Source organism: Nuphar pumila, chromosome 11, assembly GCF_984573655.1.
Source record: "Nuphar pumila chromosome 11, dmNupPumi1.hap1.1, whole genome shotgun sequence".
In the NCBI taxonomy this organism is placed as follows: domain Eukaryota; kingdom Viridiplantae; phylum Streptophyta; class Magnoliopsida; order Nymphaeales; family Nymphaeaceae; genus Nuphar; species Nuphar pumila.
In genome coordinates, this window is record NC_143259.1 from 103,125,051 (window position 1) to 103,194,863 (window position 69,813).

Consider the following 69,813-nt stretch of genomic DNA (forward strand, 5'->3'; position numbering starts at 1 on the left):
CACTGTCAGTTAGTAGACGGTAGAAACTATAAATACGAGGATATGTAGACAGACAACATTGTCAGTCAGCAAATGACAAAACTTATAGATGTAAGGATCTGTAGATGACTTTGTTTGTCAGTGGATAGCATTATCAGTCAACAGACAGCCAAACTTGTAGACGATGGGGTCTGCAGAACGACCAAATGTAATCGGGCAGCGCTGTCAACGGACGATGTTGTCTGGCAGAACTTTTCGACAAATATTGTCGAACAGTAAAATTTGGGTGGCAAAAGGTCGGCGGACGGCAGTCAGTTGATGACCATACGTGATGGACGGTAGTCAGTAGACGGCCAAAGCCCAACGGACGACAAAACTGGGATTGTCATCCGAGAAAGACAGAAAACCCAAAAAAAACAAAGTTTTTCAAAAGTGAAATTTTATAATGCAATTCTAGCTATAAAAGATTAAGAAAAAGTATGATGTCTCATCACGGTCACAAAAAACTATTGATTCTTTTTAAGGTTCAAAAAGATGGGACTTATGTAGATTATGCAGAATCTGCTATTAAGATCATAGAGGACGTCGTTACAATCTCTAACTGTCCTTCGCCATACAGGAAGGTAAAGATGGTGCAGGTTTCTTAAATCTTCGTAGCTCAAATCGCTCTGTTGTGGATTGTAATGTTCAAACAAATAAAAAATATATATATAAATACCTAATCCAAAGAATAAAGATTAAAATAAATAGGTTAGAGATATGGAGAAATATCCTTTTCAGACTCGGGGGTAAGTTATATCTTTCAAGCTCATTCTTTTGTCTGTTAGCACCTTCGTGTAGGTATATGCATTCTTCAATGACGTCTAGACAACTTGTTGGTAGACCTAAAGTAGACATGTTCTCGCAAGGCCAACACGTTGGTATAGGATTTCCCAATTTTTAGATCTTCCTGAGGTATAGAAGTGAACCCCTATTTATAGAGTTCAACACACTCATCCAGGAGAGTCTCCTCGTACGAAGACTTGTCCAAGAGGAGTCCTCTCACTCTAGAAGACATGCAGGGTGGTTGGAACCAAATAGGAATAAGCTTTTAGGCTTATCTGCGTGTTCGGTACAACGGACGGCAGAAGGGGACGACACTCCTTGTTCTGCCATCTAGCAACGGACGTCGTTCTTCGCTTGCCGTCCAGTAATGAACGATGGTCTTGTTTTGCCGTTCGGTGAGAGGGGGTCTAATTTGGTACCTAAAAAACACTAAACATAATCAGTTCAAGAACTTTGGGTTAAAAGGTAATCCAGACAAGTATATATTCAAAAGAAATTCATCAAAGATACTCCAATACACATGATATCCGAATCTAAAGAACAAATACAGGTAAAAAATACGAAATTTTTACCACATGAAACAAAATCCAAGAAAGACACAAACCTAATAAAATTTGAAGACATAAAAATGCAAAAAGCGTTGGCACATCCAATGAATTCATAAAAAACAACGCAAATAGCTCAAAAATACGGGTATGAACAAGACTACTGACTAATAATGATAAAAAGGTGATAAAGTGGCAATCGATCGTGAACCAAGTAGTATAAAGACTTGAAACATCACGACGTTCATCCCAAAACCATGTGAATGGCTGAAGAACTGAGGATATCAAGAAGAATTATCGATCTAGAACACCAAAAAAGTGATATATTTCACAATAAACCATGAGTTGAGGAAAGAAAAGCGACATAAATCCCAAAAATATGCAAGAGAATCAAAGAAATGGAACGATCAACAAGAGAATCAAAGAAACAATATTGTGATGCAAGAAAGAAAAAAAATACCTAAACTCGAGATGAAGGGATCATCAAAACCGAACACCCAAGGTTTTTGCGCGCGCGCGAGAGAGAAAGAGAGAGAGAGAGAATCCTGGGGTCGCCAAGAACGCCGAGAATAAGAAGAGAAGGCTGAGAAGCGACAAAACTTTGCAGCTACGTTCATAAAAGGTCACTCTTTTTACATGTAATTATAGTAATGCTATATTTACTTCAAATCGTGTGGACCGGTTGCAATCATGTTGGTTCGTGTAGTCACAAATCTCATTAACGGGATTTCTTCGGCAAAGGAAAAATATCACAATAAATTGAAACATTTTTTTCCCGAGAATCTTGGGAAATTATCGGTAAAATGCATAAAAAACGTAAGAAAAAAGTATTCACATTATAGAAAATATATAAATATTGTGTTAATAACATGATATTATCAGGATAAAACATGATATTTTTGGATCCTGATTTACATGCAACTGTAGCAGTAGGGGTGGCAATCGGGTCGGGTTGGCGGGTCAGCATACATCAACCCGAACCCGACCCGTTTATTAAACGGGTAACCCGACACAACCCGCCAACCCGCTTAATAAACTGGTTGGGTCGGGTAAACGGGTTGGCGGGTTAGCGGGTCGGCGGGTTGACCCGCCCGCCTAACCCGTTTATTAAACGGGTCAGCCGGGTTGGTGGGTTGGCATACCCCTAACACGAACCCGACCCGTTTAATAAACGGGTTGGCGGGTTGGGTTCATTTTTGCCCAACCCGAACCCGCCTAAGAGGCGGGTTGGCGGGTCGTGTCAGGTTTTGCCACCCCTATGTAGCAGGTTGTACTCAGATCCAAAGTTGAATATGGATTTAAATGTCAAATCACAAAATAAAGTCCAATCCAACTATCTGATCAGATCCTAATCTCTTCATGAATCTGACTAAATGGATTGGATATTAAACCAAAGCCCTTAATCATCCACATCCCTAAACTCAATCGTAGGGGTGAACATCGGGCTGGGCTGGCCCAAGCCGTATTAAGGCCCAAGAAGTGTAAATTTAATAGGTATTGACCCAAGTGTTTGTTAGCATGTTGAAATTTGTGTAATTCAAGTTTGAAATTTTGCATGTGTCTCAAATATGTTCTTTCTTTAAGAGGTTGTTTGAACTCTTAAAATAGGCTTGGCAAGCATATATGAATCATAATAAGTGTTCAACTTGGTTAAGCTTGGTTTGTATAAGCTCGATAAATAATAATAGATGTATTTTAAATATATTTAACACTATATAATAGTGTACATTCTATATCAGATATATTTTAAATATATTTAACATTATATAATATAGTTACTTTCAACTTGGCTCAAACTCGGTTCATTTAGCTTGGACTCATTATGAGCACAAACATGGCTTGGTTCATTTACCAGCCCTAGTTGCCTTATCTATGTTCATATTTGATGCAATCATCTGCCTTCAATTATACATTGGTAATCTTGGAGAGTCTCAACTATAATCTTAAACACTTAATTAGCATAAGTGAAATAGCATAATCTTCTTAAAGAACGAATACATGGTTAAAAATGTGTTGCATTTAAAAAGACTGCAAAAATTCAGTTTACAACAAATATGTGTTTGGATCGAATGAGATACCTGGATGGTTGATTAGGTCTCACAATCATAACCAGGGATTTCAAGTTCAAATCTCACGGGAGTTATCCCCCAGCTTGCCAATAAAAAAAATGCATGTTCCTATAATTTTGTTTGTCTTATAAATTAAAGTAAAAACTAATATTTAGATTTCTCTTCAAAAATAAACTTAGGATACGAGAACTATATGTGGGATTCAAATCTAATACTCATTGTGAATCGAGCTTGAGGTAAATCAAAAGTAAATTTATTATAATTTTTTAAAGTTATTTAATATAATTTTTTACATTCTATAGTTTTTTCCCAAAAGAGTGACACTTTTAATTTGCAGGTATTATGAAGAAATGGTTTCATTTTTTCCAAATTTTATTTTATTGAAAAAGGCATATTTTAACAAGGTTTTGTTAACTATGACCTTAGCTGACTTTTATCCTATAGCCTAGCCCGTTAGGGCCAGGCATGGACTACCGTTATAGACCTCAGCCCGGCCCATTAACTGGCCTGGTTAGCCTAGTCCAATATTGATGTTGCTTGTGGTCAGCCTAACAACGCTTCTTTAAATGAGTGCTCGCCGGGTTTTGCCGTCAGCTCGGTCTATTGGTAGGATGAGCTTGACCAGGCCTGGCTTGTCCTATAAACTAGGTCGGTCTAGCCTGTTGCCCAACCCTAGCCTTTTTTATATAGCTTATGATGGTATGATAACTAAAGTACCTAATGTGTCTGTAGGGATGTTGACACAGAGTAGATTAGGGATGACGCTGGGGTCAAAGATCTAAATCCTATATGCATGATGATGTGGAACTTGAAATGGACAGCTCTACAAATCAGGAGCCTAATCAAGGAGATCCACCTGTACCCAGATCCAGTTGATCAACAAAGGGGGCCAAGTAAGCAAAGATTTACTGATTCACCTCCATAATTAGATCAGGACCTAACTTGGTTTACATGCATTACTTATACCAAATCCAGATCCAATTCCATCTTTTGAGTAGGGGTGGCAAAACCTGACACGACCCGCCAACCCGGCCAACCCGCCTCTTAGGCGAGTTCGGGTTGGGCAAAAATGAACCCGTTTAATAAACGGGTCGACCCGCCTAACCCGTTTATTAAACGGGTCGGGTTCGTGTTAAGGGTATGCCAACCCACCAACCCGGCTGACCCGTTTAATAAACGGGTTAGGCGGGCAGGTCAACCCACCGACCCGTCAACCCGCCCGCCAACCTGACCCGTCAACCCGTTTACCTGACCCAACCAGTTTATTAAGCGGGTTGACGGGTTACCCGTTTAATAAACGGGTCGGGTTCGTGTTTGCCACAGCTGACCCGTTTAATAAATGGGTCGGGTTAGCGTTGAGGTATGCTGACCTGCCAACCCGACCCAATTGCCACCCCTACTTTTGAGAGAGACTATACATTATTAGGAGAGAGAAGAGTTTTAGTTCGGAGATTGAAAAACCCTATTTTATTGCTTTCTTTATTGTTATGTTTGATTTCATTCAATAGATTGTACTTTTCAAGAGATATTCTCTTAATCATTGCATCACATTTGGTTGGTTGCTTCTCTCAATAATAGCCTTCTTGCAAAGTTCGAGGAAGGGCAACGATTGAAAAGTTGTATGCACAAATAGAATGAAAAGCATGATTGCATAAATAAAGCCCTCACTGAGACGATGGGTGAGGTGCAGGAGGAATTTAGACATGTTGGCACAACTGGTGGATTTGACTAGAGCTATCCTGCCAAAATGAAAAGAGATTGTGGCTGGTGGGGTTCCTGCTGGGAGAGAACACAGTGGCGATAGGTTTTGGCCCATCTTTGATTGCTAGAGTAGACTCCTGCCTGTTACGACCAGTGGAGCAGAACTGGAGATGATGTGAATAGGCCCGGACACCATATTCGCTGGGTAGAACGCTTGAACGATGACAGCCATGATTGAATCTATGACTCCTTTAATTTAGGGTTTATTCAAACACTTTCAATCCAACCATGTTCACGTCGCCTGCCAACCCACCCATGTTAAGTTAAGGACGCTTCCCTGACTGGGAACAGCCCCTACCACGCCCGAGATATCACTGGATGGCACGGTTTTCCTGACCACCAGGGATGCTCCAAGCTTAGGTTGGTTATCTACCTGCAACAAAAAGTGCTGAATGGGCTCATCAAGCCCAACACAAATAATGAGAGCTCAGCTTGTATAGGCTTGTTAACTAGTAATAAGCATATGTTACATGTTATATGGTAGTGTAGATGATTGACTTGTTTGGCTTGCAAGCAGTAACTTTGAAATAATGTATTTATTATGTAAATGAGCCAGTTTGTTAATGGCTCGATGGATTTACAACTTAGGTTTCATTATTTTCATTTAAAAAAAAATTTATTTTCTTGTAAACGAGGCAGCTCAAAACTCAGCTCGTTTAACTTGGGCTAACCATGGGCTAGAGCTTAATTGGCTGAACTCACCAAAGAACGAGTTGAACATGAATACCCTTTGTTTGGTTTGCTTACCAACCCTACGTATGGACAAAGTGATGCAATTCTCTCTCTCTCTCTCTCTCTCTCTCTCTCTCTCTCTCTCTCTCTCTCTCTCTCTCTCTCTCTCTCTCTCTCTCTCTCTCTATATATATATATATATATATATATATATATATATATATATATATATATATATCATGCTTTCTAATTTAAGAAAATTGGATCATGCATTTATACACTACTAATATTCTGTGTCTTAATTTGATGTGACAGGTGTAATGTTATAATATGAGTAAAAGAGAATAAGATATATTGCACCTAAGAAAAGCTGCAGATAAGGGATGCATTGAAGCAATGTATGCTCTTAGAATAATATATCTAATATATCTTAGGTGTAGAATGGTTGAAGAGAGCGGCTAAGGAAAGTGGTGGTGGAGTCATTGGGTTGATTAAAAGTCGAAAGAAGGCTATGCAGCTGTTGAGGGATGTGTGGATTGTGTAGGTTGGATAGGAGTGACCCAACAGAAGGTTGGGAGTGTGAGGAGGATAAAGAAATTGACAGGTGATTTTGTTCGTCCTTGTGCAGATCCGTTTATGAGTTCAACAACTTTGTCATGAATCTTGTCAACTTGTGATTTACTTTTGTGTTGAAGAAATTAATGTTTCACAGGATTGAATTGGTTTCTTTTTTTTTATAACAAATTCTTAATGTTTAATTTTGTTGATGTATAATCCCTCTTGCTTACTTTCTAATTCTTTAATTTCTTGGATATTCTAATTACCTGCTATAAAAGCACCCAAAATCTTGTGTGTGTTTGTGTGTAACTGCTTGATCTAACGTTGGAACAAAGAAAATACAAACTTCAAAATAAAAATCCAAAACATACACGTGCTATCTTCATTCCTATATATACTACCAGTGGTTGATGCAAATTTTTGCTACTTCCTCTACTAACAACTTGACTATTTGAGCAGCCTATGTGCTAAATAAGTTAACAAAACCTAATGTAGTCTTGACAAACCTTTGATGGTCTTTCTATGTCCTAAATGAAGCTGTAGACAGACCAGATATCTTGTGAGGACCATGCATAGATCTGACATATATGTGGATTTCAATCTCTATATATATGCTAAAGTTAATTTGTTCTTGACCAATGGGGCTCTGCTTGTCTGGTAGGAGCAGCTAGTGCACGTCACCTTGTGTTGGGGTGTTGCAAGTTCGAATCCCAATGGTATCGTTGTATAGGTAGGGGTCTGCCTAACCCCAACTTGCCCAAATAAAAAAAAGGTTTGTTCTTGAGTGTAGACGGCCATGGCAATCACCATATGTCCAGAACCTATTCAATATCAGTTCTCTTGGTTCTAAATCTAACAATTGTGCCGCTTTTTCTTTATTTCTTTTTCCTGATATTAGGTATGTAACTGGGTTAGTTCAGGTCAGGTTTCATTGGGCCAGATTCGGAACCATGTATCCAATCCCTTACAATACTTGGAGGGACATCTCCAACGACTGTTTTTTTGTCAGCAAGCTAGGGATCTTGGTGACCTCCTTCATTAACATAAATCAACTATTACATGAATGAACTTTGTTCATTTCCCAATTTGAAAAAGAGGAGATCAATCACGAGGTTTATCCTTGCAATACAAATAAACCCCCAACCCTTTGTGAAAAAGTAAATTGTTACAAAACTAGGAGGTTTATCCTTCCAATATTTGGTGGAAGGATATCTCAAACAATTTGCTCATTGCATATCATATATATATGCAGCTATTGCGCAATTGCGCTGGCAGCCACAAAAAACACACGAAAAGGAGGCAAAATGCGTTAGTTGCATGTTTTCCCCCTTTAGTGGCGGTTTTTTACTGTTATAGGTCCCAGCAGAAAATGGGACCTAGCGTGGTCAAAAAACTGTCACTAAAGGCCCCAGTTGAAACTGGCACCTTTAGTGATAGTTTTTTTACCACGCTAAAAAAATCTAAAATGCGCAAAAAACATGTTTTAGCATTTTCTTAACGTTTTCTGCACCAGCCATCCATCAAGCCCTGAGATGGATGGCCAGCCGTAGTTAGCTGTGCACCTAAGGGTTGCGCAACTACCACTCTTTCATATATATATATATATATACCTTGTCTTATAAAATTAAAACCAAATCAAACCCCTATGTATTGTTTGCTGATTTTTCTACAACTCGTTTTCCTATGCCGTTTTTTTCAGCCATCTTTTTCAATGCAAAACCTTTCAAATAACACATTCAGTATTTAACAATTTTTTGCCATGTCACGTGTTGCTAACTATGATTATACATACCATGCACAATCCACAATTCAGACTTGAAGTTGCATGGAAGAATCAATAAGGTGATAAATTGTGATCGCCAAAATATCATAATATGGTTTGGGAACATAGTCACAGATCTTGTTCTTGGTATTTTCTCAGCAAGGGAAAATGTTGCATGCATTTGGGATTTTTTTTGCTTTGAAAAAATCAGGAAAATCTTGCAGTGCATAATACGTTAGAAACTATAAGAAAGAATAGACAGACGCATTAATGACTACCTCTGGCATAGGATATCCCATGCCATGGTAATTGACTCAAATAGCGATCTGTGAATGAAGTGAGATAGAATACACGAAATATATATGACATCGAAAGATAAAAACTATAGGAAATCCGCATAACGTTGTGTCGAATCGTGATAAATTGCAAATATGTTAATGAAGGAGGTATGAAGATTATATATATATATATATATATATATATATATATTGTTGTAGGCTTCATACCTTGTCAACATTTCTTAATAGTATAGCAAGACTTTCAAAATCGTGGCAAGATTTGTGCTATGCTTGGAAACAGTCACAGATATTGGCGATATTTTGAAAATATCACGATATGATGGGGAAATGATAATAAAGGTATATATATATATATCATGATAATATTGCAATATTATCAATTAGTTTTACTTTTTTATTTATTTTTATATTTTAAATATGTTTTTCTTCTTTCTTTTACATATTTTATTTATTTCTTTTATTATCTATGCACTTTTTTGTCTAAACATGAATTTTTCTTACTTATCTTTTTTATTTTTTAAGTCCCGTGGTTTTTTTCAATATTTTCCCGAGATTTATCACCAAACTGATAATATCGCCAGAAATAGCCTCACCAAGATATAGCCGATACCGATATTTGTGACTATGCTTGAAAATAGTTTAGTAACGGGCTCTTCAGAAGTTGAGAGAGACGACAAAATAGATGGAATCACATCTTCAATTTCCATTTTCGAGTTTTGCATTCTCTGGACTCTTGAAATGATATTTATGACTCCATGGAAAGAAAAAGGCTGAATGAGATGCAGAACCATTACTTGCCTCTACGAGACAGATTGAAACTAAAACCTGATATTCTTGATTGAGAAGGTATAAATATTCATCTCATTCGATGTCTTGGTGACTTTTTACCTTATTTTATATTGGACATCTATTTAGTGAATGAGGGTACCCCCATCATGGCACTTAGCATTCTTTCCCTCTGGACATGAGAGAGAAAGAGAGAGAGAGAGTCACTAATGCATTCATCTAAGAAACCCCATCCAGTTTTCAACTTTTCATCTTCCACCTATACTAACCAATTCCAAATTCACTCTTCTCCAGATAAGTCACTCATACGTGGAGGACCAAGTAGGTATAAGACTCAGCTAAGGTCAAAGCAGACACCAGTCTACGTTAACCCCCAAGAAGTGAACGAGAACCAGACGACGATTTTGAGCTTTCAAACATGGGAAGCTCTGCGTGCTGTTGCAGGCCACTTTCATGAAAAAGTATTTTTCCTAAATGACATTTCTCTTCATCTCACCACAGCAACTAAGACTCAAATTGATTCACTGCAACAACAGGGGCTTGGTTAGTATATATCCAATGCACAAGTTCATTTCTTTACTGTGGGATTTGAGAAACAACCGCAAGTTCAAGAAGAACCAACAAAAATCTTAGACAACAAACAGTTGACGTTCTTTTTTTATGGCCACATGTAAAGGTTCATACTCAGTTTAATCAATCTAAGCATATAGAAAGCAATTGCCGGATATAACTAAAAATTTATCATTCACAGGCCCTCAGCTCAAATGTCATGAAACTACAGCCACTTTTATAAAATACAGTACAGTAGACAGGAACCATCAATATCTTCCCTTTTGTCTATGGTCCCGGTCAGAACGTCCACGATCTGGATCACGGTCACTGTCATGGTGTCTAGCACTGTTATGATATTGGCTGCGATTGTGATCTCTGCTTTCTCTGATTCTTGTTCTGTCACCAATTTCGTCTCTCCTGTCATGGTCATCTTTGGTTTCTCTATTTCTTTTCCTTTCACCATCTTTCTCTCTCCTTTCCTTGTGGTCATCTATGCCCCGAACATGGTCTTGATCATGGTCATGATATCTGCCTCGACCATGATCGTGATCTTCATGGTACCCACGGCTGCCATATTCCTTGTCTTCCTTACTTTTCTTCCTATCTGTGCTATCATCCTTCCTTTCGTGGTGGTAATCGACATGCCTATTTTGATCCCTATCACATTGCTTCTCTGTGCTGGTTCTGCTACCGCCCTTGTCTCTTTGGCTTTCATCTGTTTTGCCTGATTGGCTAGCGCTTCTCTCTCCCTCTCCTCTTCGTCCATGGCTACTGCCATCATGCCTGTGCCTCACCCTGGCTCGGTCCGTGAAATCATCAATATGATCTGAATTCCGGCTCTCCTTCCTTCTGTCTGTGCTTCCTCTTGTCTTCTGCTCTCTGTGACGTGCCTCTTTTGGGATCTCGCTTTCCAAAGCATCATCGTCGAAGACCATCTCATAACTGAAACAAAAGAAGCATGCCCGTGAATATGTTAATATGACTATCAAATTATTAGGTAGAGAGAGAAGCTACTCTACCTCTTTTGATGGTTCCCACGCTGAGTATTATTGTCCTTTAGTACATATTTCTGTGGTGCGGCTGTGCTACCTGAACCCTCAGTACAGTCCTTTGCAAAATGGTCAATGGCACCACACTTGAAGCAGCCTTGGTCTATTTATAAAAGAATAAATCAGAAAAACTTTGTAATGAAATAAAAGGAAAACCGGCGATTGTATCTTCAACAAACAAAACCAGTAGAAATTCCTCCCAACAGAGAAAAAAACCATGTGCATGAACATCTTCAAACCAACATCTTGAACATTATTTTGACCAGATCAAACAAACCTGGCGTATTCATATTCAAAAAGTTTGTAAAAAACTAATCAGGCCAGCAATAATAGAGAGTGGGTTGAGGAGCATCAACATAGCTTCCTGCAGGTTGATTCACATAGGATTTCATTCGGAAGACCGGGTTAGGTCACAGAATAGGTAACCTCAACCAAAAAAATTGAGTTTCATCTCAACAATTTAATACTATTTTTCCAAAACCGCTAATTGCACCACTTTATTCTCATCGAGGCACCATGTGTATCATTCAGCTTCTTTCTAAACATCGCACTTAATTAAACATATTTTATTTTTTATGGACTTTTGATAGTGGCATTTTATTCCAACCATTACCACAGATATCATTGATAATTTGAAAATTTCGCTAATATTATCCTGATGTGATGCCAAAGCAATCAAAAACTAAAAGTTCATCATCTAATATCAACAATTTATAAATACCGTAACATCATCATAACAGCATCACGATATTATCCATATATTATCAGAATATTTTAATTTCTTATTTTCCATGCTTCAAAAAAATAAAATTTCCAATTTTCTAGCTCTTACTATTTAAAAGTTTTCTACCTTTTTGTTACTATTTTTAAAAACATCAATTTTGTCCTTTTATCTATATAATATAACCTAATTTTAAACCCTTTATATTAATTTTAGTAGCATTCAAGCGTATTGACCAAAAGACCAGCTAAAAGTAGTGATAATTTTTAAATAGTGACGGTTTTGAGGGTATTATAGTCAGAATCAGCTGAATTATACTAAAGAGAATATAAAAGGCTAAAAGTTAGTTTAACCCATATATATATATATATATATATATATATATATATATATATATATATACATGCATAAATACTGCATATTTATCTAATGTTACACATTTTATATTAACTTTAGCAGCATTTAACTGTTGAAATGACCAAAATACCCTTAAAAGCAATGGCATTTACTAAAATAATGGTTAATTCTTGAGACGAAAATAGTCACTTTCACTTTTTAAATTCAAATTATTAAAGTACACCTTGTCACTTTTTTTCAGAAAGTGATTTTTGTTACTTTAAAAACAAAAGACCTACTTTACCCCAATAGATAACCATATATTACCAAAAATGTTATGCTTTTAAAGGCATTTTGGTCATTTCAGTCAGTTGAATGTTGCTGCCACTAATCTAAAAAGTTTAACGTTAATTAAACCCCCACCCACACACAGATATAATTTTCCAGAGGGTAATAAAGAGGTCTTACAATATCCCTTGCCAACGTATATCTGACACCAGTAGGTGGCAACTCACCATGATCTGTCTTTGGTGGAATTCGGTCAAGGAGCCCCCAGAAGAGATTTGGGTCATAAACGCAGGGTATAATAGAAAAGGAAAAGAGATGACTCAAAAACTCAATGCCACATTCTCATACTAGCTCATATGTTTCTCATTTTTTTATTTGCTTTGACTCGTTCATCTGTGGAAATTGTCACATATTACTTTGGAGTATCTTCTCATAATTACATTTACTGATTTATCATTTTCAAATACTCTTATGAACATAAGTTTAGGTTGATCACTTTCACTGCATCTGTCCACTTGAAAACAATCAAATGGGCCTTCCCTCTGGAAAGTTGGCAGGCCTATCAGTGTTCCACGGTATCATAGTCGGCCTATGGGAAATGTGGAAAACAAATTTTCTCAAGTAGAAACTAAGGTATACCCCTCTAGTTGAGGTATTCACTATATAATCTGTTGATGAGTGTCAACGATGGCACATTAGTGAGACTGCAAGAACTCTTCTATCCCAGATGCATATGTTACAGCAGCCATGAGAGAGAGAGAGATGCACAAACTTTCTCAAACAATTATTAACGTGTAAATAAACAAATAAAACATTAGGTGTACGTGACACTAATTCTTTTTGTTGAAAAAAAAATTGCCAGAATAAATAATGCAAAATTTACATTTTACCAAAAGCAAATATGTCTAAAAGAATGTGTATATAATGTTGTTACATATATTATAGACTTTCAAATTATGAATGTTGGCATTGACATGTACAGATTACTCTCTCTCATGGATTTAAAAAACAATAAACAGTAAAAAACACAAAATTTAAAAAACAAGATAATATTAAAACAAAAAAATATAAATAAAATAAGATAATATCCTGATAATAATGTGATATTGGCCAGCCCCAAACAATAAACCCCTAAAAAAACTCCAAAAAGAATTAGGGGTTTTAAGCTAGGGCCTTCTTCCCACACAGTAATGCTCGTCCATTAGGGTCTCTGCATAAATAAAAAAACTATGGATTTTATGGAACCTCAGATCAATGAAAGCCCCAATTTTTTTTCTAGAATCCCAACACAATAAAGCCCTTAATTTTTTTTTAAACCCCAAAATAGAAAAAAAAATCCTCATAATATGTTATGAGAGTCTCATGCTTCTATAGAGAGAGAGAAAAAGCATTACTTCTTGAACGGCAACACATGGGCGACCTTAGTGGCAGAGACTATGGTTGCCAGTTGAGGAAGCGGGAGCGGGAAGCGATACGGGAAGCAGGAGTGGGAAGCGAGACACTTTCAAAATTTTAGGAAGCGGGAAGCGTGGGACCACTTAGGAGTGAATCGAAAATCGTCTCGGAAGCGAACCGGAAGCGAGGGGGAAGCGAAAAAAATAAAAATAAAAAATACAAAAAAATGAAAAAAAATGAGGGAAGCGAGGGGAAAGCGTGGGGGAAGCGTGATAGGAAGTGTGCTTCCCCGTACGTTTCGAAAGCGCGATGTTTCGCACTTTCGAAGCACGCTTCCCCACTTACCTAGGCGCTTCCGGTAACTCTGGCAGAGACTTCAATGGAGTGACATCGATAGCGGACATCAGCGGTTGTTTCTTCTTCGGCAACGCAGGGGAGCCCTTTTCTGAGGCGACCAGCTGTGGGGGAGACACAAGCTATTTGGATGGAGGCGGTGCGGGTTGCGCTCATGTAAGAGGCAGAGAGCAAGAGACTTCGGTAGTTTGTATGGTGGCAGTGGTGGTGGGTTGTGCGAAGGTGGAGGCTAAAAGCGACATCTGCTAAGGTGATCGGCAAGAAGAGAAGAGGAAGTCTGGCAATTCTGCAGAAGAGAAGAGGAAGTCAGAGAGGAGAGGAGGAGGGCAGAGGGAGTCGAGTGAGAGAGAGTACCTGAGGAGGAGAGGTCCGGCGGAGCGGTCGGTGGCGGCGTCGGGGTCCAGCGAAGAGGTCGATCGGCTTCGGCTTCAGGAGGAGAAGTCGGGAAGAGAGGAAGGGAGGATTAGGGCAAAACCTAATCCTCCTCTTCGCAACCCTTTTCATCGAGCGAATTTTTTTTTAAGTCTAAAATTGAACAAAAATGACCCCGGGTGCATTGACCGCACCCAGGGTCGGGTTGACCACACCCGCACGTGCACCCGCATTGCATCGACGCGGGTGCGGCACCTGGTTGGCCAAATCCCTATGACTTAGGGGGAAAACTATTTTTTTTACAACTACTATTTTTCTTCAATTCCATCCCCATCACCACCACCATCACTACCACCCAGTGTTATTAAAAACGCGCCTCAAGGCGCAAAAAGCGTGCCTCGCCTCAAGGCGAGGGCCTTTGTGCCTTGAGGCGCAGGTATAAAGTGCAACACCCATGAGGCGTGCGCCTCATAAGCCTTGAGGCGCACGCCTTGAGGCGAGGCGCGCCTTGAGGCGAGGCGCGCCTTAAGGCAAGGCGCGCCTCGGACTGAGGCGTACACGCATCTTTTTGCTGTAGTTCATGCACAGAAAATGCATTGAACTATTCTTTTTGTTTTCAATTAATGTGGAAAACCATAAGCCCCTTAGTAAAGGTGTTGCATCGCGCAAATTTATACCCTCCCGCAACCACGCACCCCAATTTTTTTAAAGTGCCGCAACCACGCACCCACACCTATGTGACATAGATGATCAACATGGGAACCTGTGGAATTTCTGTTTAGGTCTGTCGACATGGGCTAGGTGACATGTTGACAGGCCTAAAAGAATGAGATAGCTGGATTGTAAAGTAGCACTGTCACAACAAAGAGTCTCATGTTCAAGACCTGAGAGGCTAACCCCAGCCTGCATATCATAAAAAAAAGGAAAATTAAAAAGAAAGGGCTGGCTGACATTTTGCCTTCCTTCAATGGCTTTTGGATTATCAGCTTTTAACAGTGTGAAGGACTTTGTTCATTTTAGAGCCTCTGCTACTTAAGGGCATAGTCACCAATCAGTCATGATGATGATTGTGGAGTGCCACAGCTCTTCTGCTTCTGATGAGCCTTTTGACATGATTGACTGCAGTCACCTTGGTTGAGGTGCTATTGTTGATCTTGTAGCATGTTTATGCTAAACTTTAACATTTAAGTTAAGGGGATACATAACCTACTGACTAAGATATAATTTTTGATCTAGTCATGATATCACTATCAATGTTCAGTGAGTCGATTAGGTGAGATAACTCAAGCACACCTATTTTCCATGAGAAAAGCTTAGCAATTGTGGATAGAGAGAAAAAATGGAAAAGTCAGGAAACAGAATAGAAATACGCTGTCTTTCATGCCAAACTATGGAAAATAGAAAAAAGATAATAGATAGAAATAATATGAAATTGAGAAAAAGATGTTAAATCAGAAATCTAGGAAGGGGAAATATCACAATGTTTCATGATAATATCATTGCATGCGTCAAATTTTCATTATTTTGAAAAAATGATGACAAAATACTTTAATAATGTTTCATGAAAATACTGCTAAAACATTGTGATAGTTTGAAAATATTGGAGATATGTGTGTTGTGTTTTCAAGCTTATGAAGAAAAATCCTAAGGCTTAAAGTTTTATTTTTGATGAACTCACTATTCTTGTTTGGGCTTAAATATTGGAGATATGTGTGTTGTATTTTCAAGCTTATGAAGAAAAATCCTAAGGCTTAAAGTTTTATTTTTGATGAACTCATTCACTATTATTTTTTATGAACTCACTATTTTTTGAGATTTTTTATTTCCTGTTGGTTGTTGTTTCATCAATAAAGATTTTTTTATTTATTTATAATTTTAGATATTTTTTTATAGTTTTTTTAAGTTTTTTTAAGTTTTTTTTAAGTTTTAAAAAAAAAACTTTGAGGCTTACGCTTTACGCCTCGCCTCAGATTTTGGTGGAGCGCCTCGCTACGCCTCAACGCTTTTCACAACACTGCTACCACCACTTATTCTTCTTCATTATAATTTAGATAGTTGGTGATCCAAACATTCATCACTTAATTAAAAGCAAGATTCTTCTTTATACAATAAATAAAAATAGATGCAAACAGGGCATTAGAAAGTTCTAGAGTTTAACTACTTTTTCTTTATCTACAAGCACATAAATAAAAATTACTGACATGTAATAAGGTTATGTTGGACCTAGGTTTGACTTAAATGTATCTTGGTCATTGGTGAAGTTTTTGCTGACTTAACAAACACACATTCTCCTTGAGTGGCTGACAACGAATCTGACTCCAGAACTAACGTTAGTTGCAAGCTATATGGGAAAGTTTCTCTCAGATCCTAAACCAAATCAACAGCCTTCTGAAGCATTGTCTTACTATCACAAGAACCAATGCTGCTCACATTTTGTAATCAACTCCTGCAAATTCACATGGTCATTGTCTTGCGAAACATGTATAGTCCAGCTGTTTTCAAATTTCCAACTCATTTGGGAGTTTTCATCTTTATAAGGATAACCGGTGAACTACTAGTTAGTCAGTTACAAACACTGGGTAATGCATTATCGACTATATCACGCAGACTCGGCTAGGGGGTCGATGCACCCGCGTTGACACGCCCCGACACGGGTGCGGCATCGGACACGAGGCGGACACGGTCAACCAAGTGTCGAACTCGGTCAACGCATTGGGGCAGAGTCCGTCCATATTTTGGACTCGGTCAACTTTCAACGAGTCTATTTTTGTCCATTGTTTAGGGCAAAAAACTAAAAAAATGAATTTATATATATATAGCCGAGTCTTATTATTATTATATATATAGCCGAGTCCCCGTGTCAAAAAATTTTGAAATTGCACCGCACCCGTGTCGCACCCGTGTCGCACCCATGTGACATAGATTATCGATCAATTCAAAAATGTGAAAATTATGAGAACAAATTAACAACACAAAAATGACAATATGCAACATTACTCAAAGCACAGAATAAAAGATAGAGGATGATGACAGTTCAGAGAATAATAAAGTTTGAATCAACAGTATATGAAATCAAATTTACAAGGCAAGAGCTCCAACATTATCACCTTGACTCCTTTTACCACCACGCCTAAATTGTTTCCATAGTTTAGCAACACTTTGACTGAAATCGACATGTATCCTTCTATCATCAATTAAAACATTATCCATCTGCAGCCTCATACAGTTAGAAAATAATTATCTAAAATGACATGGACACATGGCACAAAACAGCACATTCCAAAATTGCATTTGAGCTTTTCCAGCAACACATACAGGGGGAAAAACATCAGGATTTAACAGCAAGTACACACGAGGTTAGAGAACCTCCAAGGATGTCAGAGATTTAACTTTTGGAAGATTTTAGTAAATAAAACGATTTACAGAAAGCTGATAAGGAAATTAAACTGGAAGAACATCAAAAAAGCACATTATTAACCATGTTCTCTTTAGATTTTTGTTTACCTCAGGTATTACCTAGTCACCAACTCCAACCACATACATACCATTACTATAATAATTTAGGGCCATGGATGTAGCTATGATCCCTCCATCACACATTGTTTCATTTTAGCAGGAAAAGGCCTGATAATAGAAGAATTTCTGCACCCTTTTGACCGGTTCCCTAGCTTTTCCTGAACAAGACTTTTTATATCTTTGATATGGACATGCAAGGATAGTGGCAGATGTATAATGTGCTCAGTGGAAGATAATATTCCAACCTATGCTGCTATATTTCCCTCAATCCTACCACTCTCTGTCCTAGCACCAGGCACTGTTATTCCACAGAGTGACTCTATCAACCTTGTACCAGTGACCAAGAAATCGGTTAACAGTTGCAGCAAGTCATGTCAGCAACATCCTCCCATATGACCAAAGAAAGCTGTTGTTTACAGTTTTCAGAATAAAAAATGTGCAATGCTGATGCATATTCATGACTAACTTGAGCATGAAGGGTTCAAAACCTATAAAAGAACTTGGTCCTTGACTTAGGCAAGATAAGATAATTTCACATATAATGTGCAAGATGAGTTACATATGATGCGCATCCTCCTATAAGGACACAAGCATGGAACATAAAGACTGTGATCCTCTCATCTACATTATGCAAGGACAGGTTTTCAACCAATCTTTGTCTCCAACTATCTTCAACTAAGCATCATGACAAAATGGATTAAAAAACATCATTGGCAGACACAATGAATCATCAGAAATTGTCCTACAGTCGTACTCGACCTAGATTGGAAGCCAACTGTGTCAATGACCCCACTCAAGCTTGTTTAAGCCAGGAACCACTAAAACAGCTAACAGTCAATCAATTGACTTGTTGACGGGACAAGATAAATCCAAACTCGTTCAAGTCAAGACTACACTTTTAGGTTGGGATTTATGCAAACCGAACTTGGTTTTTCTGAGTGATCTGGAAATAGCAGGCAAAGGAAAACCTAATTTCAATAATCAAAAGAAAAACACATTTTTTTAGTGATAAGAAAGTATAAAATCCTATGTTACATGGATGTGGATGCGGGTATAGGATACGATGTGGCAACTTTCAAAAATTAGGGTACGGGGACACGGACGAACATATATTATATATAGTTATATATAATAATAATATATATATTATCCATTAAATTTTTAAAAATATATATATTGATAATTAAGGATATGTATGGAGTAGTAACCAATGTCCGCACTTGTGGAGGGGTGACAACCAATTTTCCTATAACGGTTGGGTTACATCAAGGATATGCTTTAAGCCCTTTCCTATTTGCTATAGTGATGGATGAGCTTACGAGATCAATTCAAGAAAATTTGTCGTGGTGTATGTTGATTGTTGATGATATTGTTTTGATTGATGAGTCTAGAGCTGGGGTTAATGCTAAGTTAGAATTATGGCGACAGACATTGGAAGCAAGAGATTTTAAGTTGAGTAAGAGTAAGACAGAATATATGGAATGTCGGTTTAGTAAGCAACGAAGTAGTGATGGGAGTGTAGTGAAGCTTGGTGAGCAAGAAATACAGGTGGATGATTGTTTCAAATATTTGGGATCTATTATTCAAAAGTATGGAGAAATTGATGGAGATGTAAATCATAGGATAAAGGTTGGGTGGATGAAATGGAAAAGTGCAACTGGAGTGTTGTGCGATCGTAGAATGCCATTGCGGTTGAAGGGAAAGTTTTATAGGACGACTATTAGGCTCGCTTTACTATATGGTACGGAATGTTGGGCTGCCAAGAGACATCATATTCAAAAAAATGAGTGTAGCTGAGATGCGTATGCTTAGATGGATGTGTGGAAATACAATAAAAGATAAGATTCGGAACGAGGAGATACGTAAGAAGGTAGGCGTTGCACCCATTGAAAATAAGATGAGAGAGAATCGTTTACGGTGGTTTGGACATATTCGGCAAAGGCCTAATGATGCTCCAGTTAGAAGGATGGAGAAATGGAAAAATATATTAGTTAAAAGAGGTCGGGGTAGGCCTAGGAAGACTTGGATGGAGATGATAGGAAAGGATATGAATGCTTTGAACCTCACCGAGGACATGGCATTGGATAGAAATGATTGGAGGAGAAGGATTCATGTGGAAGACCCAGAATGATTTTCTTTGTTGGTTCATATCGCCGACCCCAATTGTTTTGGGATGAAGGCGTAGTTGTTGTTGTTGTTGTTGTATATATTGATAAGTATATTTTTTATTGTGTCGGACACCATGTCATACATGCTGGACACCATCTTGAGCATGTCAGACACCGTATCATTCTTGTCACACACTATATTGAGTGTATCAGACACCGTATCACGCATTGGACACTGTGTATGTGATGCAGAGGCGATGGTCGGCTGCAAACGTATCTGCTGGCTGGATGAGGAAACGTGACTCTCACATTCAGCAATGGGCAGAAATAAGAGAAACAGTCACCCAAAATGATGGTGACTGTGTTAAACCTCCTCTTATTGAAATAGAGAACTTCAATGAACGAATAACAATGTAAACTATGAATGAAAATAGCAAACAATGCAAAGGAATGAGACAGAAGACTTAATACTGAAAGAAGAAGACAAAGAGAAGAATAAAAGATATGCTGAAAAGGAAAAAACTGTCAGAAGAAAAAAAAACTGCAAACAAAATAAAGAATCAAAGAACTGCAAGAAGGGAAAAAGTTGTTGGAAGTTTCAACGTTCTCTGCCCTCTCACGAAACCCTAGGCAACTTATTTAAAGGGCTTCAGTTTGGATCTGGGTCTCGGATCCGGACCCGAACCCGAAACAATGCCTGGGTGTTGTTGGGTCTGTGATGCTTGGGCCTGCTCTGCATCATTCTCCCCGGGTTGGGAAAAAGTCGGCTCCGACGACTTGTTGTCACCACACTGTTTACAATTCCATCTAAAAGTTTGGCCAAGTTTTGGGCATGAACATTTAAAAAAGTACATTCCGCCTAAGATAATGTAGTGCTCAGCGTTATTCTTTGCAACTTGTAAGTGATCAAAACTCCTTCTCATAATCGCCACAAGGTATGTAAAGAGATCTAGTAGTTGCAGTGCCATTGAAGTCGCTTGAATCACTGTGGCTCCCCATAGTTGCATATTGTCCTTCAGAAAAAAAAAATTCATCAGCTGATTCACCCCATAACTTATGAAAAAACTTAGCCAGCTCATTTGCAAATGGATGGATTCTATCACCAAGATGTTCATCGATCAAAGATACCAAGTTTGAAATTACCACCTTCAATTCAAACATTTGCACCGCTCCAAAAAACTTGAAACACAGACTCCAACACATTTGGAAACAACCAGAAGGACCTAGTTCGTAATAATTATCATCATCAATAAGAGAATACAGCGACCAAATTGTTGCAAGTTCAATTGCTAGATCGTTATCCTGGAGCAAGATAATCAAAGCATACCAAACTGGTTTCCTTAAGCCGCCTTTGATCTCTGAAACCCATTTTCCAAAAATCCATGCAACTTTTCGATGTATAATTCGCTGATTAGGATGGTTATTTGAGAGTTCAAGAGACAAAGCCCCTTCATACCAAGTCTTGAAGTTGTGATATTTTGACAGTTCGTGATATGTATGTCCAGCAGAACCATAGGCAGCTTCCTTGAGAAACAAGGCAGTCGGTATTTCAGGTTCTATTGCTGAGAATCCAATCATTGCTGCATGGATCCTCTGATTCGTCTAGAGCGGAGGAGGCAAATCGGAGTGGGGAGGGAGAGCCGAATTCAGACCTTTGTCTTGTACAGGCTGAATGTGCATCGGCTGATCTGGGTCGACTGTCGCAACTTCAATGAGGACGACAGCATCGTCGGCCACTCCCAAACCCCTTTGACGTGTAGTCACCGTGTACGGCTCCATCCGCGACTCGATGACCGCGATCCGAGTTTCGACCCCATCGAGTCGTTTGGACATGCTGGCTACGTCCCGGCTGACACGCAACAGATCTTCGTTCATTCGGGTCATCATCTTCATCATACGTGACATTTGATCTTTCCTACCGGCGTCCTCCTGCTCCTTTCCGGTTACCGGATCGTTCCTCACATTTGGCAGCATGCTGCCAGCGACGGAGGATACCCGGTGCTCTGATACCATTTGATGCAGAGGCGATGGTCGGCTGCAAACGTATCTGCTGGCTGGATGAGGAAACGTGACTCTCACGTTCAGCAATGGGCAGAAATAAGAGAAACAGTCACCCAAAATGATGGTGACTGTGTTAAACCTCCTCTTATTGAAATAGAGAACTTCAATGAACGAATAACAATGTAAACTATGAATGAAAATAGCAAACAATGCAAAGGAATGAGACAGAAGACTTAATACTGAAAGAAGAAGACAAAGAGGGGAATAAAAGATATGCTGAAAAGGAAAAAACTGTCAGAAGAAAAAAAAACTGCAAACAAAATAAAGAATCAAAGAACTGCAAGAAGAGAAAAAGCTGCTGGAAGTTTCAACGTTCTCTGCCCTCTCACGAAACCCTAGGCAACTTATTTAAAGGGCTTCAGTTTGGATCCGGGTCTCGGATCCGGACCCAGACCCGAAACAATGCCTGGGTGTTGTTGGGTCTGTGATGCTTGGGCCTGCTCTGCATCAGTATGTGTGTAGGATGTGTGCCATACATCATGTCACCGAGCAGACAATGTTGACCGTGTCCTTCATGTATCACACTGAATCCCGTGTCCAGATCCGTGTCATGTTGTACCGACGAGTGATTCACCCCTTGAGGGGTGTGTCCCTGTGGCATAGATAAAGTCACAGTTTGCAAAGCATTTTGGGATTTTATGCTACAAACATATGGGGCCACAGGGATGTTGATTGGACTGGCCAACAGAGGGTGGGAATGTTACAAAGGGAGCTAATCTGGTTATGATGCTTGTACACTGTACTGTGAAAGCTTGTCGCTTCTGTTTTAATTGGTTTTAATAAAACTTCCATTCTTCCTCAAAAAAAAAATCCATTAAAAGACAATCCTTGTTGAAAAGTTCAACATTTTAACATATATATGAAGCTTTCATACTTTCAAAATTTCAGCCAAACATGACCAAGATGATAGAAGAACTATGTAACCGGGACACGCCAAAACAATCAGTGTAACCATGTGGACATGGGTGTGGGTACTAGGCGCAGTGTGGGTATGCCCAGGTCAGGTCCAATGCAGACCCAAATTTTTTTCTTAAAATCTGCCTTGTTCAAACCAAGGTCAAAGGGGTGCGGCAATTTTGGTCCCGCCCCACCAGATACAACCTCTCTCTCTCTCTCTCTCTCTCTCTCTCTCTCTCTCTCTCTCTCTCTCTCTCTCTCTCTCTCTCTCTCTCTCTCTCTCTCTCTCTCTCCCCTCCCCTCTCTCTCTCTATCTTGTTTTCCCCTTCTCTCTATCTCTCTTTCAGCGACCGCAAGGTCACTTGAAGGAGCTCACCTCCAGTAAAGATTCTTTGAATTTTATTTTGTATATAGTTGTGTCCCTGTACCCACATTTTTTAGAATTGTCGTTGTACCCTCCTCCGTACCCGCACCCATACCCAGATGACATAGTAGAAGAACAAGATGAGCGTAGTGCAAAGTTGGAATGCGTAGTCAGAATACTGAAGTATGATGTAAGTAAATATAATGACAATTTACCTTGAAATATGCAGCTTCACAAGCCTCTTGCGTCTCAAATTCTAGCAAATGCACAGAATAACAGTGAATCGGCTAGTACACTATAATTATACATATGCCTTCTCAAAAGATGACATCTAAAAGAAAAATGGGAACATGACAAGATCCATTTGACAAATTCATCATCAAGGAATACAAAAGCACTGATGTCAAACATGTAGAGTTTTCACTAAGTGTCGTAGCTTGGCAGACATAATATTGACAGCAGCAAATTGTGAAGAGACTAAGCAATTTCATTTCAAAAAACTTACTGACCATTTCAGGGCAAAATAGAGTATAATACGAGTCATATGACCTTAGGCCCATCTTAGGCTATGTCACATGGGTTCGGATGCAGATACAGGGATATAGCCTTTTTATGAAGCTTTCAATATGATTAATATATAAGGGGACACGAGGGGGACAAAATGGAGAATCCATGTGACATAGATCTTAGGTTATCAAGGAAAAAAAGGGAAAAATAAATAATTGAGACCAACATGGTAGATGACATGATCGTGAAGCCTAAAATTGCTAGCAGAACATATGTCAAGCAAACGGGCTCATATGCAATTTTTTTCTGGTAAATATATGTTCAAATCCATGGCCTTACAAAATCAGATAAGAAGCAAATAACACCAAGAATGAATAGATTAGGCATAAACCATTGTGTTCACAAGGGCTCCAATCATTTGGTAGGGGCGATTTGTGAAAGTCACCAAGTTGACAGGATAATTACGAGTTTGAAACACAATTGCATGTAATTTAACATGAGGCTGAAACTGGGTGTACTCCCTTGTAGACAAGGGGGACCAGGCATTTTAGGTCAATGAACTCGGTGAGTGAGATAGTATACATGTCATGAGTGGGAAATGAAAGAAAAAAAATTAATGACCTATACAACTTGGGGTTGACTTGTGTTACTAAATCTCCTTCCAGATGTGTTGCAATAAAACCATGGGACAACTTCCATGATATATGTACTAGATGATACACTGATCTTTCATTCTAAAACTGCCTTCATAATAGAATATTTACAAGCACATGATATCAAACATACAGGCAAACAGATGCCACACAGATATGCATGTTAACATACATATACACACCAAAGCCAATGAGTTTTGACTCATTGGGTTTTAAAACACTGACTACAATATTGCGTTAAGAAAATGATTTTATTTGCCACCTGTATAGTTTAGACTACTTTTTCGAAAAAACAATCAACATACAGGATACTGCTCCTACAATCAACCAATATTTAAGAGCCGATTTATTAGATAATAACCTATGACCCGACAGCCTGGTACTGGTCAAAAGGAACATATAGATATGGGACCTAACCAAGGTTATCCCCCTACTCGTCTTCCATGCAGATACTGGTTGAAGATGAGAAATTCTTTAATACACAATCTTCCCCTTATTACTTGGCAGTTTAATGTCATTAGCCATATGTATCTAGTGTGAAGGATATTCATCTTTATGTTTCCTAGTAAATTGGTAGAATCATCTTCTGATGGCATGAAATGGGATTTGCTAGACGATGGGCAGCCAAACGTCCAATGCATATAGTTAAAAAGTGACAAATAGGAACAATGGCCAAATTCCAACTATGAAACGCCAATCATTCAATGCAGAGCATAATGGACAATAAAGTTCTTGGGGAACGATTAGTGGAAAAAGCATAGGGGCAAAAATGCATGAATGTGTAGCAATGTACTGCAGATCAAACAGATAACAATAAATATTGCTAAAGATGATTAAAACATAGAGAGAGAAAAGAGAATGTCCATGTATGTGCTGTGTGCATATGCACACATATGGTGTATCGATAAATGTCAGAGGCATTTTTCTACTTGTTTAAATATATGTGCACATAATATGTTAAACATAAGTACTTAACTGCACTCTAAAGACTTACATGAACCAACATATGACAAGCAGCAGAAAAATAAACAATCTGGTGTATGTTTACACGTTCAGCATGGCACTCAAAACAGATAAAACTGTATGATAAAAAAGTGGTCCTTCATCAAGTTAGTGCATTAATAACACTCACCAATGAAAGCATAACACAGGCTGTCACCAGTCTTATAATCACGGATTATGTCAGCTCTGCATGGCAAAATGACAATTAAAATTGTCAATAAATATGAATATGCATATTATCTTCAGACTTCAGTAAGAGAATAAATGAAACATTTATTGCTAGTCATCACTCACGATGTTACTTTGCCAAAACGTGAAAAGATAATTTCAAGATCCTCGTCCTGCAGTTCAATGTTCAATTATTTTCAATCATACAGCATAACGTAACAAAAAAAACCTGAAAATGATTATAGATTATGTAAAAGCATTAAAGATCTTGATGCTATTTCTATCAATAAGTTCACTATTCAAAAACCAAGTCTTTTTTAACATAAAATTGAAACATTTAAAAAACGCTGGCCTAGAAATATATTAGGTACTCACTTGGGTAACAGGGTTAAGTTTGCAGACGAACAACACATTTTCGGGAGGCTTTATCTCAGCCTCAGGAATATCTCCTATCTGTGAGATTCATATATCAAAGTCAAGACCTAGAGTGTCATTAGTCTTGCCAAACTTCACAGAAAAGAACAAATAGATATCATTATCCAGAATCCAACGGTATAAATATAATGCATACCATCTCAAGAACAACTGCATGAGACTGAGACTCCTTCTCACGCATAGATTCCTCAAGCTGTGCAGGGTCCAGCTGCTCATCTAAAGGCACCCAGTCATCATCCAAACGCACATCTTCAATCTGTGATGCCCAATATCAATAAAGAAACAGATTATTATAAACTTTTTTTTTCTAATAGTAAGCAATGTAAATAACAACAAAATGACAAATTCTTCAGATATTTTATTATTACTTCAGGGAGTTGATTAGGGAAAGAGATATCACATACAGGAAGAGCTTATTCTGGATATTTGATCATATTCTCCTTCCAAAGGTGTTTCAAGGTTCAACCATAGGCAGTTATCTAAGAAACTCTATACTTTGAAAGACCCTATGAAGGATATAAATTCAAGGCTCTTATATCAACTGCACAGTCAAAAGATGACAGCAATGCATGTAAGATAGACGAGCTAGATTGAAGTGGCTTGTGCTTGAGTAACACCAGCATATACCAGTATTACCTTTTTTAAGTAGTAAAATTTACTTAAATACCCATATCATTTAAAGCATTAGTGTACTGTGTTACATGACTTGTGTTTCTTTCTTCTTCTTTTCAAGTCGAGGATGAAATGAAACAAGGTGTAGACAAACACAAAAGCCACTAATGGGCTAAATACAATAAGCCACAAGGGCTAAACACACAAAACTTACAAAGACCAAGAGCGCACACATAAAAAATATAATCTTTATAAAATGCTTAAGAAAAAGCATTAACAAGGGAGAGGGATAACCCCCTATATTTATACACAACATAAGGCATGAAGAATGTCTTTGGGAGCTCCCAATAGAGACGTTGGGATAGTCCCAATGTCTCTATGGTCAAAAGACCATACAGCCCCTAATCGAATAAAGAAAAGAATAAATCTGTCCCTATTGGACAGACCCTATTACAAAGAAAAATGACCAAAATACTCCTGATGGGTATTACCTATTACAACAAAGAAAAGTATAGTATATATACATTTAAATGCATATATATTATATTACATACATGAAAACATGAAAATATATATATATATATTTAACACCCTCCTCAAACTGACGGTGAGATCACCAAAAGTTTTCCTAAGAGGAAAGAGAACCGAGGTGAGGATAAAGCTTTGGTGAAGAAATCCGTAAGTTGATATTCTAACGTAACATAAGAAAGTTCAATAGTGCCCTTTAGAAATTCGTATCGAACATAATGACGGTCCATCTCGATGTTCTTTGTTCGTTCGTAGAAGGTGTGGTTGCTAGCAATATAGATTGTGCTCTTGTTGTCACAATAAATCTTCGAAGGAGTTAAGAAGATGACACCCATATCTTTGAGCAGACTTCTCAGCCAAACAATTTCAGTGGTAGTAATCGTCATCGCTCGATATTCAACTTCAGTGGAGGACAAAGGCAACTTTTGTTATTTCTTACATCTCTATGATATAAGCGAATCGCCGAGAAATATATAGTAACCTGTAGTAGAAATATGATCATTGGCATTACCACGCCAATCAGGGTCAATATAAGCAATTAAACTATGAGATGAAGAAGAGTTCTTTTGTCATTGTCCCCTTTAAATATTTAATAATACGCATGAATGTTGCCATATGAACGAAAGTAGGAGCATGCTGAAATTGACTTGCATTATGAACAACATGTGTTATATCTAGCTTGGTGATGGATAAATATATAAGAGACTCGATCAACTGATGATAGAGAGTAGGATCCTCTAATAGAATTTCATCATTGGCCCTCATCTTGACATTGATCACCTCTAGAGACTGGAGTATCTATCTTCTTTTCGTCAGTTAGACTATAGTGAGAAAACATAATCACAAATGTCGTCAATTTTTTTGAAAATTTCAATGATGATCATCATCAACATTTAATAGCAGGACAATTATATTATTGCATTTCTAACAAAGAGAGCAGTGTCAGTATAATAGGAGGCAAACCACTATCAATAATAACACTACTAAATTGATCATATCAAGCCTTTGAGACCTGTTTAAGACCATAAAAAGTCCTTTTAAGTTTAAGAATTTGATCCTTTTCAATGTTATACCCAGGTGGAGGATCCATAAAACTTTTTTACAAATGACACCATTAAAAAAAGTGATTTTCAAATCTAATTGATAAATAGGTCATTGTTTAGTGGATGTTAAGGCAATAATGTCCTAACATTAGTCATCCTAGCAACAGGGGCAAAAGTCTCATCATAATCAATACCATATTCTTATGAATACCCCTTAACCATTTATCTAGCCTTATACCTTTCTAAAGACTCATCACTTTTGGTTTTGACTTGAAAAACTCATCTCAAGTCTACAGCCTTCTTTCTTATGGGTAAATTAACAACTTCCCATATTTTGGCTTTATGAAGAGCTTGTAATTCTAATTTCATGGCTTTTATCCAATGAGAATGTTGTTTAGCTTCATTGAAATTAGAGGGTTCATGGTAGGCATAAATAGTCATCAAGCACCCTTTCAATGTTTAATACCCTGATTCCAGTTGAGCCAGTGACATTACATGTGAAGTTATACTTTTTTTCTTTTCCCGTTTCTCAAAGGATGTAAACTCTAGAAGTGAAACTGAAAAATTGAATAGTGCTGCTAACCACTACAAGGAATGCTTGGTTTTGAAGGTTTATAATAATATGATCCCTGTACAATTGAAGTCTGTGTTTGATTGCCTCAGGTTTGAGATCTGAAGGTCAGATTTGGTATGAATCCCAAGCAAGATCCCCAGTTTTGAGAATGGATGATCTTAGGTCCGAGTACCTGAGATCCTCAAAACCCTCAATTACATGGGGAGGTGGGGCTAAAGATCCCTATGCTGGAGATCCTAGGATTTGTCCTAGGATCTCAGATCCAAAAAAAGTTAAAAAAAAATCCCTAATAATGCATTTGAATGCTGTGGATCTTTGACAAGAACTACAAACATGTAGTCCAAGGCGTGGGGCCCATGCTTTGATCTAACCTCCCTCAAACCAGGGATCTCAGATTTGAAGATCTAAGATCCTCAAAATAGCCTGAAATCCAGGGTTCAATGTCTAATTGGGGAGGCGGTGCCAGGCTAGAGATTCATCGATTTGAGATCCACATATCTCAAATCCTGAGGACCTCAAGATCCAATGGATTTAAATGCACCCTAAGTGAATTTTCATCAGTAATAGAGGGAACTTAGTGGACCTTATATGCAGGTTACCTTTCCATTCATGTGTCTACATATGAAAATTTCTCTTGGATTGGTTCTTGTCACCTTCGAGGGGACTCTCCCCACTAATATGGCTCAGCTTTTGTAATGCTTCAACTTCATATATCACCATCTGCCACTCAAAGGAGTGCATTTGGGGGCTTAAAACTAGATTTTCCCCTATAAGTGCAAATTACTACAGGAGCAAAAAAGCAGCACACACACACCTATGTCACAAAGATTCATGGATTCGATGACACAGGATACGGATTCGATTAAAAGTACAAAAAAAATTTAAAAATGGGACATAAGGGCATGAAATTTTTTAATCTTTTAATGAATAAAAAAGCTATTTTTGTAATGAAATGGATTGAATCCAATAAACATGCAAGAACACACTTTCAATCAAGTAGAATACTTGATCGAATCATCAAAACACCTACATAAGGGTCTAACAAATTTGTTATTGCATAGTCACTCAAAAATGAGTTAAAAATACAAGGCCACAAAGGGCCTATTTATAATGCAAATGGACCACTAGGGAGCAGCCCCAATATGGCCCAACGGTCATATTTATGACCGTTGGGAGCAGCTCCAACAGCTATATTGGAGATGCCCTAAAAACACAAAAACCGAAAAACAAAAACACAAAAATAAAATAAAAGAAAAAGATTGTCAGCCCCTAATGGGTTGACGCCTATTACAATAAAAGGCTGAAATATCCTTGTTGGGTAATTCGGTTTATAGTAAATGTGTATATATATATATATATATAAGTATATATCTTAACACCCCTCCTCAAACTCATGATGGAACAACCAAGAGTTTGCCAAGTAGGAAGTGAAATCTGGGAGACAAAAGCGCTTTGGTGAAGAAGTCTGCTAGTTGATACTCAGACGGAACGTAGGGCAATGTAATGGTCTTCCTCAGAAATTCTTCACGAAAGCAGTGGCAATCCATTTCAATATGTTTTGTTCTCTCATGAAATGTATGATTGCTTGCAATGTATACAACGCTCTTGTTGTCGCAACATAACCTTAAAGGTTCTGCAATATGAACTCCCAAGTCTTCAAGAAATTGTCTCAACCATATCAACTCAGGCGTAGTTGTTGTCATGACACAATACTCAGCTTCAGTGGAGCAGAGAGACACCTTCTGCTGCTTTTTTGCTTCGCCATGAAATTAGGGAATCATCTACAAACACACATAAACCATTGGTTGAGCGTCTATCATTTACATTCCCTCCCTAGTTAGAATCATAATATGCAATGACTTCTAATGAGAAGGAGAACGATAAAAACAAGTCATGATCTAAGTCATAGGGATTCGGCCAACCAGGTGTCGCACCCGCATCGACGGGACGCAACGCGGGTGCGCATGTGGCACCTGGTGCGGTCAACCCGACCTTGGGTGCGGTCAACGCACCCAAGGTCATTTTTGTCCAATTTTAGACTTTAAAAAAAAATATCGATGAAAAGGGTTGCGAAGAGGAGGATTAGGGCAAATTTTTTTGCCCTAATCCTCCCTTCCTCTCCTCCCGACTTTTCCTTATGAAGCCAAAGTCGATCGGCGATCGACCTCTTCGTCGGACCCCGACGTCGCCGCCGAACCTCTCCTCCTCAAGTACTCTCTCTCACTCGACTCCCTCTGCTCTCCTCCTCTCCTCTCTGACTTCCTCTTCTCTTCTGCCGATCACCTTAGCAGATGTCGCTTTTAGCCTCCACCTTCGCACAACCCACCACCACTGCCACCATACAAACTACCGAAGTCTCTTGCTCTCTGCCTCTTACATGAGCGCAACCCGCACCACCTCCATCCAAATAGCTTGTGTCTGCCCCACAGCTGGTCGCCTCAGAAAAGGGCTCCCCTGCGTTGCCGAAGAAGAAACAATCGCCGAAGTCCGCTGTCGATGTCACTCCATTGGAGGTCTCTGCCACTAAGGTCGCCCATGTGCTGCCATTGAAGAAGAAAGTAACGCTCTTTTTCTCTCTCTATAGAAGCATGGGACTCTCATAACATATTATGAGGATTTTTTTTCTATTTTGGGGTTTCAGAAAAAATTAAGGGCTTTATTGTGTTGGGATTCTAGAAAAAAAATTGGGGCTTTCATTGATCTGAGGTTCCAGAAAATCCATAGGATTTTTATTTATGCAGAGACCCTAATGGACGTGCATTATTGTGTGGGAAGAAGGCCCTAGCTTAAAACCCCTAATTCTTTTTGGAGTTTTTTTAGGGGTTTATTGTTTGGGGCTAGCCAATATCACATTATTATCAGGATATTATCTTATTTTATTTATATTTTTTTGTTTTAATATTATCTTGTTTTTTAAATTGTGTGCTTTTTACTGTTTTCCTTGTACTTTTAGGGGTTTACTGTTTTTTTAGGAGTTTATTGTTTTTATAATTGAGGTGTTGGTTTTTATGATGTAGAATAGAATTGTAGATTGTTAATTTGATTTATTTCATGCATGATGATGAATTGCTTTGATGATATTGTGATAATTGTTTTTTATTTCATTAGTGTTAATGTTGTTAACTGCTAAAACTTAAAAATTATATATATATATATATCAAAAAACATGTGGATTTGAGCATTGATTCATACAACCTATATTTTAATTGTTTTAACAATATTTTATTACTTTTTAATTATATTTAATAAACAAGCATTTTTATATTAAAATATCAAAAAATTTGTTAAGATATATACTCATATATATATATATTTTGATATTTTAATATAAAAATGCTTGTTTATTAAATATCATTAAAAAATAATAAAATATTGTTAAAATAATTAAAATATAGGTTGTATGAAGCAGTGCTCAAATCCGTGTATCGAGTGCGTCCTCACATCACCAGGGACATGAGGCCAAATTATAATGAAGTGGATTGAATCTGATACACATGTAAGAACACACTTTCAATCAAGTAAAAATACTTGATTGAATCACGAAACCACCCACACAAGGGTCTACAAACTTGTTATTGCATAGAAGCACTCAAGAATGAGTTAGGAATACAAGGCCACAAGAGGCCAATTTATAATACAATTGAGCCAATGGGGTGCAGCTCAATATGGCTATTGGGGCTGCACTCAACCAGTCATAAATATAGCTATTGGGGCAGCTCCAACAGCTATATGGAGCTGTCCCATCATAAATATAGTTGTTGGGGCAGCTCCAACAGCTACATGGAGTTGTCCCATCAAATCTGAAAAAGACAAAAAGGTAAAAAAAGAAAAAGACAAAAATAAATACATGAACAGCCCCTAATGGGCTGACACCTATTACAAAGAAAAGACCAAAATACCCCTAATGGGTATTTCAGTTAACAATAAACACATATATATATATGCATGTATATACATGTATATATACATATATATACACGTATATGTATATCTTAACACCCCCCCTCAAACTCATGGTGCAACAACCAAAAGTTTGCCAAGTAGGAAATGCTTTGGTGAAGAAGTCGGAACATAAGGCAGTGTGATAGTCTTCCGCAGAAATTCTTCTCGAACATAGTGGTAATCCATTTCAATGTGTTTTGTCCTCTCATGTGAAACGTATGATTGCTCGCGATATATACAACAGCACTCTTGTTATCACGACATAATCTGGAAGGTTTTGTGGTGTGAATTCCCAAATCATCTAGTAGTTGTCGCAACCATACTAACTCAGACGTAGTCGTTGTCATGGCGCGATACTCAGCTTCAGTTGAGGAGAGAGACACCTTCTGTTGCTTCTTGCATCGCCAGGAGATTAGGGAGTCACCTACAAAAACACACAAACCAGTAGTTGAACGTCTATCATTCACATCCCCTCCCTAGTCAGAATTTGAGTATGCAATGACTTCTAATGAGGAAGAAGATGATAAAAATAATCCATGACTTAAAGAATTCTTAATATATCTAATAATTCTCATTAGAGCACTCATATGTACTGTAGTGGGAGCATGCTGAAATTGACTGGCAGAGTGAATAGCATGAGAGATATCAGGAAGAGCAATAGAAAGGTAAGACAAAGCTTCAATCATTTGTCTGTATGGGGTTGGATCTTGCAGAGGTTCTCCATCATCCTTCTTCATTTTTGCATTTATGACCTCTGGAGTGTCAACCCGTTTTTCATCCGAGAGTCCTGATCTCTCTATGATCTCTGCAGCATACTTATTCTGTGACAAAAAATAACCACGAGGTGAGTAAGTTACTTCAATTCCAAGGAAATACCGTAAAAAGCCAAGATCTGTCATATTAAAGTTGTCTTTAAGCACATCTTTGATATGATTTACTCCCTGTTTATCACCTCCTGTGATTATCACATCATCTACGTAAAGCAACAGTATAACCATCCTTGCATTGGAAGACTTAACAAACAATGCAGTGTCACTAAAACAAGATTTAAAATGCAGTTGAGTCATCAGATTACTAAATCTATCATACCAAGCTTTGGGAGCTTATTTTAACCCATACAAGGCTTTTCGTAGACGAAGAGTTTTCCCATGTGTTAAATTCAAACCTGGTGGAGGATCCATGTAGACCTCCTCATCCAGATTACCATTTAAAAAAGCATTTTTTACATCCATTTGAAAAATTGACCATTTTTGAATTGATGCTATAGAGATGAGAGTTCTGACAGTCGTCATTCGAGCAACTGGGGCAAAGGTCTCATCATAGTCAATTATATATTCTTGACTGTATCCCTTAGCTACTAGTCTAGCTTTATATCTTTCCAATGTCTCATCCCATTTGGTTTTTGCTTTTGTAAACCTATCTACATCCTATAGTTTTCCTTGCTTTAGGTAATGTTTGAATTTCCCAAGTTTTTGCCTTTTCTAATGCTTCTAATTCATCGTTCATGGCTTTAATCCATTCTTGATGATTTTTAGCTTCATAGTAGGATGATGGTTCAAAATATGAGTGTATGGCCATTAAGCATGCTCGATATCTTGGTTCAAAAGAATCATAGAATACAAATCTACTAGGGGCTTTTGAAATTCTTACCGATTTTCTAATACTAGTAGAATCAATATCTTGATTTTGAGAATATCTTTCTAAAGCACATGGTGGGTGCCCTTCGGTCCGCCTAGTATATGTTTGTATGTTACTATGGGATGGGTCGATATTGTTAAGATTGTTGTCTATATTTTCACTTGCATCATGAGAGTCAGAGTCTTCATGTTCACTTTCATGCTCATTATGAAGATTTTCATACCCTTCATGTTCATTTATGAGATAAAAAAGAAACGAATAATCATAGTTTTCTTGGGTTTTTTCCTTGCTAAAACCATCTTCATTTTCAAGAAATGTAACATTTCGTGATTTGTCCTTTTCCCTGTCATAACATCTATATCCCTTTTGATTTTCGGCATAGCCCAATAAAACATAAGGGATTGCTTTTGGGGAAAGTTTGTCATTCTTATGGGTAAGAACAAAACACTTACATCCAAAGACTCTCAATCTTTTATAATCGGGGGGGGGATTTTAAGCAATTTTTCAATAGGAGATATATTTTCAATAGCTTTTGAGGGCATTCTATTTATCAAATAGACTCTCATAAGAGCAACTTCGGCCCAAAACATTTTTGGAACATTTTTTGATATAAAAAGTGTTCTAGTGATCTCAACAATATGTTTATGCTTTCTTTCAGCTAGTCCATTTTGTTGAGGAGTGTAAGGGCAAGATTTTTTATGAATGATGCCATTTGAATCAAGAAAATTTTTAAATTTTTTTGATACAAATTCTCCCCCATAATCGGATCTAAAAATTTGAATATTGGTTTTGAATTGAGTCTTTTCGTAATAGAAAAATCTTTTAAAACAATCAAGTACTTCTGACTTTTGCTTAAGAAAAAAGATCCAAGAATGTCTACTATAATCATCTACAAATATAACATAGTAAGATACCCCGCCTTTAGATATAACTGGAGTCGGTCCCCATACATCTGAATGTACTAACTCAAATGGATTTTTGGAAATAAATTGTCTTTGCCCAAAGGATAAAGCTTTCATTTTGCCAAGAATGCAATCTTCACAAACCAAATTCTTTTCTTTATAATAAGTAAGAAATGAAAACAGGTGTAATTTGGTCACACTAGGATGTCCTAGTTTTTTGTGCCAATTTTTTATATCTTTCTTTTCCACAAAATTACAAAAAGATTGTTTTGATAACTCAAGATTGTCCATTACATAGAGATCTCCTATTCTATGGCCTTGCCCAATCGGTTTCCCGGACAGGAGATCCTGTCATTAGAAGAAAATAAAACTTTACAACCATGATCCGTAATTTGTGAAACCGATAAAAGGTTCAAATTTAATTTTGGCACAACCCCAATATTTGGTATGTGAAAGTTTGGTTGTTTTTGAAAGATTCCAAGACTTTTGATTTTTAAGGATGTTCCGTCGGCGATTGAAACATAAGAATCATTTGAGTTAGAATGACATTCGGATAACATTGACTCATTTGGAGTCATATGAAAAGAGGCACCGGAGTCCAAGATCCAAGAAGTCTTACCAAGGTCACCACTTGTGGATACGGCCGCCCCCGAAAAGGAAGAAGCTTGAGTTTTGAACATTGGTTGTAGCGCCTCCATTAATTGAGCTAAAGATAGGGAGCCAATGCATTTGGAGTTGTCAACATCATTCTTTTCCACTGAAGCAACTCTCTTATCATCTCGGTGATCTTCTTTCTTTCTTTTTGGACAAAACGCCTTGATGTGTCTCGGTTCATAACAATGATAGCATATGATTTTGCCACTTTTTTTGTCATTCCTCTCATAGTTGTTAGGATTTCTCCCATTCTCATTTTTTACAAAGTGAGGAGGTTTATAACTCCTAGTATGATTACCGGGCTTTGACATAGCAAGCACGGTTTCTTCATCCTTTGAAGTAGATGGCTTCTTCAATCTATTTTCTTCTATAGTCAATTCTTCAAGAGTTTCGACTATGGATGACACACCTCCTCTATGAAGAAGAGCCGATTTAGTTCCCTCAAATTCGGGCCTAAGCCTATTCACAAATTGATAGAAATGCTTTGTTTTAATTTGATTTTCACGGAGTTCTACATCTTGAGGACAATGCCATTTTGGCTCAAGAAGAGTCAATTCATCCCAAAGGACAGAAAGTGCATTGTAATATTCTCTAATACTCATTTCTGCTTGGGTCATGGTTCGCACCTTGTTTTGGACATTGTATATGTGTGCAATATCTTTAAGACTACATGTCTTTAAGATATTTTCATGCATCACTAGCGAAATCAAATTTCGCTAAGCTAGAACATTTGTGGATGTCAACACTATTGATGAGCCATCCAATTATTTTGGAGTGGCCCATCCTCCACTCTTTCTATTTTTTCTCGTAATCGAAAACGGTTTTATCCATTTCCTCTCCTTGAAGAGCAACCTCTTTCCCATTCTCATTTTTCGTAAGAATGAGCTTGGGTTCTCTTTCGGTACCGTCTACCAAACCCCATAATCCCTTTTCCCATATTTTGTGTTTAACTATGGATGCCCACGTCACATAGTTTGTATCGTTTAGGCGTACGAGAATGGAGACCATTACCTCTCTTTCATTCTCCATTTCCTTACTAGGCTAAGAGAAAGGGTAGAGAACGAAGAAAAAAGAAAAAAAGAGTGAAATATGAGCACTTATTTGAGAGATGGCACGCTTCCCGATGCAACAATCATCGATTTGTTGTATCCCCTAAGCGTACGATTCTCCTCTTGATATTGTCACGAACTTTCTTCAAAAAACTTGCCTTTGGACCACCAAAGCTTTGATACCATGTAATGAAGTGGATTGAATCCGATACACATGCAAGAACACACTTTCAATTGAATCACGAAACCACCCACACAAGGGTCTACAAACTTGTTATTGTATAGAAGCACTCAAGAATGAATTAGGAATACAAGGCCACAAGAGGCCAATTTATAATACAATGGAGCCAATGGGGTGCAGCTCAACATGGCTGTTGGGGCTGCACTCAACAGTCATAAATATAGCTGTTGGGGCAGCTCCAACAGCTATATGGAGTTGTCCCATCAAATCTGAAAAAGACAAAAAAGTAAAAAAAGAAAAAGACAAATAAATACATGAAATAAAATGCAGAAATGTCAGCCCCTAATGGGCTGACACCTATTACAGAGAAAAGACCGAAATACCCCTAATGGGTATTTAGGTTAACAATAAACACATATATACATATACATGTATATATACATATATATACACGTATATGTATATCTTAACAGGCATGTCCCTGTGACAAAGACACACATACACACATGCAAGGTTGGTGATTATGGATTTATACATAGCCACGTTTTATGAAATATTTAAGAGATCAAAACAAGAACAAATAATTTATTTTATCACCAGGTAAAGATCACTACTGTATGATGGTGGCAGGAAATTCTTTGGTGGTGAACTAGGATATTCACGAAGAAGAAGTTGGTCCAACTTGATACCATAAAAAAATTGACTATTGCATTGGAACTATTCATCCTTGAAACAATCATTGTAACATCCAATCATGCATTAGTACTGCCATTTATGCCTTACAAGGCATGCATAGAGCACCAGAGTACCATCTAATGTTTATCAAACACACTCCTGATGTGATCAAATACTTTAACTGCATGGCTGAGTGCAATGCCAAAATTAGAATTGCAACATAGGATAACCAGTAAGAACCAGAAGATGCCATGGAGTTAACATGGTTGCTCAAATATAATGGATAAAAAATCATCAAAAACATGAGTTTTTAGCAATACATTATATCAGGTGCCACAGCAATCAAGGTAGCAATATGAATTTACCTCATCAGGAGGCTTTCCTTCAGGGGATGCATCAGGAACGAGTTCTGCCAACTGATGAGGATCATCAAATGGGTCATCCAATATATATGTGTGTTTGATTCTGTTCCCCACAATGAGCAAATAAAAAATTAAAAGGAACATGTGGATAAGGTGCTGCCTTTTAAATATCCACATAACAAACAAAAGATGAAATCAAACCGGATATTTTTGTATGGCCGGTTATTTTCATCAACATATGCCTCATTTATTCTCGACAAGGTATCAAAACCTTCTGCAACTTCTCCAAAAACCTGAAATAAATAATCCAACAGGAATATTATTAAGTACTTGGAAGTTTGGAACAGTGAGTCTCACAAAAGCAAGACAGGTCATGAATGGAGATTTCTAAGAGCCTTACAGTGTGCTTCCCATCAAGGTAGTCAAGGTCATCACGCAGTGTAAAATAGAACTGCAAATAGAAGGATACCAAGTCAATCTATATACTATGCTATTATTGGCACACACATCAACAAATTGTTGCCCATGGCTCTTAGAACTCAGCAACAGCAATCAGCTTCGATGATTAAAATTCCCTAGTACATTGGACAAGAAGTCGCCAGCTCCATCTAATATACACCAACCATGAAGAAAACGATATAACTTTCAACAGTTTCATTTCACTATCATAGAACAGTGCTTACTCTTACAACCACCCCGCATCACCAGAAGCTTTCAGGATCTTTAAGATGAAAAGTACTTAATTCTTTTCAATAAATTTTCTTCATATTTAGAGCACATAGGCTCAATTTTGTCATAAGAGACATGTCTGTTGAAAGCATTCTCTGCATTTCTCTTTATCTAGTTCTTCATCAGACAGATGAAAAGAGGTACCATGACAACTAAAGATTTGCGCAATGCTAGAAGAAAGAGCTACAAGAAAACTTAATACAATGGATATACTGTGTGACTTGGCATTTTTCTACTTTCTCCATCCACTTAAATTTCATCCAGGTCCCTCTTATTCCCATCCATCAAGCTAAGAATGTTGTAATGAGATATGCGGAAAAACAAAGAGTGCGATAAGCACTTACAACATCCACCAATGAACAAACAAAAGGGATAACACTCAAATCCACAAAGAGACAACACAACATAAAAATATAAATGTCTCTTATTGAAAAGAGAGAGAGAGCTCTCAAGAGTGAAGAATACAAGAGGGGGGCACCCCTATATATACAAAAAGAAAGGGAGAGAAGGGTGGCCTTATGGCCTAAAAAGAAGTGCCACAAAGGGGCTCCCCATGGAGTCGTTGAGAGCCCCCATCGACTCAATGGTGGGGCCCCTTATGTGGGTAAAAAACAAAAGAAAAAAAGAATGTGCAAAATAAATACAAAAAAAGGGGAAAATAACAAGTACTCCTATCGGGTACTTGTGAAATGACTAAAATACCCCTATTGGGTATATTAGACAATATATATATATATAAACATATATATATAGATTATGTAATGAAAAGAGGCGGAAGCACCAATAGAGCAAAAGTCACTCCTTAAAAGTGACTACAAGAGCCAAGAACACAAACACCAAATGTGCACACACAAAACTCACAAATATAGGAAATGACTTAAAGTCATAAGTTGGATTTATTGAAGAAAGGAAGAGAAGGGTGTAAAAACCCATACATTTACAAGGGGGAACCTCCTCTTTAAATAGAGGAGGGAAGCACTAAAGAGGACCCATAAAGAGGGCTCCCTTCTAGTCGTTGGGAGCCCCAACAGTCATAAATATGACTGTTGGGGCCCCAACGACTAGATGGGTGGGGCCCCTTTATGATTCCAAAAAGCAAAAAGAAGAAATAAAAAAGAAAAAAGGGAAAAAGAGAAAAAAGTGAAAAATAAAAAGGTACATTTGGGAATCACCAAAATACCCCTATCGGGTTTTTGGTTTATACAAAACAGAAAAAGAAAATATAATTATGTATATATACATATATACGTATATATACTTATATATATACTAATGTATATATATATATATATAAGTATATGTATATATATATTTATATATACATAATTTAACACGCCCCCTCAAACTTTACGGGGAGAAGACCAAAAGTTTGCCAAGAAGAAACATGAATCGTGGAGTTGGGAGCGCCTTGGTGAAGAAGTCAGCTAGTTGAAACTCTGAAGTGACATATGGCAATGTGATGGTTCCTTTGAGATATTCGTCTCGAACATAATGACAATCAATTTCGATATGCTTGGTCCGCTCATGAAAAGTGTGATTGCTGGCAATGTATATCGCACTCTTGTTATCACAACAGAGCTTGGTGGGAGTGGAAATGATGACGCCCATGTCACTAAGAAGATTTCTGAGCCACACAATCTCCATAGTTGTCATTGCCATAGCTCGATATTCAGCTTCAGTAGATGATAAAGAGACCTTCTGCTGCTTCTTGCATCTCCACGAGATGAGAGATTCACCTAAAAAAATGCAAAGACCCGTAATTGAGATCCGATCATTGGGATTTCCTCCCCAGTCAGCATCAGTAAAAGCAGTTAATTCAAGAGATGAAGAAGAGGATAAGAAGAGTCCCTTGGAGATGGTATTTTTGATATATCGCACAATTCTCATTACGGCCGCCATATGAACCGTAGTAGGAGCGTGCTGAAATTGGCTCGCTGCATGAACCGCATGAGCTATATCAGGACGTGTGATGGATAGATAGGTGAGGGATCCAATTAATTGGCGGTAGGGGGTTGGATCTTCAAGAGGAACACCATCTTCAAGTCTTAGTTTCGCATTGATAACTTCAGGGGTCTCAACTTTCTTTTCATCAGATATTCCTGACTTGGTACAAATGTCAGCAGCTAACTTCATTTGAGATAAGATGTACCCTCGTGCTGAATAGGCCACTTTAATTCCTAAAAAATATCTCAAATAACCAAGGTCAGACATATCAAAAGTATCTTTTAATATAGACTTAACATCATTTACTCCCTTTTTGTCATTCCCAGTGATGATCATATCATCAACATACAGTAGAAGCATAATAATGGAGTCACCTGTTCTTTTGACAAAAAGAGCAGTGTCAGTATAACAAGAAGAAAAACCTAAATTGATTAATACAGTACTAAACCTGTCATACCAAGCTTTAGGAGCTTGCTTAAGTCCATATAAAGCCTTTTTTAATTTTAAAACTTTTCCATTTAAATTCATACCTGGAGGTGGTTCCATATAAACTTCTTCATTTAAATTACCATTCAAGAAAGCATTTTTAACATCAAGTTGAAAGATTGGCCATTTTTTGACAGAAGCTATAGCAATAAGGGCTCGAACACTAGTCATTCGAGCAACCGGGGCAAAAGTTTCATCATAGTCTACCCCATACTCTTCGGCATACCCTTTGGCTACCAACCTAGCCTTATATCTTTCCAATGAACCATCACTCTTAGTTTTTACTTTAAACACCCATCTACATCCAATGGGTTTCTTGCCATTGGGAGGATCAATGACTTCGCAAGTTTGTGCCTTTTTAAGGGCATTAAGTTCAAGCTCCATAGCTTCATTCCAATGATCATATTGTTTAGCATCATTGTAATGTGATGGTTCATGAAATGAGTGAAGAGCAAGAAGACATGCTCGATAATTAGGGGGAAAAGAGTCATAAGAAACAAATCTATTTGGAATCTTAGGAATGCGATTTGATCTTCTTTGAGAGGTTTCTTCTATCGACTCATTTTGAGAAAATCTTTCAAGGGCACATGGAAGATTTCTTTCATTCCTTCTAGAGTAGACTTGTATTTGTCTTGAAGCATTCTCTTCTAAGTTTTGATCATTATTTGGATGTTCAACAAGATCTTCAAGAGGTTCATTAAGATCAATATGATCATCTACGATGTTTTCTTGAGGTAACAAGTCAAATAAAAAGGAATAGTCAATATTTTCATTTGGTTGATGCGAAAAACCATTTTCTTCTTCGAGGAATGTGACATCTTTTGAGATATAAAGTTTATTATTAAGGATGTCAAAACATCGATATCCTTTTTGTTTTTCGCCATATCCCAAAAAAATACATTCAATAGCTCTAGGAGAAAGTTTATCATTTTTGCGAGTTAAAACAAAGCATTTACATCCAAAAATTCTTAATCTTTTATAATCGGGAGACATATTATAAAGTTTTTCAAATGGAGAAAGATTTTTCAAAGAGGATGAAGGGATTCTATTGATGAGATATGTTGAAGTTAGAACCGCTTCGGCCCAAAAGGATTTTGGGATTTTTTTTTAAATCAATAATGTTCTTGTAGTTTCTATTATGTGCCTATGCTTTCTTTCCGCAAGACCATTTTGTTGCTGAGTGTTGGGACAAGAACGTTTATGACAAATTCCATTTTCTTTTAAGTAAGTTTGAAAATCATTAGACATATATTCACCTCCCGAATCGGACCTAAGAATAGATAGATTTCCCAAAAATTGATTTTTAACCATAGCATGAAATTCTTTAAAGAACGAGAAGACTTCAGATTTGCGACTTAAGAAGTATATCCATGTAAATCTAGTGAAGTCATCAATAAATACCACATAATACGAAAAGCCTCCTTTAGATAAAATAGGGGAAGATCCCCACACATCGGAATGAACAAGTTCAAATGGCCGAGTGGCAAAATAACTTCTTTGAGGAAACGGAATAGCTTTAGATTTCCCAAAAATGCAATCTTTACAAGTCATGTGATTGTCTTTACAAGTATTGTTCAAAAAGGGGAAAAGAGACATTTTTACAAAATTTGGATGACCAAGTCTCTCATGCCAAATTCCAATACTTTTATCTTTAACAAGATTGCAAGATGACTTAGATGGAAGCGTCAAAAAGTCCATAAAATAGAGATCACCCCTTCTATGGCCTTGCCCAATCAGCTTCCCTGACTGGAGATCCTGCACGATGCAATTTTTAGGTGAGAAAGAGACTTGGCATCCATGGTCGGTGATTTGGGAAACGGAAAAAAGGTTTAAATTAATTTTTGGAACAACTCTTACTTTAGGAACAAAGAAATTTTGAGAATTTTTGAAGTCAAGTGTTCCAATACTTTCAATTTTTAAAGACGTTCCATCGGTCGTTGAGACATAGGAGGACATAGGTTCGGAAAAAACATTGGAAAGAGAGTTTTTATGAGATGTCATATAGAAAGAAGCACCAGAGTCTAGTATCCACATACCTGGAGGTGATGAAGAGTAGGCGATGGCGGCTCCGGATGTTGAAGGAGAAGACTTGAGAAGGTGTTGGAGAACTTCGGAGATATGATTAAGAGTTTCTTTGATATCTCCTTCTTTGGTACTTTCTTCCTTCTTTGGAGAATTTTCTCCAACCGCGGCAACCTTTCCTTTAAGCTTAGGACAAACCGGTCTAATGTGTCCCGGTTCATTACAATAGTGGCATATGATTCCTTTTCTAGGCCCATTGATATTTTTGTTAAAGTGGGGAGGTCTATATGCTTTAACATTAGAACCGGGCCTATTAACGGCCAAAACCTCATCATTCCTAATGCTCAAGCCAAGTCGAGTTTCTTCTTGACATACCTCGGCAAGAGCATCTTCAATAGGTAGGGCTTTGCTTCTATGGAGAAGAGATGCCCTCACTTGTTCAAATTCCGGGCGAAGTCCATGAAGGAATTGAAAAAAGTGCTCATTTTCAATTTGTTCCCTTCTTAGTTCAATGTCTTGTGGAGCAACCCATTTGGGCTCAAGAAGGGCAAGCTCATCCCAAAGAGGAGTTAGAGAGCTAAAATAGTCCCGGACACTCATATCCATTTGTTTGGTGGAACGAATTTTTTCTTGGCAAAAGAATTGCCGAGCAAGATCTTTTTGGGTATACATACCCTTAAGAAAAAACCAAGCCTCATTGGCTCTTCTAAACTTGGCAATATTGGCACAATTTTTAAGATCTACGTTGTTCATAAACCATGCCAAGATTTTGGCATGGTTACTTTCCCAATCCTCGATTTTGGATTGATGTTCATTAATGGCTTTGATGCGCTCATCGCCATCTAAAGCCTTTTCAACTTCATTTTCAATTTTGGTAAGAACAAGAGAGGGTTCGGGAGTAGTCCCCATAACAAAACCCAAAAGTTTCTTACCTCTTAGATGATTTTCCATAGCGGAGGCCCACATGAGATAGTTGGACCCATTTAGCTTGAAAGAGAGCTCCACTTTAGAGTCACGTTCCATCGGCACCAAATATACTTCCTTTCTTCAAAACTTTAAGATTCACGCTTTCCAAGATGTCAAAAGAGAAGCCCAATCACCAACCGAGCTTTGATACCATGTAATGAAAAGAGGCGGAAGCACCAATAGAGCAAAAGTCACTCCTTAAGAGTGACTACAAGAGCCAAGAACACAAACACCAAATGTGCACACACAAAACTCACAAATATAGGAAATGACTTAAAGTCATAAGTTGGATTTATTGAAGAAAGGAAGAGAAGGGTGTAAAAACCCATACATTTACAAGGGGGAACCTCCTCTTTAAATAGAGGAGGGAAGCACTAAAGAGGACCCATAAAGGGGGCTCCCTTCTAGTCGTTGGGAGCCCCAACGATCATAAATATGACTGTTGGGGCCCCAACGACTAGATGGGTGGGGCCCCTTTATGATTCCAAAAAGCAAAAAGAAGAAATAAAAAAGAAAAAAGAAAAAAGGGAAAAAGAGAAAAAAGTGAAAAATAAAAAGGTACATTTGGGAATCACCAAAATACCCCTATCGGGTTTTTGGTTTATACAAAACAGAAAAAGAAAATATAATTATGTATATATACATATATACGTATATATACTTATATATATATATACTAATGTATATATATATATAAGTATATGTATATATATATATATATATTTATATATACATAATTTAACAATTACATGTATTTTAACACCCTCCCTCAAGCTTTACGGGGATATAACCGAAAGCTTGTTAAGGAGAAACAAAAAACGAGGAGCAGCAAGGGCTTTAGTGAAGAAGTCCGCCAACTGGTACTCGGATGTGACGTAAGGTAGTGCTATGGTTCCTCTTAGGTATTCATCACGTACGTAATGGCAGTCCATCTCGATGTGCTTAGTACGCTCATGGAATGTGTGATTGCTTGCAATGTAAATTGCGCTTTTGTTGTCACAATACATCTTTGAAGGAATAGAGATGACAATGCCCATATCACTGAGGAGACTTCTTAGCCATACAAGTTCCATGGTTGTAGTGGCCATAGCACGATATTCCGCTTCCGTTGAGGACAAGGATACTTTGTGTTGCTTCTTGCATCTCCAAGAAATCATAGAGTCACCTAAGAAAACACAAAAACCCATAGTTGAGACTCTGTCATTGGGATTTCCTCCCCAATCAGCATCAGTATAAGCAATTAAATCAAGTGATGAAGAGGAGGAAAGAAAAACTCCCTTAGTTATGGTGTTTTTAATGTATCTGACAATCCTTAAGACCGCACTCATGTGCACGGTTGTAGGTGCATGTTGAAACTGACTGACAGAGTTGACGGCATGAGCTATGTCTGGCCGAGTGATGGATAAGTAGGTTAGAGACCCAACAAGTTGACGGTAGGGAGTAGGATCCTCGAGAGGTGTTCCATCTTCCAATCTTAACTTTGCATTGATGACTTCAGGGGTTTCTGTCTTCTTATCATCGGAGATACCAGACTTGGAACAAATGTCAGCAGCAAGTTTCATCTGAGAGAGAATGTACCCTCGAGGAGAGTACGCCACTTCAATTCCTAAAAAGTATCTTAAGAAACTAAGGTCAGACATGTCAAAATTTTCTTTTAAAACTTTCTTAATATCATTAATTCATTGCTCATCACTTCCAGTGATGATCATATCATCAACATAAAGTAGTAGAATAACTACTAAAGACCCTGCACTTTTCACAAACAAAGCAGTGTCAGTATAACATGAACGAAAATTCAAACTTGTCATTACATTACTAAATCTATCATGCCAAGCCTTTGGAGCTTGTTTCAAACCATATAATGCCTTTTTAAGTTTGAGAATTTTATTTTTACCAATACATACTCCTGGTGGAGGATCCATGTAAACCTCTTCATTTAATTCACCATTTAGGAATGCATTCTTAACATCTAGTTGATAGATAGGTCATTTTTTAACTGACGCAACGGCGATAAGAGTCCTAACACTAGTCATCCTAGCTACGGGTGCGAAAGTTTGTTCATAGTCTATACATATTCTTGAGTGTATCCTTTTGCTACTAATCGGGCTTTATAGCGTTCTAATGAACCATCACTTTTAGTTTTAATTTTAAAGACCCATCTACATCCAATCGATCTCTTTCCAGTGGGTAATGAAGTTATTTCCCAAGTTTATGCCTTTTCAAGGGCACTAAGCTTTAAGTTCATGGCTTCAACCCATTGGAGAATGTTTTTGGCTTCATTATAATGTTAAGGTTCATGAAATGAGTATAACGCAATTAGACACGCTCTATACCTTGGAGTTAGAGACTCATAGGAAACAAACCTATTAGGAGGATTGAAGATTCGGCCGGATCTCCTTAAGGAGGTTTCTTCTGTGTTGGACCCTTGAGAGTATTTTTCTAAGGCTCTCATTTGAGCTTGTTGACCACGCCTAACATAGGTTTGGATTGGTCTATCACTTTCATTTTCAACATTGTTAAGAAGAATATCCTCTAGGTCATTTAAAGACTCATTAGAGATTTCCTCTTCTTGAGGAGTCTCATCTTCTTGAGAGAGAAGATCAAATAAGAAAGCATATTCACTTTCGTCAATATCTTTAGTTTTCATAAAACCATTTTCATTTTCCAAAAAAGGTTACATCTTTGGATACATAGAGTTTGTTATTTTTCAAGTCAAAACATCTAAAACCCTTTTGATTTTCTCCATATCCTAAGAAAACGCATTCAATAGCTTTAGGAGATAATTTGTCTCTTTTATGTGTAAGGACAAAACATTTACACCCGAAAATTCTTAATCTATTGAAATCGGGTGTTCTTTTAAATAGTTTTTCATATGAAGATGTATTTTGTAAGGATGAAGATATCATTCTATTTATTAAGTCAGTTGAGGTTAAGGCGGCTTCGGCCCAAAAACTCTTTGGAATTTCCTTGGAAATAAGGAGTGTCCTATTGGTTTCCATGATGTGTCTATGTTTTCTTTCGGCTAAACAATTTTGTTGAGGAGTCCTAGGACACGATCTTTGATGACAAATGTCATTTATTTCTAAATAACTTTGAAATTCATTTGATAGATATTCTCCACCCGAATCGGATCTAAGAGTAGAGATGTTACTTGAAAATTGATTTTTGACTATCATATGAAATTTCTTGAAGAAGTCAAAGACTTCAGATTTTAAATTGAGAAAGTAGATCCACGCATACCTAGTGTAGTCATCAATGAAAGTAACGTAATAGGAGTATCCTCCCTTAGACATGACCGGAAAAGGACCCCAAACGTCCGAATGGACTAACTCAAACGGTCTTTTGGACACAAAAGTTCGATTTGGAAAAGGAGTGAATTTCATTTTGCCAAAAATACAACTCTTGCAAACAAAATGTTTATCGTTACAAAATTTCTTTCCAAATGGAAAGGAGTACATTTTTTAGAAACTTGGATGTCAAAGTCTTTGATGTCAAATTTCAATATTTTTATCTTGGACATGGTTACAAAAAGATTTAGTTGAAAGTTTCAAGTTGCTCATATAATAGAGATCTCCCCTCCTATGGTCTTACCCAATCTGCTTCCCAGACTGGAGATCCTGTATAGAGCAATCCTTAGTTGAGAAGGAGATTTCACATCCATGATCACATATTTGAGCAACAGAGAAGAGATTTAAATTAAGTTGAGATACCACTCTCACGTTTGGCACAAAGAAATCTTTAGAAAAATTTAAAGTTCCAAAACTTTTTACTTGTAAAGATGTACCATTGACAGTTGAAACATAGGAGTTTTTAGAGTTATTACATAAATCGGAAAGCTCATTTTCAAGAGGAGTCATATGAAAGGAAGCTCCAGAATCAAGGATCCAAGAAGACATACCTGGAGGAGAGGAAGAAGTTATGGCGGCACCCGAGGTTGATGGTATCTTGAGTAGAGTTTGTAGTGCTTCCGATAGTTGAGCAAGAGAAAAAGACTCCTTCACTTTGATAGTTTCCTCCTTCTTTTGAGTAGTTTCTTGAACGGAGGCAACCTTATTTTTAGGTGCTTCATTCAACTTAGGGTAATTAAGTCTTATATGACCCGGTTCTTGGCAATGATGGCAAATGGCTTTTCTATAGTTGCCATTATAATTATTTTGCATTCCCAAAGTGTGGAGGCTTATAGGCTTTTACATGGTTGTCGGGTTTAGATACGGCCAAAACGTCATCTCCTCCTTTAATCATGCCAAGACGAGTTTCTTCTTGGCATATTTCGGCTATGGCATCTTCCAAGGGAAGAGGCTTAGATCTATAAAGAAGGGAAGATCTAACTTGTTCATATTCGGGCCTAAGCCCATGTAGAAATTGAAAAAAATATTTTTTTCCATTTGTTCTCTTCTTAGTTCCACATCCACACTAGAAACCCACTTTGGTTCTAGTAAAGATAGCTCATCCCATAAGGGTCCAAGAGTGCTAAAGTAATCCCTTACACTCATTTCTCCTTGCTTGATAGTCCGGATTTTTTCTTGGAGGAAGAATTGACGAGCAAGGTCTTTTTGAGTAAACATACTTTTCATAAAGAACCATGCTTCATTAGTCATCCGAAATTTAGCAATGTTGGCGCAAATTTTGAACTCCACATTGTTCATGAACCAAGCAAGAATCTTCGCATGCTTACTTTCCCAATCTTCCACTTTAGATTGGTGATCTTCAATGGCCTTCATGTGGGCATTTCCTTCAAGAGCTTTTTCTTGATCACCATCCATCTTGGTGAGTTTGAGTTGTGGTTCCGGAATGGTATCCATAACGTATCCCCAAAGTTTTTTACCTTTGAGGTTGTTTTCCATGGCGGCGGCCCACATCATGTAGTTGGAGCCATTAAGCTTGAAGGAGAGATCAATTTTTTGTTCCCCTTCCATTTAATGTCTCACAAGAAGACAAACAAAGAGAGATACAAAAAGAAAACAATATATAACTACTCAACTAGCTATATTAAGAATCAAGAGCATACACAAGGCTCTGATACCATGTAATGAGATATGCAGAAAAACAAAGAGTGCGATAAGCACTTACAACATCCACCAATGAACAAACAAAAGGGATAACACCCAAATCCACAAAGAGACAACACAACATAAAAATATAAATGTCTCTTATTGAAAAGAGAAAGAGCTCTCAAGAGTGAAGAATACAAGAGGGGGGCACCCCTATATATACAAAAAGAAAGGGAGAGAGGGGTAGCCTTATGGCCTAAAAAGAAGTGCCACAAAGGGGCTCCCCATGGAGTCGTTGGGGGCCCCATCGGCTCAATGGTGGGGCCCCTTATGTGGGTAAAAAACAAAAAGAAAAAAAGAATGTGCAAAATAAATACAAAAAAAGGGGAAAATAACAAGTACCCCTATCGGGTACTTGTGAAATGACTAAAATACCCCTATTGGGTATATTAGACAATATATATATATATAAACATATATATATATATAGATTACATGTATTTTAACAAATGTGTCTTAAGATAATTATTTTTGTAGACACCAATCACATCCATAAGCTATCTTGAAGAGCCGATTAATATGTCAAAATCAAATGATGAAACAATCCAGTTAAAGTAGTGGCACAATAAACTAAATTCATGGGCAAACATATTGAAAGATAAGGAAAGACACACTGTAAAGAAAACAAGAATACCAGGCTAAAACTCTTTTATTACCACAGGCAGGTTTTAAACATGCGTTGAGACAAACAGATCCTGGGAACAACATCATACTGCAGGAAAAATAAGCAGACCTGAGAAGCATTGAGATTCTCTCCAGCACTCGCCATAGAAACTGTTCCTTTCTTGGAATGCTTTAAATCAGGATGGATCTCGTCACTGAAGAATCGAGCTTGTTCACCATAAAGGAATCTGAGAATTAAAGGTTAGGCAACCAGAACACAACATTGAACTCCAGACAGAACCATAAGAAAAGAAAGAAATGTTTTCTTTTAATGAGCTGATTTAAAAACAGCTTCATATCATTAATAGACATTTTCAGTTGCTAATTTGTGTTCATAAGGTGGTTCTCCTTGTCAATTTTGTCAGTGGAGTGGATCAGTTGATTTGGCTTTTCTTAATATGATCAGAGTCCAAGGGACTAAGTTACGAAAATAGTTCATGTGAGCCCTCCAAAACCTTAAATGCAACATAAATAAAAATTCAAAAGTGTGCTCCTTACTTGTAGATGGAATCACCTCCAGTGCTCTTTCCAGATGGATCACCTGTTTGAGCAGTAAAATCCTTCTGGACTGTATGGAATAGACAGCCATTGTAATATTTGATCCTGCTTTGCACAAACAAATGAGAAACATGATGATCAAAATTAAACCAAAAGTATCAAGGGCTAATTCTGGCCCTAGACTAAAAAGGGCATATGAAATCGATACAAAATTTTTCACAGTTCTAACAAAAGCAGTGGGTACATTTTATTTGTGTATGCACATGCTTCCACCCTATGAATTGAGCAGTAATTGACAAGATAAGGTACCAAATATAAGTGGCCCTTGTTAAAACAAAGAGAATGCATGTACTTGAAAAAATTGGTTAATGTCACCTGCCAGTATATTGGAAGTTATACATCATCTCATGGTTCTAGAATATTTTAACATCTAGCTGCATCACATGTAAATGCAAACTACAAATGCATTTGCACAACTACATCAAGCTTTTAGTGTCCCAAAAATTCGAGAGGTAGCAGTTTGGTTTTCAGGGTAGAGATGGGCATATCTCTCCAAATTGTGTATTACTAACTCTAACATAATTAGCTTATCAGACTAGAGCTTGGACTCAGGTGGGAAAATTCCCAACTGAATGCAACCCAGTGGGACTTTTCCCTGATAGAATATAACTATTACCTATATACTGCTTGGATTTCCCACTGATCTCTGACAATAAAAAATCTACATTTAGGTTCACGAAACTCATAATCGATCCAAGCGATTGGATAACCGGACATAGAACAGGTTCACTCAACCCATATGAATAGATTAGTAGTAACCTATATCCGACCCAAAAACATAAACTTCATATCCCAAGGCATGAAGGAATTTTTTTCTTTAATGCATAATTCATTAAAAATGTTAATAATCGGATTCATGTGACAGCTTTTTCTATCTTTCCATCTTGTGAAACTTTTCAGAATCATCAATACATTTATGTGATAGCACAATATGATGAATTTGGGTTTTTGTGCAGACCCAAAGTTCATAGTCTTTTGTCATATGGTAAGGAATCAGTATGGGCTGATAGCGCCTGTTACCTGGTTCCATTCATTTAAGAGTAATGGGGAAATTTGGTTAACCACCTTTAACTATTTAGGAACCTCAACTACAATTTTAAATATGAAATTCCAAGTGCCTATCTTATGTTTTGATATTTTTTCTTTTCAGTTAGGCAACTATATATTTCTTTTAATAACCCTGTTGGGTTCGGACCCGAGACCCTTGGTTATGATAGCGCGACCTACCTATCAAGCTATCTCATTCGAAACACTTATGTGAGAATATTTTGATGTTTGCTTAACTAACTTTGAAATCCCTGACAAAGCATATAGATTAGATTTTGGACTTCTAACCATTTATTTTGAAAACTTCTATTTCTAATTTATTAATTCAAATGATCAATGTCATCAAATAATACCCAAAATATCAGTCTCAGCAATATCTCAACAAGGCAACTTCTTGAAATATTACAGTTTTCCTACCTGAAAAACCCTGCCATCCTGAAAACTATGGGTGTGTTCACTTATTTCTCATTTGATTTCAAATCACATGTGATTCCACTCATGTAATTCAAAATCACAAGGTGGAGAATGTGACCTGGAATCACATGAAAAGTGAGCCAAATGTGATTTCAAATCTCACTGCCCCATTTTTTAAAGTTTGTTTGCACAAAAGAAATGGGGCAAATGAGAATCATTCTCTTACCATTGTGAGATAACAATTACCATTTAAGGCCAAACAAGCAAACATGCCCCAGGTATAAAAACAGAAAAAAAAAACAGAGTTCAGAATAACATCTTACAAAAGCTCAAAGATAACGCAGAGGAGTTTCCAGAAATAAAAAAGATAAGATAAGATAAAATACTCCAAATATAGAGATTATGAAAATAAAATTGTTACAGAAATACCGTGATAATTTTGTGATATATTACAAACATAATGAGGACATTCTAAATTGCTCAAATTTTGAACAAATCATGACATTTTCCTTTCACTCACTTTTCTACTATATCGTGGCATTTCAAAACATTGACAATGTCTACAGCTATGTTTTGAACTTCTGTGCATCAGCTTATCTTAAATCTGTTATCATTAGTTTTTTTAATAAAGGTCCTCATTTCCTTTTTGAACTTACTTGTCGAGTCCTAATTTAGCAATATCATCCACATCTAGAAATACCATTATCTCCTCAAAATATCCTGAAGTATGCCATTTAGTATTTATCTCCTTAAATCAAGGGATTCTAATTTTTAATTGCATTATTGACACCTTATCCATTTATCATAAAACATCATTATCTCTAGTCGAATCACCATTTCTTTAATCATAACTTTCATTTATTACTTTAAATCATGGAAACACACATGTCATAATCGAGTCTCATCCTTCATTTCGCACCAGCATAAGTTCGTCTTCATCTTCATTCTCTTAGTCTATCCTCACTTATTTCCATTTTGTTTGGCATGCATCTGTACTCAACTTGACATTTGGTAGAAGAGTTTGAAAACAAGAGATGAAGAAGAAGAAAGCAAAAGTTGAGCTTATACGATCCATTTTTCTCTCACATCTTATACCCAAAAAGGTGATGACTCCACTTTCACGAGGGAAGAAAACCTCATCATAACATCATCTGTTCCACTCTATGTCACCCATGGAGCACTCCATATCGAAGTACTCTTAAGATATCAAGAAAATCAATCTCATTAACAAACCAGGGCACAATGTCTACCTCTCCAAAGGCCAAATAGTCATGGTAAAATATATCAACACTTCCCCAGTCCTTCAAATGCACGTTAGCCTGCATCAAGTGGTAATTCTAACCCAATCACCAAGCAAGTGAAACCACTGACTAACACAACTAGCAAGTGGAGGTCAAACCCAAGCATGAACTAAATATCTGTCGGTCTTCCTAAACTTAGATAAGATAACGGATCCCCCTGTGCTAAAACGATCAGGTCTCAAACATGGCAATCAAAATTCTAGTTGTTACCATAGTTTCCGATCTGGTTATTCTCTTTGGTGCTTCTTTCCACCTAAGAATAATGCTGCCCTTCACCCTTTCACTCAGAAGGTTGGTCGCATTGTCTAAGACTCTAAGTCAGTTTTTCAACACTAACTACTTTATAAAATATGGCATTGATCTGTTGTAGCCCTAGAGAAGATAATCCAGCATTTCATCATAAACCGACTTTGATGTCCCAACTATCACAACCAGGACTACAAATAAACGCCCTAATATAGCCGAGCTGCCTTATACGGCTAGATGTAAATCGGGATAGAACCACCGTATACTGCAATGCAACTTTTATTTCAAGATTCCACTCCCCATTCCAATGCTTCAAAGCCACCTCTACACTCCACCTTGTGCTTTATATAATGCAAATAGGCAATTGGTATTCTCTACTTCCTCACATTCCTATTCCATTCGTGCTCGACCATTCTATTTTCTTTTCTTTTTTTAACTCATATTCAACAGACACACTCGGTCACATTAAAAGTTTCAAGAAGCATTAAAAATCCAAGTCCTCAAATTTGTGTAAAGAGCTAAACAACGTCTATTCCACTGAAAATTATTACTACAATTCGAAACAAAACCACACTCACGCATGACAAACAACACAAAAACGGCTCACAACCAACGCTTTATTTGCACAAATTCAATTGACCCATATGAGGCATCGAATTGTAAGCCCCCAACAATGACTAGACCATCAGAATACCAACAGGCAAAGACCCAAATGAGTATACTCAGAGAGAGAGATGATTACTTGCACAGCTTGAGGAAGTTCTTGGTGGTCAAAGGGCAGCGGTCAGTGTGCAAATCGATGACGATGTCTCCCAAACTCGTCACCACCAACACCGACATCTTCCACCGACCCTTTTCTCCACCCTCAGCTTCGACCCGATCAGAGAGAGAGAGAGAGAGAATCGTAGGTCGGTTGATTTTTGCCTTTCCCCAGTCCATGTTTGGTTTTGTATCAGGGGATGTCAACGGGTCGGGTTTGGTTCGGACATAGGTAGAACCAAATCTAGACCTAATTTGGGTTCAGACCCGATTTATATATATATATATATATATATATATATATATATATATATATATATATATATATATATATATATATATATATATATATATATATATATATATGCGTGTGTACATGTGTCGGATTCTAGTAATTGGATTTGGATCTTGAAAAGATCCAAATTTAGATCTGAATCTCAAAATCCAAAATGATTTTAGATACGAGTGTGGACCGATGCACTTAAGACTAGATCCAACATGGATCCAGAATTTAATGATATAAAATAAGGTGAAAGTAGTATTGGATATAAAATTTAATACATAAAATTGATTTCATGATTTATGAAATATTTACATAGTATATACTTAGAGATATACATTAACTAATAAAGAATGTTAGTAAAGACCCATGACCCAACGTTAAAGAGTTAAGACATTAAAGAGTGGGATGTCCTCTCGGAGACCCCACTTAAACTAAGAAAAGATAAAAATAATAATAAAATATTAAATAAATAAGTGAAGCAATCGTGGACACATTTTTTCTTTATGAGTAGGGGTTACACTTAAGAGAAAGAGGTAATCGTACCCACTATAAGAGAAACCATACTCGGATCCTGTAAGGTTTCCATGAGCCAAACCCGAACCATACCCGGTAAAATAATATTTTTTATCTTTTTTACACTAAAAATTGTGGATCTTAGTAGAAACTCGGGTTGGGCATGAGTCTGATGAAATTTCACAAACCATATCTGACTCCATATATTAATCAGACCCTTAGGGTTCAACCCATATTCTAATCAGACCTTATTTATCACCAAACCCTAACCCTATAGGGTATGGTACACATCGGGTCATAGTCAAATCTGACCCATTGACACCCCTATTAAAACTTAATCACCTCAAGGTTCAAATTTCGGTCAGACCTTGGTATAAGCAATGTAGGTTCTATTTCGACCTACAACAATCAAACGTGTTGATTGCCTCCATGCTTTATTAAGATCTAAATTTACATATAACAATTAAATCAAACTTGGATGCATACCTAAGGGTGGGCAATAGGTCAGACGGCCCGATGGGCCAAGCCGACCCGGTCCGCCATGGGCCTGGTTTGGGCCAAGATTTTATGTTCGGGCCTGTTAGGTACGGTGTTGAAACCCGACCCGTTATATACGTTGGTCGGGCTCGGGCCCAAGCCAGCTCGCGAGCTACTGGGCCGGCCTGATGAGCCTGTTATTTATTATTTGTTAATAATATTTTTTTAAAATTAGCTATTGTATAATAATTTGATAACTATTATTATTTACTTAATTAGTTGCATTAATTTTATGAAAATTATAAAGATAATTAGTTGGGTACATGGAAAGTTGGGAACTTGTTAATTATTACTATTTACAAATGAATTTGGGTCGGATCAGGCTGGACCCAACCCGCTTCACATTGGCCCTCCAATGGGTTGGGCCATGAGCTACTCTTTAAACCTGCGCCCATTAAAAACTAGGCCAAAACTCAACTCGTTAGTAAACAGGTCGAGCCATCTCTGGGCCAGGAAAACTTAAAGCTCGGTGGTCCAAGCTCTAAACGGGCATGAGTCAGGCCGATGTCCACCCCTATGTATACTGAGACTTTATTTGTGTTATATGTGGTGTTATTCAAGATACAAAATATTGAGTATAAATCACTCGCTTTTCATATTTTTTAGATTTTTTTCTGTAGATCAGATCTTATGGATAGAAAATGGGCCTTAAATCATATAATTTGTGACATATTAGCAGGCTTTTTAAGGACTTAAAAATCAACATCCCTCAGTGCAGTAAAATTTTACAACTTAAAAAGAATTAATATTTTTTTTCGAAATAACGCAATCCAAGGTTTGTTGCTTTTGTCTTGCCGAACTTTTCATTATATACCAGAACTATGGCTCTTGGTAGGTGTGAACAAGTACTCGGCCTCCTTAGACCACCACCAATATACCCAAGTAGATGGCTTCTAGTGGTAGTGGGGAGATATGAAGATCCAAAAATGTAGGTCAGAATGGGGTTTTAAAAATCCAAGACAGAAAACAAAGATTCTACAATCAAAGTTCTAAGAAATAAGGATATTTTAGGAGAGAGAGAAGCAAAGACGATGCAAACAATGTCCCACGAAGAGTGAATGACTACCTTATTGGAGGTTATTGATTTTTCCTAAGAAATCTATGTGACAAGTGTTTCTAATTATATTTTTTAAACTAAAGAAAATAAGTAAACACCAAGCCCTACTTAGGGTTTCTATGTATAAAGCAGAAAATAAACACCAAAAAATATATATTATTATTTTTAAAATTTTACGAGACATTACTTTCTAATGGGATCCAATTCGAAAGAATTCAGATCATAGGATCAAAAATCAGATCCAAAAGAAACCCTTACCAAAGGATTTCTTGGGTCCCAACATAGTACACTAACAACCAAATAACAGAAGAAAAGCTCAGGGGTAATGGAATCATGGGATTCTGGTACCCAAAAGCCAAATTCGATCCAAAACAAGAGAGTTGTTGAGTTTTTTCTGAAATCCAAGATGTGTATGAGATTTTTGACACTGATTTTGGACTCAAAAAATGATATATTTCAAAAAAAACTCCCAAAAAAACAAAGAAAGGAGATTCAAATATCTTTCCAACGATACCTTATTTGTTGGAAAGTGATCAGTGGGTACTGAGACATAGCCTCAAAACACACCTAAAAGAAGCATTTAGACACCTCTTTCGACTATTCTAAGCTATTTTATATTGACAAGCACCGAAAATCAAGAAAATAATAGAAATAACATAAATAAATCAAGAAGTTAGCTTTCCAACACTACTAGAATCACCCTGATTCGATGAGTGGTGAGAGAGATATATCTTCCGTAAGACAGGTTGTCATCAACTAATGTCTACATACTAGATTTATGTCCTGGTTTTGTAACCCAAAAACGAAAACCCTAGGGTTTTTTTTTATTCTAACTCAAAACAAAGGACTTTTATATCCATATTTCAGCTTTCCAACAACTTTAAAAATCTTGTTTTTTATATCATAGTACAAAAACATGTCAAATATGATATTTGTTAGGAAAATCATACTTTTATAATAAAATAAATATCATATCGGGCTTAGGTGGCCCTTTTCTATGATGATGACGAGCACAGTGTAACTCAGACAACACTTCCACTAAGCGCAGGCTGCAAGAGGCTAAGTGAGACACGAGATCTAGACCTAAACTTGGCTAGTGTCAACTCAGCTGGGCTGGACTGACATGGACAAAGTCTAGGTGGTGATCTCTAGGATGCTATGTTGGGTGGTAGGTGTGGCAGAGTTTATTTACTTAGGTGCTAGATGGCTAGAATAGAGGGGATGACTTCTATTTATAGTTTTTGAGACAAGTACAAATCCTAATCTTATAGATGAGAGATTCAAAGATCCAGATTTGCCTATGGATATGACATGGCAAGATCCTATTGGTTAGAGATTTTAAGGTTCCTTTTTCATTAGTTCTTAATTTCTAGGTTGAATCCTATTGGTTGAAGCTACCTAGCTTAGAGGCTAATCAACCTAAGACCAAGTTCAATTAGAGGTGTCAATGGGTCAGGTTTGACCCATACCTGACCGATACCAAACCCTTATATGATCAGGATTTGGTGATAAATGAGAAGGCATGATTAGAATTTGGGTTGGACCCAAAAAGACTGATTAATATATGGAGTCACGTATGGTTTGTAAAATTTCATACCAAACCCGGGCCCAACCCGAGTTCTGATTAAGATCCTTAATTTTTTAATGTAAAAATGATAAAAATTATTATTTTACCAAGTATGGTCCGGGTTTGGTTCGTGTAATCCTTATAGGATCTGGGTATGGTTTTTTTATGGCGGGTCTAATTATACTTGGGTTCAGACTCGATACCATAATTTCAAATCAGGTTTGGGTCTGGTTCCACATGGGTTCGATCCAAACCTGCTAATGTTTCAAAATTTAATTTTGGTTCATTGTAACTATATAAACTCATACCTAGAACTCCTATTAAGAGAAATATGGAACATCCTACAGTGTACAAAATTAACTTTGTAGTTGAGAAGAGACATTTCTTTCCTCCCAAAATAGATAGAAGTAGGTAAATAGGAATTAACTATAACTTCCACAAGATGAAAAAAGTAAAAGATCTCGAGAAGAAAATAATCTTATTTGACCACTGTATATTGCTAACATCAAGAAATGGAACAATTGCAATTTTTTGGTAATTGGTCGAGTCATTGAAGTAGCTAAAGAAGTGATAAATCTTGTCAACAAAACAGATCCTGTAGAAAGTTTGTTGATTATGAGTTTCCAATGAAAATAAAAATAATTTATCCAATTAAAATCTTATTCCACTTGGATTAATGGGTCGTCCAATTGAAAATGATAGCATAATACTAGGTCATTATAAGGAGTTCAAATAAGCATATACAAATAGTATACCATTGAACTACCTTATTTTCTCTGAGGGAGAAGGGCAATTAAGGAACCCGCAGATATTGTCAAAACAATAATGATTGTTAACCAATAAAAATCACTCGTAGTAAAGACAAAATACACTTTGATTTGACCAAAAAAACCCATGCTCAAATTTTGTTGAATACGGGTTTTTGTCAATAAAGATGAATCAAATGGATTTGAGGTGAGTTATTTGTAACATATTAATAAGCTAGATCAATGTTACGAGTTTTTTCATGCCATAAATAAACCCGTATAAAGAAATTCATTTGACAAGTAGATTCACATCTCTTATATTCTACACAATCCTCCATTCTTGTTGTAGAATTAATTTTACATTTGTCTTAGGGTATCATTTTCAGGATATATGTAGGACACACTCGTACACATTGGGTACACATGTATCATAAATCTTTACTGAGTGTGGCATTGGATCTATCATTTTTTTTGGAACATCATAAATGAATATAAGGTGACAACAATTTTTAAGGGATTAAGAAGACTTATCTAGAAGGAGGGAAGCTTCTAAGGTTTTTTAAGAAGATAAAAATCGAAGAACATGGATAGGGCTTTCAAAAGCTTCCTATGGATTGGATATAAGAATTTCAAATCTTTATATTTCAAATTGGATTACACTTCAAATCCATTATGTTAAACTAACTTGTTTTGAGTATAACTTTCTATTTGGGTGTCAGATTGATGCACAATTTGATGTGTTAGAAAGCGAACATGATTAAATTTAATTTATCTTTTAATTTTAAACTAAAATCTATCATTTTGATAGTAAAAAATGCAATCAAAGTGGTCTCTACTTGAAAAATAAGATTTTTATTAAACAAGTCTCATTGTTTTGGTTATAACATTTGACTCTGGTGTTGGATTAACCTGATTTTGCCTTGTTTGAAAGCTAATATCCTCTAGTTAATTTATATTTTAGACAAAAGCCTTGATGCCATTTTGAAAGTAAAATATAAAGTTAAAACTTTTATAACTTTAAAATGAGTAAAAAACATTAGATTTTGGTGCATTTCACGGTCAACATTGGGGTGTCTACAACAAGAAGATCATATCCAAATCCAGTATATGATCCAATCTCCAAAAGGTTCCCAAGATCACACTAGGATTTCATCATCAGCTACAAATCAACAGCATTTGACACAATTGGCTATCACAACCAACTCGTCTCTTATTAGCTTACATCCTACAAAATAGGAACAAAATCAAGTAGAAAAGAAAGAAAGTAAAGATAAAGATAAAGATAAAGATAAAGAAGAATGTAGAATCTTATCTTTGGGAAACTTGCATGACAAGAGTCTATTTAAGTGTAACTTGGTATGTAACATGCGAATTCTATTCATTTTAACTTTTAAATTTAAGTTAAATTTAGGTTAATATCAAGTTAAATTCTTTGTATCCAACAAGTTGATCACATTCACAAGGTCATTTGAACAAAAAAAAAAACCAGAAAAAATAATTTGCTAAGTTGTTCCCACTTACAAATCACAGTAACAAACTTTAGACCTATATATATATATATATATATATATATATATATATATATATATATATATAGAGAGAGAGAGAGAGAGAGAGAGAGAGAGAGAGAGAGAGAGAGAGAGAGAGATTTGATCGGGTCTATGACATGCAAATCGGTCTTTTTTCATGAAACTAACCTTACAGATGTAATCTACATGCTTAGGTTAGTGGGAATCGGCTCTTGGATTTTCCAATTACAACACAAGCGTGATTTTATGAACTTTGAAAAATCAATGGCCTAAAATATGTGATATTTTTTTAGCTCATAAAAATCCTATTTTTCATCAAAAATATTATTAAAGAGCCTGTTCCTAGCATTTGGATCATGCTGAGGCAATGGCTAATAATTTCTTAGCTCATAAAATCATATTTTTCATTGAAAAAACACAATCGAAGAGCCTGTTCCTAGTGTTTGGACCATGCTGAGTGCATCTATAGATCTGAATGGGTTGACACTACCCACACCTATGATTTCTAACTCATTCGGATGGTCAAGTCGACATAACCAAGTGCTACCTCATATGTGTGTGTTTCCAAAACATAAAAAAACAATAGCTCACAATGCATTTTAAATTTTACAATACAAAGTATTGTAGCTGTTAATTTTTAGCACTTTAAAAAACCATATCTAACTATCAAAAAATCATTATCCAAAACATGTTGCTCATTAAATAAATGATACAAATAAAATGTTTAGAGTCCAAACGTTGAAAAGCTGAATTATTAGAGGAAGAATGTTGTCTGATCATCATTAGTTTTATACTTCGAACCTTCCTCTGGTTGAACGGCCCCCCTTTATATATATATATATATATATATATATATATATATATATATATATATATATATATATATATATATGAAATTGTAATGCCTTTATACGTAATAATATATGGGCTTATAGTTTGATATTAATTGAGCTTGAAGCATTGCATTCCAGTTGAAATGTGATAATTGTTGGATGAAGAAACATAGTGTGTCGCAGGCGTATACCCCAAAACTATTGCTTTCCTTTTGTCTTTTTCGTGTAAGTGCAAAAGTGAACACAAGATCTCCAAGAGTGGACCAAGGGATTGAGATCTTTTCAGAGTCAGACCTGCCCCCTGCACTACTCTGGCAAATAGTTGGAAAAACCAATATTATCAGTACCGGTGTGTATCAGCCGATACGTATAGTATCGGCCGATTCATATAGTATCGGCTGAATTTCAATATGCTGCATGGCCGGTTGGGCTAATTTTTAATAAATTTATAAAACACAAAAAATATTTATTTAATATTATTGTTGATACGTACCGGTGTGTATCAGCCGATACGTATAGTATCGGCCGATTCATATAGTATCGGCTGAATTTCAATATGCTGCATGGCCGGTTGGGCTAATTTTTAATAAATTTATAAAACACAAAAAATATTTATTTAATATTATTGTTGAATGATTTTAATGATTTTAACGATTTTAACACGTGTCATATAATGATTGACATGTAATAAAAATTTTTATTACAACGATTCAGGGCCGACACCGATACTGACAACATTGGAAAAACTATTCGCTCTATTGGATCTTTTGAAATAGCGCAAGCCTGACAAGGCCATTGTAACGAATATCATGACATGTATGAAAAAATCATGAAAATTACTTAAAAGTTTTAAACACCAATTTCTTATGAAATTTTAAAATTTTCAAGATTTTTTCATAAACACATAGCTATTGCATTTTAAATGTGATATTTATGTTTTTAATGGCTATTACATAGTGAAAATTTGTGTTTTTTATTTTTAAATATATATTTTTATATTTTTTTATAAAAATATTATTTTAAAATTTCAAATTTATTTAGTATTATCAATATTTTGCCAAAAATATGAGTTTTTTTTAAAATTTTTATTTCTCATGAGTTTTTAGTTACCAATATTTTGCCGTTTTTTAACTTTTGTCACTATGTACATGGCAATTTGCAGAGGCCACATGATGTGCTACAACATATGCTATTGTTACGGTTATCGGCATTCCTATTATGGGCCAAGAGGTGACACTTTGACCTTAGCCAGGATTTATTGTTTCGGTGTAAAACTTTACAAGTATTTGATATAGCTTCTTATTGGCTGTGGCAAGGACGAACATCTCAGATATCGAACTCCCGATGTCCTCAAGCTGACCCACCCAACCAAATGTTTAGTCTTTGTGGCAACAATAAGTATACATCAATTGAAATATTTAAAAAAAAAAATTTCTCAATAAAATAAGAAAAAATTCCATGTCCCCATGTCTTAGCTTTGAAAATATTCACAAACTCATCGAGTTGTGACATAGGAAATTGATGATCTGGGTTATCCCCTATTTATATAGGTTCTAAGAATGACATATTGGGTCATGGGTTTAAGATTTAGATATGTGCTAAATGGATTACTGTTTATCCACCTGAATAGGTGATGCAGACCATCTGGACTCGCAATCAGAAAAAAAATAAGTCATATATCAGATCCCAACGTGCAAATTTTGTTTTTTGAGAGTTGCAAGAATTTTGAAATTAGATTTTGATATGGAAATATGATGTATTAACATTTAAGATTTATTTTTATTTTTATTTTTGAATCTAATTAAATAATCGGATCCGAATCTATATCCAATAGCCTGTTAGATTAATCTCTTTAAGGCTATTGGAGGGTGTAAGGAATAATATGGGTAGTTTTAATTGTTTTATGGATCTGGATCTGATTTCTTTGACTCAGAATTCACTTTCTTTTGGTGTAGATTTATTCTTCTTGGATCTGGATATTTTGTTACTATGAGTTTAGATCCTTCAAATCCAAATTATGGATTCAAGAAAAAGCTTATTGGCCAGAAAAGAAGTGGATGGCCATTGAACTTGTAGGAGGTGGGTCACCTCCCATTGGACCCAATAAAGGCGATTCTCATTGGTTCAATGGATGATGGTTCCTCTCTCACTGGACAAAAAAAAAAAAAGCAATCATGTCATTGGTCTCACGGGAGGTAGAGAACCCACTCTCATTAGACCAAGAAGGGGCAACCTTATATTGGCGGGGCAGGTTATATGTTCCCCCCAGGAACACGCACTAAAGCTACAGTGTGTGTTCTTGGGTCCCCACTGAGCGCCGGCGCTCAGTGTGTTGTATGGGGGAGCCGTACATCACCATACATCCTGCAGGCTGGTGTATGGCTCCCCCGTACACCCCACTGAGCACCGCACGACGCTCAGTGGGGACCCCGAAACAAGCACTGTAGCTACAGTGCATGTTCCGGGGGTGCACACGAACACCCTCTCTTATATTGGCCCCAATGAGCTTAAGGGCGGCAGCCTGGCCCCTTCTTCTCACATTTTTTCCTAAAAAGAAGAAAAGATTTTTTATATTTTGAGACAAAGAAAAGAAGAAGATTATAGGGTTGGGTGCCTCTCTCTCTCTATTCCCCCATTGCGTGAGCTGCATGAGGACCCTTGGCCATAGGTCGACCTTAAGTGGTCCGTGTGTGCGCTAAAAACTCGCGGAAGGAGGTGGAGTCTGCGTTGGCCAGCATAGTTGCCCGAGCCAACAGATTTGATCTCCTTTCTCTACTTTTTTTCTTGTTAGATGTTGCATCTTGTTTGAGCCAGATTTGCAGGTGAAAGAGGAATGAGCTTACTGTATTCTGTTTGTTCTTTTGAAGATTGATAAGAACGTCTGGTTGGTGATTATATTTTTCTGTCTTGTGCTGGGATTGAATCAGATTTTTAGAAAGGGATTAACATGTACTAATTCAGCACTTGACGTCAAACTGAACCTCATTGAAGTCTGTTTGACGTCCTCTTGTTTGAAAATGAATTAAACCTGTTATAATCTTTTTTTTTTTCTTTTGAAACTGCAAACGTAATACTTCTGGGACTGAATATGTATTTCTCTTTATGGATGCTTGTTTGAATCAAAAATCAGATTTGGAAGAGTTTTGTGGAAGATTGGTTTTCAGTCTTGGTGCCAAGTTCGTTCCTATTTGGGATTAGCTGTGAGATTCTCTGTTAGGCATTCTTATTTTTTGATGTATTGTGAGTGTCTGTGTGCCAAATTTCAGTTTGGATGAGAATCAGCAGACGTCCACTAAATAGTGTTTTCTTTCCTGGTTTAATTCTTGTTTAAAACCTGTCTCATAGTCATCGTAATTTCGTTAACCAAACAGGATTTGTCGGGCATTGCATGAAGTGTTGTGTTGTATGAAATCTGATAAAGCCTGATTGAAAAAAAATCTGAATATGTTCAAACGTTATAGAATATATTTATATCGTTGTGTGAAGCCGAGTTCATGTTTTAATATTTCTATTTACCTGAACTAATTGGGCAGCATCTTATATCAGTGGGAAGACTGTTTTCTTTAATTTTATGATCTGCACAGAAAATTATACTCATATTTTCGTGCACGTATTTTCTGTTCCAGTAATTGTTAAGAAAAGCCAGATTTTGTTTGGGAAAGAAATATCTGATTTTTTTGGAACCCTATTGCATTTAATTTTGAGAATTTAAAATTTAGACATTTTTAGGGTGATTCTCTTAACATTAATATATATTATTGTTCTAGTTTGCCTAAGTTGTAGTTCCCTAAGATTTTGTATTCCAACACCATTAAGGTATTCTTTAGTGGCACACCAACTTCTGCATCAATAGGGATAAGATCTAGATCTTAGGAAGAGATTCATTCACAAAATGCATGCAACCAGGCTACAAAACAAGTTTGATGTCTTAGACCAAATAGGATGGGATGGTCGTCCTGAACCAAATAGGATGGGATGGCAAACTGGATTTGCCATCCAAGAAAAGATGACAAGTTTGGTTTTTAGTCCTAGACCAAATGGAGCAAAAATCAGGATAGGATGACAAACCAGGCTTGCCGTCCCAAGGAAAAACGGGAGGGTTTGCTGTTTTTTTTGAGGTTTTTTATGGTGGCTTTGACATTTTGGAGTGGCCTTCTCCTAAAAATGCAATGTTTTAGACCTAATTTTTGGGTATTTCCCATGCTAAGGTGAAAAATTGGGTAAGTTTTTGGGTTTTTTTTCAAAAACACCTAAAATACACTTTTCCAGATATTAGCACATGGGCATTGTCAAAATTTGGGTGTCTATAATAGGTTACAGTGCATTCTTGTAGTGCTGGAAGTAAGAATTTGAAAATTAGAGTTTATTATGAATATTAAGATAAAATCTAGCTATTTATCAGCTGCACTTAAATAATGCATATGTTCTAATGATTATTTCAAAATTGATGTTTGTGGTAGATGAAGACTATGTTCGAGTTTAATCTTCATCACAGGCAGATAAAGTAAGGCAAGTAATCTTGTTTAATTCCTTCTAAGGGTTTACAAAGCACTTCATTAATGCATTACAAGCCACTTGCTTGAGGCATAAGATTATGTTATTGGATTTGTTAATTAAATAAATTTTCTTATGTTTTAGAAGCATATTAAGAAAATTTCAATCATTGTGTTTGGCTTAACAATGGTTTTTTTGGATAAATGAATGATTTTCTATCAAAGCATATTATGAAACAAAGACAAAAAAACGGTACTCAAAAGTAATAACTTTTAAGCTAGTCTGGATTTTGCAAAAGGCTAAGAACTTTGGTGCAATCTCCTCTACTTTTTATTGATTTTATTAAAACTTCTCCCATTTGTACTCTTTTTGGCTCCAAGCAAGTGCAAGAGTTGAGATGCACGTTAGTAGTTTTGACTAAATGTAGGTCACCTCAGATCTTGCTCAATGGGTCCATTGTGAACAATGATTAGCTATTGGTAGGAAGAGGCTTACTACTGCCTACGTACATTATACAAAACTCAAAAATCACCTCTAAGGTCAATGTCGTTTAGGTTTTCAATGAGTTTGAAGTTCAGGTTATCAAAGTTTAGGAAATCTCATTTTGGCCAGGTTGTTCATAAAAATCTTAATTTGATTAAATTTTTTTTATGACCAATAACTATAAAAATGAGCTTAATTTATAAAGAATGAGTAAATATCCTTTTGATGTACCTTTTTCTTCTTTTTTTTGATAGGCAAGCTGGGGTTAGGCAGACCCCTACCAGATATCTCTTAAGCCCCATGTGTCAGAGGGATTCGAACCTGGGCCTTCAGCTTGGCACAAGACCCTGCTTACCACATGGGATACCACCTCAGTGGTCTTTTTTATGTACCCGATGCATAAAGAGTAAGTACAATTTGATAATTTTCACAACTTATAACATCTTTGTCACCGAGGTGGGTATCCCATGTGGTAAAGGGTCCTGTGTCAAAGCTGAACGCCTGCATGGGGAGGTTGTTGTTCTGGTAGGGGTCCACCTTACCCCAGCTTGCCTTTCAAAACAAAAAAACTTATATCTTTATGTAAATTCTTCAAATAAGAACTTCTAATGAGATTTATTTAACTGTGAAAACATTATAGTGATAAAACAAGAAATAACAAGCTAGCTATTGAGAAATCCACTATTGTTGAATAATTTGTGCTTGAACTCTATTATTGTATATATCACAAATATAAATGGTTCATCTAATGATGGCCTCCAATATGGTATCTAGAATATCGCAAGACTCTAATTTTATTGCACAAAGAATCTCTCCTCTCATTTAGAAGCCAAAATATATCCAAGAAAAAAATAAGATACATCGTTGAATTAGCAACCGGACAAAAAATAAAAATGCCAAACCGAGGTTCATTATATGCTTTCATGATTTAGAAGCTAAAATATATCCAAGAAAAAAAACAAGATACATCATTGAATTAACAACCTTACAACAAATAAAAATGCCAAACCGGGGTTCATTATATACTTTCACGAGTATCTTCTAGAAGCATATACATAATGGGTTCTTCAAAATTCTTCCACTGCATAAGCATCTCCCAAGCATAAGTAACACCATCAATTTTAAATAAGTTGATGAAAGTGACATTTCATAATACTAAATATAAGATTTGGTATCAATTTTTTCTCCAATATTAGGTGACACAAGAAAACCAAAGCATCATAATCATTTTTCTGAAAATAAAAATACTAACACAAAATTAATAAGTGTCAGATTATTCATCTTTTTCTTTTTGGGGGAGAGATTTAACCATATAAGCATTGCCTATTTAAATACATGGAGAGAGAGTGACCTTGTTCTTTTGTGTTGAAGTATAAGCATCTAATTTCTTTTAAAAAAATCATATTTTGTTTTAACTAATAATTATAGAAAATGAGTTTTATGCATAAAGAGTGAGTAAATCCCTTTTTTGATATACATGATAAGTAAGGATTAAGTATAATTTGAAATTTCATTGAACACAACCTATAATATCTTTACATAGTTCTTCAAAGACAAACTTCTAATGATATCTACTTAACTATGAGACTAGTGCATTAACCGAACAAGAGATAACTAGCCAACCATTAAGGAATCCAATATTATTGAACAATATGGTTTTCAACACCGTTCTTGAATATATCATGAACATAAATCATCCAATATGGTGATTAGAATGTCATAAAAAACACTAATTTTAATGGATGAAAAGTTTTCTTCTCTTTTAAAAGACAGAATGTATCTAAGAAAAAGAAATAGTGGAGCAAAATTAAAATCCTTATATGTTTTCATAAGTATATTCTACAAGCATATACCAAAAGAATTCTTATAGGTCCTTTCACTACAGAAGCATCTCACAAGTATAAGCAAAACTCGATATAAAATAAGATGAAAAAATGACATTTTACGATACAAAATATAAGGTCTAACTCACTTGATATCAAATTTTCCTCCAAGATGAGGCGATGCAAGAATGCCAAAGCATCATATAAAGATGTCATCCTTTTCTTGAAAATAAAAACACTAATACAAAAACAATAAGAAGCATTTGATTATTTATCTTTTTTTTAGAGAGTGAGACCTTGTTTTTTGGGTTGAAGTGTATGCTACCAACTTATTTTGATTTAATTCTTTAGGACTAATAAATATACATGAGTTTAATTTATAAAGAGTAAGTAAATTCCTTTTTGATGTACATGATGCATAAAGATTAAATGTAATTTGAAATTTCATTGACTATAACCTATAATATCTTTATATATAGTTCTTTAAAGACAAACTTTCAACTCGATCTACTTAACTATGAGACTACCACATTACCAAGAGATAACAAGCCAACTATTAAGAAATACAATATTGTTGGATAATATGTGCTTAAGCTTTATTCTTGGACATATACCAAATATAAACTGTCAACTAAGAATGACATTTAATATGGTGCTTAGAATGTTGTGAGAGACATTAATTTTAATATGTGAAGAAACTCTCTCCTCCTTTTAAAAGTCATAATGTATCTAAGAAAAAATAAGATAATAGAGTTGAATTAAGAATCTCGCAATAAATAAAAATGCCAAACTAAGCATTCATCTATGCATTCACAAGTATCTTCTAAAAGCATAAATGAAAAAAGTTTTTAAAGATTCTTTTAATGCAGAAATATATTTCAACCATAAGCAATACTATCGGTGTAAAATAAGATGTTAAAGCTGGTATATTTCACGATACAAAGTATATGGTCCAACTCATTCGACACCAAACTTTTCTTCAAGATGAGGCAACCCAAGAAAACCAAAGCATTATATAAGAATGTCATCCTTTTTCTAAAAATAAAAACACAAACCCCAAAACAATAAGGAGCATTCAATTATTTAGCATTTTTTTAGAGAAAGAAAGAAACATTGTTTTCTTGGGTTGAAGTATATGCAATTAGGTTCTTCTGAAAAATCTTATTTTGATTTAATTTTTCAAGAACACTAACTATAGAAAATGAGCTTAATTTATAAAGAGTGAGTAAATTTTTTTTTTATGTACATGATGTATAAAGATTAAGTGCAATTTGATATGTTATTAGGCACAATTTGTAATATCTTTATATAAATTCTTTAAAGACAAACCTATAACTATATTTACTTAGCTACAAGAATATTATGTTAATCAAACAAAGATAAAAACCCAGCTATTAGAAAATCCACTATTGTTGAAAAATATGTGCTTAAGCTTTATTCTCGAATATATCATGAATATAAATCATCCATCTAACAATGACATCTAATATGGTTCTTAAAATGTAGTAAGAGATGAAAGTGCAGTAGGATCGAGGCAATGAGCACTAAAGGAGGGTGAATAGTGCTTT

The 69,813-nt window shown here is 36.5% G+C and overlaps 1 protein-coding gene across 1 annotated transcript; it reads right to left on the reverse strand.

Annotated features, from left to right (window-relative positions):
• Window positions 1-9,885: 9,885 nt before the first annotated feature.
• Window positions 9,886-54,474, reverse strand: CYP59 (cyclophilin 59). The gene is made up of 14 exons (XM_089981185.1): window positions 54,364-54,474; window positions 50,554-50,658; window positions 50,126-50,243; window positions 38,595-38,645; window positions 38,396-38,487; window positions 38,198-38,297; window positions 26,171-26,290; window positions 25,975-26,052; window positions 25,726-25,772; window positions 25,562-25,617; window positions 23,485-23,525; window positions 17,431-17,533; window positions 10,828-10,960; window positions 9,886-10,750 (listed from the first exon to the last, which is right to left on the reverse strand). Exons 1-14 carry the CDS (start codon window positions 54,459-54,461, stop codon window positions 10,075-10,077), a joined length of 1,818 nt encoding a protein of 605 aa, XP_089837311.1. The 5' UTR covers window positions 54,462-54,474; the 3' UTR covers window positions 9,886-10,074.
• Window positions 54,475-69,813: the final 15,339 nt, after the last annotated feature.

Bases quoted from the DNA above. Each gene is read 5' to 3' on its own strand.
- CYP59 (XM_089981185.1), bottom strand. From the start codon at position 54,461: ATGTCGGTGTTGGTGGTGACGAGTTTGGGAGACATCGTCATCGATTTG. The intron at 38,298-38,395 runs GTTTGATTTCAT...TGTGGGGAACAG, and splicing joins CGGCCATACAAAAATATCCG to AATCAAACACACATATATAT. The intron at 26,053-26,170 runs GTATGCATTATA...TGAATCTCACAG, and splicing joins ATGCAGTTGTTCTTGAGATG to ATAGGAGATATTCCTGAGGC.